The following is a 72,089-nucleotide window of genomic DNA, read 5'->3' as shown; positions in this document are numbered from 1 at the left end:
TTTACTATCGATCTTACTATTCCTGAAGAGGCTAGGGAATCTGCCTTCATAAAGTTTCCTAAGGTGCCATGAGGTTTCTTTGCTGGAATTGTTGTAGCTTGCATAAAGCTACGGCAGTTCAAAGGATTAGGTAATTAGTTTTATCCTTTAGTCCTGATTTGATTTATCTATCTGAAACTAAAGTGGAACTTACTGTCGCTAGTGGTTTATTATCTGGTTTTGGGTTTATGAACTATGTTGGCCTAGATGCTGTTAGGAAGGAAGGAGGCACTATAGTTACCTGGAATAATTGCCTTGATGTTCAAATCCTTGAATGCACCTTTTCTGTTACTCATGATTAATATGCTACAATGATGATATTAATGAAAAATATATTACTTTTGTGTATGGACTGCCTAGGCTTGAAGACAGGCACCTTCTTTGGAATTAGATCATTAATACTTCCAATTCAATCAATTCTCCTTGGCTGCTTTTGGGTGACTTTAATTAGGTTTTAAATCTAAAAAATAAACTAAGTCTCAACCTGAGATCTAGTGGAATGGTTGATTTTAGAAATTGTCTTACTTTAGCTAAATTACAGGAAACTAAACAGTATAGACCTCATTCTAACTGGTTAAATATGAGGAAGGGTCTTGCCAATGTTAAAGAACGGCTTGATTTAGCTATCAATAAAATTTTATGGCTAGATTCTTACCCTTACTCTAATGTGAGTACCCTTGCACTGGCGGCCTCAGATCATTCCCTTATCCTTTTCTCAACTTTCACTGAACATCGCAGAGGTAAATTCAAGTGGTTTGAGTCCTTTTGTTATAATCTAGGGGATTGTAATAGAGTTATTTCTGAATGCTGGGACCAAGCTACTTATGGGTTACCAAGTTTTAAACTAAAATGTAAGTTAGATAGGACTCTAGCTACCCTTTAAAATTGGATCAAATCTAAGGTTGGTAATTTTAAATAGAGGATTAAATCTCTAGAAAAGGAGATCTTGGAAATTTCTAGAAAATTCTCTTAACACAACCTAAACTCAAATGACCTTAACGATCTCCTTGCAGAGAAAAAGCATGAATTGGAATTTTTGTATGATTGCGAACATAGCTACTGGAAACAACGAGTAAAAGCTAAGTGGTATTTTGAAAGGGAAAGAAACACAAAGTATTTTCACTTAGTGGTTAGTAGAAGGAATATTAAGAACTTTGTGCAAGCTTTACAAAAGGAGGATGAATCATGGACCTATAATCAACAGGAAATACAGAGTATGGCCTTTCATCATTTTCAAGGAGTTCTGTGTTGTAATCAGGATGGCTCAGTAGAATCTCTTATTAGAGACATGAGTAATTTATCACTTCCTGTCTTAACAGAAGAGAAGGCTGTGGTTTTAATTGCCCCAATTACTTTAAATGAGGTAAAGGTTGCAGTATTTGATCTTTCAAAAGATAGTGCTCTTGGTCTTGAGGGTTATCATGCTAGATTTTTTCAGACTCATTGGGAAACTGTTAAAATGGACATTTTTTCTATGGTTGTCTCCTTTTGGAACTCTGGACATCTTAGAGCTTTGAATAAGTCTTTTATTACCTTTATTCCAAAAGATAAGAAAGTGCAAACTTTAAAAGATTTGAGGCCAATCAGTTTATGCAATGTTACATACAAAATTATCTCTAAACTCCTATGTAATAAACTTAAACAAATTTGGCCTTACTTGATTACCACCTTTTAGAGTGCTTTTCTAAAAGTAAGACTTATCATAGATAATATTCTTATTGCTGGGGATATTTTAAACACTATTCATTCATCAGGTAAAGGGAGGAAGAACTTGGCGGCTTTGAAAATACATTTTTCTAAGCCTTTTGATAAGCTATCATAGACTTTCATTAAAGCTTTTCTTCATCTCATGGGCTTTCCTTTAAAATGGATTCAGCTAATGATGGCTTGTATTTCTATTGTGTCTTATCAAATTTTGTTCAATGGCTAGCTTTCTCAATCTTTCCTACCCTCCTATGGTATCCATCAAGGTAATCCTATGTCGCCTTATACCTACATTCTAGCCTCTAATGTTTTTTCTTATTTGAAAAAGCAATTTCAAGATAATGGGCTATAGGAAGGGATTAAGATTTGTCATTCAACTCGGCCTATTTCTCATCTCCTATATGTTGATGATTCAGTTCTATTTTTTGAGTGCACTGAAGAAGGAGTTATCTCAGTTAAAGAGGCCTTGGACACTTTCTGCAAATGGTCTAGACAGGAAATAAATCATAGCAAGTCAAATATTATTTTTAGCCCCGATGTTTCTCCTAGTGTTAAAAAAACCATTACATCTTATCTTGAAGTAAACATTACTGATAAATTAGATAAATATCTAGGCACTTGGGTTGATTCAGGAAGGAATAAGGATCACATTTATCAATATATTATTAATTCGGTGCAAAAGAGAATCTACTCTTAGAAAGGGAGGCTTCTTTCATAGTCCTTAAGACTTACGCTTATAAACTCTATCTTATCCCCAGCCATTATTTACCAACTATCATGTGTCAAACTTCCTTTAAAATATTGCAAAATGATTGATTCCATGTACATCAACTTCTTTTAGGGGATTTCTAAAGGGAAGAAATGCGTGCATCTTATACACAGGGATGCTATTTTTACTCCTATCAAAGATGGTGGTTTAGGGATCAGGCCTTTCCATCAAGTAAATATGTTTCTTCTAGCTAAGCAATTTTGGAGAATCTTGGACTCTCAATCTGGCTCCCTGCTTGTAAAGACCTTGTGCATCAAATATTTTGATACAGACAAGGAACATATTTTTTAAGGTCCCATATAACTCCTATTGGTTTTGGAAAGGTATAAAGGACAGTGCTCACTTAATCATTCTAAAGTTACAATGGAAAGTTGGCAATAGTCAGTATATTCCTATTGATTACCCCTTTTAGTGGCCAAGAACAAGAAGACTCAAGAATGATACAGGGTTCAGTCCAGGTTTGGTTTCGAATCTTATTTCTCATCCCCAGAACCCTTAGACCCCATCATGTTAGAATTCCTTTTTACTTGAGCAAATATATGAACCTCATGTGGCACGTTCTATAAGTAATTCTATGCATTCATATACCAATGCTCAAGACAAAATTATATGGTTTGGATATTCTCAAGGCATCTATACCACCACAAAAGATGGTTTCCATATATTGATTAGAGAATATAATTTTAATAACGCAGTTAAACATGATCTTTGGTCTTTCCTATAGAAACTGAATTGCCCTCTAAAGCATTCTCTACTTATATGGAAGTTGATTCATAACTTATTACCTGTCAGCCAGACCTTGAAGGAGTATCACTTACATAATACCTCTCTTTGTCCCTTTGGATGCTCAGTTGAGGAGAATTTAGACCATATCTTTCTCCAGTGTCCCTTATTTAAAGCAATTTGGTTTGGTTCCCTGGGGATATGAACTGATCAAATCAGGCCTTCAAATATTAGAGCTTGGCTTCCTAATTTTTTATTGCAGATCTATAAAAAAGATGACAAGGTACTATTGAAGAAAATCATTACCTTGCTTAATTTGATCAGGTGGAAAAGAAATCAAGCTACCCATATATCTTTAGATTTATCTCCTGAGAGTATAATGTCTGAACTACATGCATGGCTTTATTATAGTGATGCCTTATCACCGATCATCCCAAAAAAACCACAAGCTATCACTGGATGTGATGATTTCTTTAGCTCCCTTATTGCTTTACGTGTATATCGGTATGGATGGACGCTGTGGCTTATGAAAAAGAAGTTCTCAGGTCAAAACAAGTGGTTCTACATCATTAGATACTGTGGATTGGCAATTCAAATCTTTCCCTTCTCTACTTGGAGTTTGCGAAGCCATAGTCTTGATCTTTACTTTGTAGCTCATGCTACTCTTCACTAGATCTGTTCGTTCTCACGAGAAAGGCGCTTACAAATAGGTCAGATCAAAATAGTGGGCTTTAAAAAGAAGGGAGAATGGAATTAAGGGTCTTAAAAATAGACTTTATTACAATTTAGGCCTAAATGAATCTGATATTGCTCTGCAGGCCTTGAAACCCTTATTGCCAATTTCTTTGAGACCAAAAGTACAATTTTGCCCTTTGTTTGATTTGAATTTAGAACCTGCGTGAATTCTCAAAATAATGAAATAGACCATGCATGATATAACATTCAATATGCACAAGACAATATCCACACATCTCAATAGAAAGTCTATACATTTCAAGTATTTCACTAGCCTTGGCTTTAGTAACAATGACTAGGTAGACTATGCACGACACAACATCCACTATGCATAATACGATGTCCATGTGTGTTGAACAAAAAATTCATACATTTTCAGTATTTCACTAGCCTAGGCTATAACAAAATGACATTAGGCAGACCATGCAAAACACAACATTCACTATCCACAAGACAATGTTCACGCATGCTCAATAGAAAGTTTATGCATTTCCAAGATTAAGAAGGACAATTACATCATATATGAATAATTTCATATTGGTATTAGCCTAAGTACTAAAACAAGTACCCACATGAAATTTGACAAAATATTTCAAGTCTGATATATACAAAAAGTTAGCTACTATATCCAAAATATCTAACAGTTGCTTCTCCATTTACAAACAAAAAATATTTGTGATTCCCACTTACCTAAAAAATATTATTTGAAAATGCTTTCATATACATAATTATAGTTGCTTGTATACACTAAAGAAGTACAATGTAACCACTTCTCATGCTGGGTTAGGATTCTTGCATGTCTTGTGACTGTGTCCGGCCTTCCCACATCTTAAACAATGATAAATCTTCTTATCTTGAAAGACTCTATCCTCCTTGTTCGTGGCCTCCCAGGAGGACGGGTAGTTAAAGGCTGTTGCAAGAAAAAAAAGTTTGTGATATATTCTCACATGAAAGTCCATGTGATTCCAATTTATCATTATGCTAGGCTTAACAAAATACTGAAGTTAGGCAAATAATGCATAACACAATATTCACTATGCACAATATAAGGTTCATTTACTCTTAACTAAAAATCCATGAGATTCTACTTTATCAGTAGGCTAAGCTTAATAAAATACACAAATAAGCAAACAATGCACAACACAATATCCACTATGTACAACATAAGGTTCATATATTCTCAATTAAAAGTCCATACTATTCTACTTTATCAGTAGGCTAGGTTTAACAAAATGCACAAATAGGCAAACAATGCATAACACAATATCTACTATGCGCAATATAAGGTTCATTTATTTTCAACTAAAAGTCTATAAGATTTTACTTTATCAGTAGGCTAGGCTTGATAAAATGTACAAGTAAAAAAATAATACACAACACAATTTCCATTATGCACAACATAAAGTTCATATATTCTCAACTAAAAGTCCATACAATTTTACTTTATCAATAGACTAGGCTTAACAAAATGCACAAATAGGCAAACAGTGCATAACACAATATCCATTATGCACAATATAAGGTTCATTTATTTTCAACTAAAAGTCTATAATAATTCTACTTTATCAGTAGGCTAGGCTTGATAAAATGCGCAAGTAAGCAAACCATACACAACACAATATCTACCATGCACAACACAATCTTCATATATTCTAAACTGAAAGTCTATGTGTGTTCAATTTATCAGTTGGCTAGACTTAACAAAAATTTTCTCAAGTTTATGAATAATAAAAAGTCTATATATAACATGACAAGGTCCATTTATTAACAATACAATGTCCATCTATTTCACATGATTTGTATGATTAAACTAAACATTTGAAAAAGCTTCTTAAGTTTATGAAGAACAAAACGTCTGTATATAGCATGAAAGTATTCATTTGCTAACAACACAATGTCCATATATTTATAATATAAGGTTTGTCGATATGATACACATAAATATTCGCACAAGTTAATTGCAAAGTTTTCACAACGTAAACTCCATAAATAACAACATAAATTTCATAAACAACATCTACAACAGAATATTTATATCAGTTGCAGAAAAATATGTATCAGAAATAACCAAAAGTCCATAAATAATAACTTGTTTTTATTAAATGAATGTGAATGCATACATTATGATTAGATAAAACTGTTATGACTTAAACTTTCTCTATATCCTTTTTTGACAAAATAAAACTAATAATGGCAGATGTAGCACTTGATCCATTCTTTCCACACTATGGCGAATCGTTTCAAGAAGCTGGTTGGCATGAGAGGAATGTAATCAGATGAATGCCTGATTGTCTTCTCCATACCCATCTAGATAAAAGTGGATTGCCCACTCATACTTGTTGAATGAAAAAGCTTCAAATGAGAGAAAGAAGGAAGAAGGAGGAAGAAGAAGAGAGGGAATAGAGAAGCATGATGGGGAGGAAAATAAATTTGATTATTGCATCAGTGTTGAAAGAGGAAGAGAGTAAAGGAAGAGGGAGGAAGACAGAGGAAGAGGGAGAAATTTTCATTCAACAGCTGGTTATGGAAGGGATAAATTGGTCATTTCACCAGAAAATATAATTGCCAATGAGGCCTTTAGGCTCTCAGAATAATTTCAGAATTTATTAGGCCTTATCTGTAAAATTTTTGCTTTTTAGGGCCCTTAGTGCCGTTCCCCCTGAAAAGAATTCACTTCTTGCTAGGTCTTGCAGAAAAACTCAGACAGATAGAGATGTGGTTCTTCAAGATATTGGTGTCCTTCTTCAACTTTTTGAAAAAGTCTTTTACTTTACTTGCCATGCTAATGCTTTCTTTTCCTTTTCTTTTTCGCCTGGTTATTTAGAACCTAACTATTATGCCTTGTAATCTCTTTATTTCCTTATATATATATATATATATATATATTATATTTGTCTTTTAAAAAAAAACAATTGAATTGTTTGGCAATAGCAACCCACCCTTTCTATTATATAAATCAATCTGTTTCTTTTTTTTTTTTTTAAGAAAATGTATCCTCTTCTTTGTTCTTTTTTTTTTTTTGTGATTCTCATATTTCCTTTTTCATGCATGAACATTTCTTTTATTTTTTTCATACAAGCGATTTATGTCCTTTTAAATTGATTCTTTGAATTTATTGCTTTACATGGAAAGATCTTTTTCATCTATATTCATTCAAATGTTTATTTACATATCTTATCAAACAAATTTAGTTCTTGTTTCCTTTAATAAAACATGGGATCACCATCTCCCAAAAAAAAAAACCAACAATAATTTTGAAACTTCAAAAAAATAAGAAAATTAATTTAAACTTTTCTATAATATTTAAATATATTAACTTAACTATAACCAATTTAACCACAGTCTAACCTCAGTCTAACCTTTGAATCATGAATTACTGCCTCAATTGGTTCAAAGACCGATCCATTTCTAATAACATTTATTAAAATAATATAATTTCATTAAAATATACAAAAATATTTATATATAAGCCAAAAAGAGTATTATTTAAATAAAAAGGCATTACTGTACAAGAAAATAAAACCTTCTCATATAAAGCTAATAGTCCCGTAAAACAGAGTTTCTACAGCACTAATATGACATATAATGTTATATTTTAAACTCAGAATTAACGATATCGTTGAGGCTCAACAGGGATAGGGAAAAAAATGTATAAAATCAAACACGATCGTCTTGTGCAAAATTGTTAGCGTCATTAGATTGATTTATCGATTGATTGGCATGACAGAGTTAAGTTTTAATAACATAATATCACACTAGACGTTGAATTTTTCTAATATAAAATCACAAGTGTGATCGTGAGTTAATTCACCAAGCAAATAAATGATGAGTGAAAAATTTTAATAATTTTTTTAAAAAATAAATATTAATTTAAATAATTTTAAATTTAAAAACTTTAATTGCAAATAAAATATTTAAATTTTAAATATAACCTTCAGTTTGCATATAATTGTAATTCCTATTTACAGCTATCTAAATTAATATTTATAATTTATTTTTTTAAAAAAATTGTTTTTCTCTTCTTGAATTTTATTGTCATTCTCCCATTTTACTTTTCTCTCTATGATACCTTTGTAGGCATTGTCATCTTGTAAAGTACCCTTTTCTATATTTATTTATTATAGGGCACTTTTAATTGTTTCACATATTTTAAAAAAAGTTAATTTATTCTTCTTGATTTAGTAAAAAATTAAGATGTACTTTCATTTTTACCTTAGTTTTGAATAATAATACAACCATATTAAATACCTTTACGCTAGTCAAGAAGGGATAAAATTTAAAAAATTGATTTAATTATTACAAAGTGTCCTATACTTTAGACAAAAAATTATTTTTAAAAAAATGTCTTTTAAATAGAATTGGAAGGAGTACACTATAGTAAGACCAATGTGTGCAGCTTGTCTATCCTTTAGGGCTAGATATAAGGGCCAGGCCTGCAGGTCCTATTTAAATAAAAGTTTAGGCTTAAACATGAGGTTTTTAAGGTAATCGAGCTTTTGAGTTTAGCCCTGACAAGCCCTAAAAAAATGGGCTCTGACTTGGGCAACCCTCTAGGCCTTATTATGTTTTGTTTTTTTTTTTTGCAATCTATGTAAAAATGGTGTGTAGAGGAAAAAGCTAAAGTTTAAAATTCTCTAATTTATGATCTCCCGACTCTCACTCTCTCAGCCTTCTTTGTTTGATTAAAACTTTGACTCTCTTAACTTAAAGATTAAAGATTTTACAATCACTCGTCTGCTCTCCCATCGATTGTCACTTATGTCTGCCTCAATCAACATCTCTGCTCTCCTATTAGTCATCAATCATTGCTACCTCGTCTTTGATCTTTGCCTCACACATATATAGTTGTTGGGGGATCTGTATGCGTAAGTGTATAAATAGCTTGGACTATTGTATTCCTATGATATGAATAAATTGAGAACTATTTACTCTATTCCCTGTCTCTAATTTCCTAAATCTCTCTACCTCCTCTATTATTTTCTCCCTACCCTCTCAATTTCTCTAACTTTCTCTATCAGAATTATTCTACCACAACAGTGGTATCAAAGCTGGCCAATCCTCGGCCATTAGTTTTAAAATTGTTCCCTTACGTAAACAGTTTATGGTACAAACCCGAACCCAAAAGAAACAAGAGATGGATGATCATGTCACAAGATTGGAAAAAAGATTCAAAAAGATGGATACTTTAATAGATATGGTTGAAGGCAACTCTAATTAGTTACAACTTCTTATGCGAGAAAGAGAAGAAGGCTCTCCCAATCATGAAAGAAGAGGAAGGTGCAAACTCAAAATAGAGGGTCGACATGACCAAGCTGATGATAGATAAACTAGGGATGAGCATCGATACAAGACTCAGTTTACAAAAATGGAGTTTCCTAAGTTCTCTCGGTCTGACATTGTGGGATAGCTTATGCAGTATGAACGTTTCTTTAAACTGGACAACACCCTAGAAGACAAGAAAATATGAACAATGAGTATCTATTTAGATGAGAAGGCATGGTTATGGCACACCATAATAGAGAAGACATGGGGCAGTTTTAAACCTACCTGGGAGTAGTACGCTGAGTGGCTTAGAGAAAGATTTGAGCTTGTGTATGAGAGACCCATGGGTGACTTGATGTGTCTTTGCTAAAAAAGGTCATTAGCGGACTATAATGATGAGTTTGATAGCATCGCATGCAAACTTCACCTCTCCCAAAAGTATCTCATTGATGTTTATCTTGAAGGGTTGATGGAAGAATATATGGGACCCATGTGTCTTTTTAAACCCAGAACTCTCCATGAGGCTCGATCGCTAGCTCGCATGCAAGAGATCTCAGTTCAAGGTATGGCAGAAAGAAAGACTAGTGGAATGACTCCCACATACACATCTGCTCCAAGAATTCCATCGCCTTTGGGAAATACTGCATCTTTATTGAACCAAACCACTTGGTCTTATAAAAATGCTCTTTTAAGCAGTAGGCCCAGCAAAAGGGAAAACTCTCTTCTCTTCCTAAAAGTAATAATTCTTTATCAAGAAGTGGCAATAACTCTCTTAAAACATTAACTGTAGAAGAGCAAGCTGAACATAAAAGCAAGAATTTATGCTTCTATTACCACAAGAAATTTTTTAAAGATCATAAATGCCCCTAGAGACAAAAGATGTAGTTCCATTTCATTAAAATTCAAGAAAGTACATATGAAGAAAAGTCAACTGAAGACCCAAAAAATAATGGTAGTCTAAAAGAGAAGCCACCCTTAATTTTGTTATATGTAATAGAACGAATTGAAGGTACTTCATCAATAAGGATTATGGGTTACTGTGGCAGAAAACAACTCTAAATTCTCATTGACAGTGGAAGCACACATGATTTTTTAGATCTAGATTTAGCCAGAAAATTAGGGTGGCAGCTAGGTAATACTCATGACTCATTGGTTGAAGTTGTTGGTAAGCAAAAATTAAAAGTACATGGGCTATGGAAGGGTTTTAGGTGGTGCATGCAAAGCTTAGATTTTACCTTTGACTTTAAAATTTTGGAACTACATTCATATGACATGGTTCTAGGACTACATTAGCTGAAAAGCATTAAAAATGCTTTTTGGAACTATAAGACCCTTACTATGTTTTTCTAGCATGAAGGAAAGCTATGTGAGCTCCAGGCTAACATTCCTAATCAGTTGAGGATAGTCCAATCAAAACATTTAGGGAGGAAGGACTCTTGGGAAGGTCAAATTTATTTAATACAATCTGTTACAAAGCTTCCAACAAGTCTACAAATTCAAGCTCCTGAAAAGCTTCCAACAAAAATTGCAACTACTTTAACATATTTTTCTAACCTATTTGAGGAGCCTAAAGGATTACCACCTTTTAGAGAAGGTCATAAGCAACCCATTGTTTTACAAAAAGATACTAATCCCATTAATTTGAAGCCTTATAGATACCCGTTGCACAAAAGGATGTAATTGAGAGACTAGTTGGAGATCTTCTTTAAAATGGGGTTATCCAAGAAAGCTTTTCCCCCTTTTCAGCTCCTATTGTCTTGGTTAAAAAGAAAGATGGTCATGAAGGATGTGCATAGACTATAAAGAGCTGAATAAGAAGACCATAAAAAACCAGTATCCTATTCCTTTAGTGGAAGATTTATTTAATGAATTGAGGATAGTAAGGTGGTTTGCAAAGCTGGACTTAAGGGCTAGGTATCATCAAATTCGAATGAGGCCAGAAGATATACATAAAACTACATTTAAAACTCATAGTGGACATTATGAATGGTTAGTTATGTCCTTTGGGTTAACTAATGCCCCGACAATGTTTCAAGGGGCTATAAATGACATTTTTTGGTTATTTTTAAGGAGGTTTGTCCTAGCATTCTTTGATGACATCTTGGTTTATAGTGTTAATATTATTGACCATGTGCAGCATTTGAAGTATGTTTTCTCTATTTTAAGAGAAAACCATTATTTTGTCAAGAAAAGTAAATGCTTTTTCACTGCCAATGAAGTAATGTATTTGGGACATTTAATTAGGAATGGTTTAGTTAGAACTAATTTAAAGAAGTTGCAAGCAGCAGCTGATTGGCTGAAACCACAGCATGTTAAGCAATTAAGAGCATTCTTAGGTTTGATAAGGTATTACAAGTGCTTTATCAAGGGATATGGGATTTTAACAAAGCCCTTAACCCTTCTCAAGAAAAATAGGTTTGAATGGTCACAAACAGCTACTGAAGCATTTAATAAACTTAAAGATGTTTTGATTTTAGCACCTATTCTCACACTTCCAGATTTTTTAAAACAATTTATAGTTAAGGCAGATGCTTGTAGAGTAGGATCGAGAGCTGTGTTAATGAAAGAAGGGTAGCCAATTGCTTATTTTAGCAAGGGTCTAGCTGAAAGACATTAAAAAATCTCCATTTATGAGAAGGAACTAATGGCAGTGGTGCTGGTAGTGCTCTATTGGCACCAATATTTAGAAAGACAGAAGTTTATTATTCGTTCAGACCAGAAAAGTCTAAAATATTTACTGGGACAAAAGCTAAAAACATCTTTTCAGATGTTTTGCATTGCCAAATTAGCTAGTTTTGACTATAAAATTTAGTATAAAAAAGGGCATGAAAATTCTATAACTAATGCTCTTTCCAGAATTCTTAAATAGCAATTAATGCAAATTGTGTTAGACACTTCTTCACCAAAAATGCTTGGTAAAGTCAAAGAGAGTTGGAAGAAAGATGTTGTCATCATGGAAATTTAGAAGAAGGTTCAGGCGAGTAATGGGATATGGGGCCATTTTTCTTAGGATGGTGAATTATTGAGGAAAGGAAAGCTAGTAATGGGACAGGACCCTATTTTGAAACAAGAACTTCTTGAATGGTTACATTTTAGTCCTCAAAGGGGATATTCAGGGACTCAAGCTACCTATCACAGGATTAAAGCATTATTTTGGTGGTAGAAGCTTATTAATAACATTATAGATTTTATCAGTGTGATACTTGTGTAGACTATAAATATGAAGCTGTTGCATCACCGAGGCTATTGCAACCTCTTCTAATTCCTAATAGAATTTGGGAGAGTATTACTATGGATTTTATTGAAGGGCTTCCTAAATCTAATGGTAAGGACACAATTTAGGTATTGATAGATAGAATGAGTAAGTTTGCACATTTTATTCCTTTAATACATCCCTATTCAGTATCTTCTTTAGCTCAAATTTTTATGGATTATGTTTATAAATTACATGGTATTCCTTTTGAAATTATATATGACCGTGATCCAATTTTTGTAAGTGGCTTTTCAAAAGAATTTTTGGCAATTTTAGGTATCCAATAGCACCTTTTGACAACCTATCATCGTCAAATGGATGGGCAATTTGAAATTCTTAATAAGTTCTTGGAAACCTATTTAAGATGTATGTGTTGAGAGCAACCCAAGGAATGGAGTAAATGGTTATCACAAGCTAAATGGTGGTACAACATTACTTTTCATACAGCAACTAAGGCCACCCCTTTTGAACTACTTTATGATCAGGCTCCTTCCTTACACTGTCCTTATTTACCTCATAATTCTGTTCTAGATGTCTTAGACAAATCCTTCACAGCTAGAGAAGAGATGATAAAGATTCTAAAGCATCATTTGCATCATGCTACTAATAGGATGAAGTAAAAGGCTGATGCTTATAGGTTTGACCATGAGTTTGTGGTGGGTTAATGGGTTTTTCTTAAATTACAACCCTATAGGTAGTTATTAGTTACTGTTAGGAGCTCTCAAAAATTAGCTCCTTGATTTTTTAGACCCTACAAGGTGCTGGAAAAGATAGGGACAGTTGCTTATAAGCTTGATTTACCACCTAACTCTAGAATACATCCCACATTTCATGTGTCTTTATTGAAGTTGTTCCTTGATCCTAAAGTAAAGTAGAAACCCCACTGCTTGACTAGATAGAACTTCCAGCCACAACAGAACCAGAACAAATTTTACAGAAAAGAGTAGGACACAAGAAGGGTAGAATCATCACTGAAATTTTAGTCAAGTGAAAGCAATTGCCGAATGAGGAAGCATTTTGGATGCCTTTGTATCAATTCCAGCAAAAGTTTCCCCTTTTTGTTGTAACTGATCCTTGAGGACAAGGATCTCTTTAAGGGGGTATTGTTATATTTTTATAATAAAGGCATTAGTTAGTTACACATATATAGCCATTGGGGGGGGTCTATGTGTGTAGGTATATAAATAGATTAGACTATTGTATTCCTTATGATATGAATAAACTGAGAACTATTTAGTCTATTCCCTCTCTCTAATTTCCTAAATCTCTCTACCTCTTCTGTTCTTTTCTCTCTACCCTCTCAATTTCTCTAACTTTCTCTTTCAGAATTATTCTACCAGAACACACTTGACTCTCCCTTTTGTATCTGTTTGCCCTATCACCCCTCACATCTATCGCATCTGCTCTCCCTCATGCCTCTCACGATTTGCTTTCCACTCGTAGCTCTTGTCTTGCCATGGGTGCTAGGTGACTAATATTTTGATCTTTGATTGTCTTAGATAGGTGCTTTGATTCTCACCAAGTTTAACCAAAGTATTTTTTTTTGGCCAACTAGAGTAATAACCTTGATTTCTTTTATATTTAATTTTAAAATATTCTAATTAAATTATAATATAATTTTTTTTTTTGTAATTGAGGTCATAGGCCTGGCCTTAAGCCCTTTACATAAGGATCGAGTATCAAGATTTGGAGGAATTTTGAGAAACCAGGCTTCAAGGCCTGAGCCCTTAAAGGCTAAGCTCATAAGAGCCGACCTCGCCTGTTTCCCAATTCTACTATCCTCATATTGAATGCATGGAAATAGGTGGCATAATAAGATCTAAATACTAAATTATTCCATATATAAAGGACTAAAATTGGAACCCCTAATTATTTAGTTAAGTAATAAGAGACTATTTTACTCAATACAACTTGAATTGATAAAAATAATATCTGGTAAAAAATTTGATAAAAATAATATTTTATTCCTTAAGCGGATAAATTGTTTATAAGATTTCGTGGGTCTCTTATATTAACCAAACATGAGTTTATTGCTCAACATTATTTTTATTGACATATTATATTGGGAGAATGTCATTAAAATACCAAAATATAAGGAATTAATGATAGTTAGATCCCCAATAAAATTTTTTGAAAAACAATTGCAAATATTAATTGTAATAGTTTTAAATTTAAGAGTTTCAATTGTAAATAAGATATTTAAATTCTAAATATAACTTCCAGTCTATAATTGCAATTCTTGTTTATAGCTACTATCTAAATCAATATTTATAATTTATTTTTTAAAAAATTTTATCGGATATCTCACTATTATTAATTTCCTATTTTGGAATTTTATTGTAATTCTCCCTACTATATTTGAAATTGATGTTGATTGTTATATTATATAATTCTTAAAACTTAACAATTAGACGCCAAACTTGAAGAAAAAATGTCAATTTTTTTTAATAAAGGCAAAAAGATTACATGATCCCCTTGATTTTTTTTTTTTTGGCAACACCATGCGTATTTATTTCATTCTGCATAATACATGAATCAGCTGTCTAGTATAGAATGACACTAGAATGAAAGCTTGAAACAAAACTTCCAAGGTAATTAATTAAGATTGTCATTGGTGTTGCCACAAATATTACTTGCACAATAATTTCTACCAAGTATTTGGGTTACAGCAAGTAACATAATAAACGATTAATAAAAAAATGAATAAATTATGATCGTTCTCACATTCTCTCTCTGGAGCGTTCAAATTCAAAATACATTCTAGAATCAATATCACATTCTTCTCTAATTTGAGAGACATAATGATACATTCCAGTATAAAATTAAAGAAAAAGGTAGAATATCATTAAAAGATTAAATTAAACTTAAATAAGGATAAAAAATTGAAAATCTGATAAAGTAAGGAAATTTTTTTTTTTGGTAAATTGGCTTATAAATGTGATTTGATACTCTTATTCCATAATGTACAACGAACAAAACAATCACTTTCAAGAAATTCGCTAAAATGTAAAAAGAAAGACTTGTCAAACATATTGTCGTTTTTAGTGATTAGCTACTCATACTCTTATTTGTAATTCTCAAAACTCAAAATCGCACATAAAATTCATTAATTTATAAAATAATTTTCAAATAATGATATATTTAACAAGTTGTTATTTTACGAATGAGTGAATCTTACGTAATTGTAAATTTTTGTTTTGAAGATTGTAAATCATATGTGGAATGTGAGTAACACATTTTTAGACCAAATTCACTAAGAGACTTTGGTCATTATTTTGAATTTTTAAATGTTTTAGACCAAATTCATTTATGATGTACTTGGATTAATGGGGATTTGGATTTGGACCAAATCCCTCATTTGAATATACAAGAATTTACAAATTTGGATTTGAATTATTATAATTCCTTTGTAATTTTAAATTCTCTCAAATCCTTTTTACACTCTAGTTATTTGAAATTTAAGTCACTTCAAATCTCTAGTTATCATGGATTGAGAGACTACGCTCTTGAAACTTCTAGGGTTTCCCTCTTTGTTGTGAGAGTCTCTTTACTAGGGAGAGTCTTCCTTGTCTATGGTGGCACAAAGCTTTAAGGCTTTCTTCTTTAGCATCTGCCTTGGAGGCATGTGTCAGTAGGTCTGCATGCGTTGGGTGGTCATATTGAGTGTGAGAAAGGATTGATGTGTAGAGGAGTTAAGGGCGTGGCTTAGGGTTGTGTCTTTAGAGGCAAAGGCGATTAAGACAATGAATGGCTCTATAAAGTTTTTCAATGCTTTTGGCCCTGGATCTGTGATGACTCTATGGAGAAAAAATGATGATTTGATGGGCGAAGGCCAACGATTAAGGCAAAGTAGAAAGATGAGGCTAATTTTTTAGTGTTCAATATAGGTGCTTTACTTTTAGGTCTTGTTTTTTAATTTCATTGGTGGTTTACATGAACTAAGATGGGTATCTCCTAATCTTGTTACATTGATGAGAGATTTGAGGGTGAAGAGGATTGGATCTATCTTGAAACTTAGGAAGTTAAAGGCTGAATCGATAAAGATGTGTAACATTCTTAGTTTCCAATTTAGGAATTACCAGTGTTTTTAAGGGTATCTTTGTCAAATTAGATAAATGATTTTTTGATGGTGTTTAAGGGAGATTAATATAGTTTTTGGATCCTTGGACAGCCTTAGAAGAAAGTTAGGTCAAAGTTTAAGCGGGCCATGGCATGGAGGGAAGTTTAAATTGTGATGGAGCTCTCTCTACCATGTGCTGCAGCAGACGTGTCAGTGCACCGCAATGCACATGCAAAATCTGCACTTATTAGATTCACGAACCAGACTAAAAATCAGAAAAGAGAAAAGGGTGAATGTGAAAGGAGCAATGGAGAGGAGCTTATGGCTACTAGAGCTTACTTCCAACATAATTTTGGAGGCCTTACAAGCTTGATATACATTAGGTAAGCTTTCTTTTCTCCTCCCTCTCCCTCATTATGTGAAAATTTTGACTTTTAGAGCAATAGGGCTTTGATCTTAGTTTCCTTAGGTTTAAACTGAATCCATTGACTTATTTAAGGTCTTGGAGAGTTAAATCAACCCTCTAACCCTAGGTTTATAAGTTTTATATTGATTTGGAATTTTTTTTTAGGGTTTAGACTGACTCTAGGCATAATTTGAGAGTTTTCAGACAATGTGGATAATTGGATGGTGACTTTGATATGTTGGGATGTTTAATAGGATGGTTAGAGTGTTTTGATATGGTTGATATTGTTAGATAAGGAATTTAAGTGTTATGGGTACTTATAACCTAGTGAATTCAGGGTTTATCGAAGTGACAATTGATAATTGTCGCTTAATTGTCACTAGTACAAAATAGAATTTTAATGACACATTTTTCGTCGCAGTTTCTCAAAAACCTATGGCAATATATGCGCAAGTGGCTTTTTCATAATTAAATGCTTATGTATTCCATTTATAGCCACAGCCCTAAGATTAACTGTCACCATAAATGAAATTAGTTAAAGTAAATTAATTTAATTAATTTTAAAAAATTAAATCATTTAATTTAATTAATTAGTTAAAGTAAATTATTACTCAATTGTTTATTACTAAATATAATTGATTTTAAAAATAAATATAATAAATTAAATTAATTAAGACATAAATAAGTAAATTATTTATTTAAAAAGTTTAATTTTAATTTAGTAATTAATAATATAATTCTAATAAATTATGTTCATTAAGTATTTCTTATTTTAGGTAAATTAATTTTTCTTAAATAAATTAAATTAATTAAGTGTTTTTAAAATTAATTTATCTTATTTTAGGTTAATATGTCTAAATTTCAAACATAATTAATTCAGACATCTTCGGCGACAGGCTCCCTCGTGCCTATCGCCGAATGTACGTCTGAATTTCAAACATATTTAATGTCTGAATTCAGACATCTTCACAGCACAGCGCTGCGCCTTCGTCCAAATCTCCATTTCCCTCAACTCGTTTCCCTCAGCCTGTTTCCCTCAGCTGCTGTCTCTACCGTTATCCCTTAGCTCATTTCCCCTTAGCTCGTCCTCTTCTCCAACTTCGCCGTAGGTTCTAGCTGCACTGTCCAGCTGCCTTTCCCATAGCTCGCCTCTTCTCCATGTGTAGATTAAAGGTTTTTTGTGTGTTATTGTTTGAGTGGGAACATGTGGAACTAATGTTAAACCATAGTAACTCTTTTATGAGTATGAGCATGATCATGTTAGGGGGTGGGAGTTCACTTGTAGGGAGGAGTAGTGAAAGTTTATATGACATGTATCTCCTTAGTGCCTAGTAAAGCACGGTGTTGAACCTTAATATCCATACAAGATACTGTGTTAGAGAGTGATGCTTCTTAGCATCAGTGATGTGGTATTAGAGTAACGATATCCCAATTCATGTGCAACAAGGGGAGACCATAGTCCAAAAGTAGGATAGAACACCTTTGGCCGAGTGATCCTACTCCTGAAGGTGAACTTAGACTATTATGAATATACACTTGGTTCAATAGCCTATGGTTTTATTTGGGGTGATATAAAGGCTCAGATGATAGATGATCATGCTAGTAGTAAATGACTTGTGTTTATAGAAAGGATTTATTGAATATGCTTAGAGTAGAGGGCAATCGAAGAGTGAAGAGCTCATTTGTATAGCTCTTTTCCTTGTCATTTTGTAATGAATATGTCATAAATATTATGCCAACTTAGGATCATGACATTGTTTTGGTATCATTTATATGAGGATTTGTGATAGGTGTGTGTATCTTGACCTAAGACTGATACTATTATGATTGAATGAGTGTGTTCAGCCAAAATACAATTACAAGTGATATAATTGTGACGATTTATGTGTGAAAATGATCAAAATAATATTTATGTTCAGTTTTATCCACCCTTTTGTGTTGTTGTAAATTGGGGGTTTGGTGGTCATTTTGAGTATGTTTGGTTGTTTGTGTGATATGAATGGCTATGTGTGTTGTGTGTGGTGTAACATCATATTTTTTAATTCCCTAATTAACTAAACCTAATTAGGGTAATTAAGCAAATTATAGTAGTATATGGCCAAGGAGGTTTAATGATCATATTGTTTATGTTTTAGCCTAAATTACGGGTCTAGTATCAAGTTGAGCCACCCATGTATCGAAAGGAGAAGAAAATGATGAGTTGATATTGCTGTGCCACACGTCGCGGCATAGAGTGCATCTATCACAGCGCACAAACACTTTCGATGTAGATTGAAGACCTCTCTATGCTATGCATCGCGGCGCACGGTCATTTTCTACATATATCAGTCACAAGATTGAGACAGAAATAAAGAGAAAGAAAGGAGAAAATAGAAGAGACGCACTAAGCTCTGCTAGAGTTTATTCTTAGACGACAATGGGAGTATTTTAAAGGCTACAAATAACCAAGATAAGTATCACATTCATTAATCTTCCCATCTCTTTCACATTTATGAGTTTATAATTAGGGTTTGATATTGAAAGTGGAGTTTTCGATTCTCATAGGTTAGGGGTCTGAATCTATTGGCTCAAATAGAGTTAATGGGAGTAGATTAGAGTATTTAAACCTAGGTATAATAAATTTTGGTGCCTTAAGTTGTTGGACACCATAAATATCCAAAATTTGCATTAAAGTAGGCTGTTGGAATAGTGTGATGTCATTAATGGTAGTTTAATAGCTCATTAATGTTATTAGGGACTAAAGATAATTAATAAACCCAATAAATAGGCTCAAACTCATGTAGAGTGGACATTGGGCAATGTAAAAGTAGAGTTGAGAGTTGAATACTTGAGTTCAACAATATTAACGGAGATTAACTTGTTAAATTGTAGATTTAGCTCTTAGACACCTATAATTGGTTTTGGAATTCAAGCTTGAAAGCTATAACATTGAGTGGTAAACCTTTGACATCTCAAAGGTTTGAGGTAGCTGAGGGAACCCTACTTTGGATAGTTATATGTTAATTGTAATGTGGTGTTAATTATGTGTTTGAAATGCAAATTATGACTTGTAAATAAGTATATCATACAATGAAACCTTGTGTTTATCTAATCACTTTGATATGTATTAAACATGCTAAAGAGATTACAAAATGAGTTTCAAGTTGTAAAAGTGATATTCAAAAGTGAATTTCATGTTTATACTGTGTTTGAATGAGTAGTGGATAATGTTCTTGATAAAGATGAGCAAGAGATTGAAAATGCAGTGTTTATGTGTTATAAGAAAAATGAAATTTGATGCTTACTTGGGTAGTACACAATCGTGAGACCAATGTGATTATTGTGATAATGAATAAATAAAAAAGTGAAAATGAGTGACCATCATTTATGGCATGATCAGTAGGTGGGAGTTCGCTTAGGGATTAGGAGTAGAGAAAAATTTATATGATATTTAGGCTGCCCTCTGGTGCACGGGGGTATAGCCTTATCCCATAATTTGTCAAGGAACTAAAACCTAGTTATATCCACCAGTTCAATGAAGAGAATAGCCTAGGGTATGAAACACCCCAAAGATTCAAGAGTAGGGGAAGCTGTGATTTGAGAGTGAGTCATATGATCTTTGGCTCACACCTCATGATTAGTAAGCTTGGATAGTTTAGTCACACGTAGGAAGCCCTATTTAGTGTTATAGCCCATGGTTTCGGTCTGAGAAGACAAGGAGGTTATAAGATTGGTTGATCATTGCCTATGTAAACTTTTGACGTGTCACATGTTTTGAATTATGACAAGTCATGTGATAAATCGAGTTATGGTCACATGTCTAGTGTCTTGTGATTATGTACCCAGCATATACGAGATAAAAATATGCTAGCTTGATTAATATGTTATGTGTTAAAGCATGTTTTAAGTATTTGGTTGCATACACATGTGTGTTTTATAATTGATATATAACTACATAGGTTAAGTTTTACCTTAGTTACTAAGTTGCTAGACTCACCCCTTTTATTTAATAGTTTTCAGACTCTAGCTCTGGTGTAGAGAGGGAGAAGGCTTAAAAGGCTAAAAATTAGCATATTCATATTGTATACCTCTAGCTTAGATTTATTTTGTGTAATAATATATGATTGTCAATTCTAGGTTGGGTGCCATTACACTTGCACTATTTTATTGTCGCAAATATCTGAGTTAAATTTTAGGCCCTGATAATTGGTGTGTGATTTTATATATATATATATATATTGATCGGGTCAAAATACTAGTGCAAGTATAGAAATGATAATTTGAACATGTTTTGATTGGTTTGGGTACAATGCAATGGAAATTTATCTCCCCCTCTATTTTTAGTAAAGAAGGTTGAGGAGTGAAATTATGTTATATTGTTGTTTAACTATATGTGACGTGTTTTACTGATAGTCTTAGGTCTAATGGACATAGTCCAGGTGTTAGAAAAGGATTTTGGCACTTGTTGAGGGTTTTGGACACATTTTTTGTGTAAAAGTTGTGAAAAGTGGTCAAAATGTACTTAGGTGTCCAACTTTTTGGTGTGACTTGTTTTGGAAGTGAAACCTATGTCATTAGCTAGTTCATGGAAAGAGCTTTTCATATACATCTAGATCACATCATTCAGACATCGGACAGAGATTCGGGATACATCAGAAGTTTCCCAATTTTGCTATCAAATGACAGCAAAATCTGCTGATTTTTACATGTAACACGCCACTGCACATGGTGCCTGATCCACGATGTGTGTCATAGAGAGCAACATGTCGTAATGCAGCGTGCAGAGTCGTGGCACATTTCCTTGTTTCACAGCATGTTAGTTATTTTTCAATTGTTTTCAAATTGTTTCACTCCTCCGAGGTATCCCATGCTTCTATAATGTATCTTTACTTTGATATAAGAGATTGTGATTGATTTAAATTCATTATTATTAAGAAAACTTGGAATCCCTTGATTTTGAATTAAAACTTGGTAATCACCTTTATAAGTTAATACTTTGATTACCATGAGTTTTATTAGTCAATTGTGTTTAGTAGAGTGAGATTTTACATATAGTCCATTTAAGGTGGTCAAAGCGATTATGGAGGTAATGGCATTTGGTATTGTGAGTTGGATACTTTGAATATGTCTTGAGGTAAAAATGAACCATTTAAGATTCAAGTGTTCATCTTTTTAACGGATCATTATTTGAGTGTAAGACTAGTGCCATTAGCTAGAGGGCTCAAAGAGCTTCGTGTGGACACTTAAACCACCCAAATCGAACGTCGGATGGCAAAACGACGTGCTCTAAAAATTCAAAGTGCTGTAATATGCTGTCATGATAGTAGATGTGTGTCACAGTGCATAACAGATGCATCACAGTGCAAATGGTCCCTGAGAGTCTCGTCCCTTTGTGCCATCCACCATGGCAGGTGTGGCTTGCACTGTAGTGGATGGGCTAGTTTTCTAGAAAATTTTTAGATTATATTATCTTATTTTCAAATGCTTATTATTTTCATGCTTTCGTTATCATATATTGGATTGATTTTAAACTATAGTTTGAGCTCAAATAATATTTTAAAAGGGTTTTTTTTTGGATCTCATTGTTTTAAACTAATTATCTTTTTAATCCTTGGGTTGTGATAACTTTTACTTAGGATTTTATTTAATCCCCAATTATTACAACAACATGTAAGTGTGTTGTCCTGATAATGTTAAGGTGGATATTACAAGATGTGCTCAATGTATTCAGACTTACAAAAATTTTTAATGGAGGCTATGTTTGAAATCTCATAGTTGAGGTGTCCAATGTAGAGGGTGAAGGTTTAAAAATGGTCAGAATTGAACAATGTTTTTCAAGATCCTCTCAGTTGGATTTGGTACTATCTTTTTGTACTGATTTTTACTCTTGTTTTGATTGCCCTTGTTTGGTATAATTACTTGGCATATTTAGATGTTTCTAGATTGGTTTCACCCCCTAAGTTTGATTTGGGAATATTGGTAGAAACAGGGGGTGATTCAAGAAGCATATTATTGGTTGTTGGGTGTCTATTTGTGTTTGCTATTGATTTTGCATTTTGGGAGTTTGATTAGACTAGCTTCCTCTCTATGTACTTTCAAAGGATTGCTCAAATAGTTGTTGAGTATAAGAGATGGGTTCCACCACATGCTTGGTTTGTTGTCTCTGGTGTTTTGGTGTAATAATTTTGGTGGAGTAGGCCTTTTTGTTTGTTATGGTTTATTGTGGTTATCTTTCTAATGAAGCATGTTTCCTTCCCTCTAGTTGATGTTGTTTTAAGTGGAGCTTCTTGCCTTTACTCAACCATCATGGATCTTTTTTCTATAACTTAGGCAATCACTAAGCATTTATGGCTTTAAGTAGATCCCAAGAAGATTCTACCAGGCTATAACATGGATTTTTCAAACTATAGTTTTAGGGATGTGCTCTTTGTACTCAGCTACCAAGCCTCCATCCCCTTTGGTTCCTCTCCTAGAGCAGGAACATGGTGCATTTAGCATTTTACTTTTGGTTTTAATGTTTTATCTCGCCTCTTAGCCTTTTTTCTTGAATGTTTTTCTTTTCTTGCTCTTCATGGCTTGTTTAATTTTGTTCTCAGATGACTGATGTTCTTTAAAAGTATTTTTGTTGTTCCTTGGCCAAAGAAAAAAACCTCTCATTTTCTTTGTGTTCTGTTTTCATCTCTCATTCTTGTTTATCATTGATTAAAAAATAAAAACAATTCACGACTTTCAATTTTCCATTTTTATTTTGAATCTCAACTATCTCTCTTCTTTGCTTAAAATTTTTTAAATTACACAAACAAATGATTTTAAATACATAAATTTTAAATGTGAGATATTAAATCTAAAATTCAAATACAATCTACTAATCCAAACATTACTTAAAAGAACAAAAGCAGAAGTGCTGAATTCACTACAAAAAAATTGACTTTCAGCAGCGACATTTGTCGCCGCTCAAAGTCAAAAAGTCACCGCTGAAAGTTTTTAGCGGTGACAAAAAGTCGCCATAATGTCGCCGCGAAAGCTTCTATCGCTAATTCAATCTGTGGCGATAAAAAAAGTTGCCACTGAAAGTTGAGAATCTGCGATGACATTTGTCGCCGTCGAAAGTCAAAAAGTCGCCACTAAAAGTTTTTAGCGGCGAAAAAAATTCACCACAATGTCGCCGTAAAAGCTCTTGTTACTTATTCAATCTGCGGCGATAATAAAATTCGCTGCTAAAAGTTGAGAATCAGCGGCGACAATTGTTGCCGTAGAAACCACGTATCAACGGTGACTATTTCTGTCGCCGCTGAAGCTTGCAACATAATTTTTTAAAAAACAAATAAAAAAATGCTGACAACCAGCGGCGACACTAAAAAGTCATTGCTGATTCTCAACTTTCAGCAGCGACAGTAAAAGTCACCACTGAAAGTCTAACAATCAGTGGCGACTATATCTTGTCGCCGCTAAAGCTACCAAAAAGTTGTCGCTGAAAAGTAATATTGGTTCACTTACACACATGGCACCACATCATCGTCTATGTGGTGCCCCACCTCACGCCACGTGGTGCCATGTCACCTCCACGTAAGGCCCCACCTCGCACCACGTGTCACCATGTCATCCTCCACGTGTCGCCCTTACCTTATGCCTTGTGGCATCATGTCACTCTTCATGTGTCGCTCTCACCACACACCACGTGGCGCCATGTCACCCTCTACATAGGGGCCCACCTCGCACCACGTGATGCCATGTCATCCTCCATGTGTCGCCCCTCACCTCACACCACGTGGCCCCATGTCACTCTCTATGTGTCGTTCTCACCACACGCCACGTGTCATCATGTCATCAATTTATATTTCCATTTGGAAAGTTGTCTCCTCCAAGGTTTGAACCTGTGACCTCCTCCTTTTGTGTCCAACCATTTTGCCACTGAGCTGGAATGAATCTGTAGTCTATTATTGCATAATTATATATATATATATATATATACACATATTATTAAACTATACAAACACACATATATATTAAATATTAAATATTATAAAATATCATTACTATCCTTAAATACTTCAATTCATTCTTTCAATTTATAAAATTATAAATTATATTATTTATTTTTTTAAAGTAAACTATAAATATAATTGATACAATATAATTTGTATTATTTATTTTAATTTTTTTTACTTCTTGAGGTTGTTATATTATTTATTTTAATATTCATATTTATAATTATAATATAAAAATATCTAAGAATAAATAGTAAAAATACTGATGATTATACATTAGTAAAAAAATTATAAAAATGTAGACAATCAGCGGCGACATTAAAAAGTCGCCGCTGAAAGTCCACTTCTAGCGGCGACTTTCAGGTCGCCGAAAGTCGCCGCTGAAACTTGCAACATAATTTTTTTAAAAGAATTAAAAAATGCTGACAATCAGTGGCGACACTAAAAAGTCACCGCTGAAGCTTACAACATAATTTTTTTAAAAGAAATAAAAAATGCTGACAATCAGCGGCGACACATAAAAGTCGCCGCTAAAAGTTTGCAACATAATTTTTTTAAAAAAATTATAAAAATGGCCAAATCTTTCACATTTATAACAAACTATTTCTATTTTATATTTTTTAAAATTATCTTTTCTAAAGGTTTTATAATATCAATTATTTGTCCATATGTTAAAACAATAGAATTTATTGTTCTTCATTATAACTAGTAAAATAAAAGCAGAAGAAAATATAGAAAATGAAATAGATAACACCCCTTTTGAAATAAATCAACAAAGATACATGAACATAATATCACATATAACTTATAAAAAAAATGATATTGCCAAGTAAGTTTAGTAACAAATAGAGAATATTCAAGAAATATAATATTCAAAAATCCTGTGAAAGAATAGGAAAGTTAGGTAGTAGTGTTCCTAAAAGCCAAGGAAGAACAATATCAATAGAAAATAAAACTTGTAGAAATAGAAATATGAGATGGTTCGATAAGATATTAGGATCTAAGTCAAAAGAGAAGAATAAGATAAGTCTTAAGAGTCTTAGTCTATAGCCAAATAGGAATAGTGAACCTGAAAGAAAAGTAAAAGAGGTAGAAATAAAGAAATATATTATAAAAGAATTGAAGAAAAAATAGAAATATCAAAAATAGAAAATAGAATAAATTAAATAAGAGAAAAATTTGAAAGAGATATTTGTGCAGAATATCTAAATTCTTTTTGAAATAGAAAAAGACATAAGAAATCACGGGTGAAAAACAAATATGACAAAAGAAGAAAAAGAAAAAGCAAAAGAAAAATAAGAGTTGAATCTTGTCAAAAAATAATTTAAGCAAAAAAAAAGGTAATTAAGTGAAGCAAATCAAAAGAGCTAATTTAACCATGATTTTTCTAAACTTCTATAAAATTAGAAGACTTTTAATTTTGCAGGCATTGAGTTAAATGGCCCCTTCTCTATCTCTTAATATAAACCTCTCTCCACTTGTAATATTACAACATATGTATGTGTATCTATGCATACATGCATACATACATACAACTTGGTTAAATAAATGGAAATGAAAATAAATTAAAATTTAAATAAAAAGATCATGAAATTGATAAAACAAAAATATATTTTTTCCTATGAAAAATACTTTAATCTAATTTTAAAAACACAAAAAAATGCTGACAATCAGCGGTGACTTTTTAAAGTCACCACTGAAAGTAGTCGCCGCTAAAGCTTGCAACATAATTTTTTAAAAAGAATTAAAAAAATGCTGACAATCAGCGGCGACACTAAAAAGTCACCGCTGATTCTCAACTTTCAGCGGCGACTTTTATGTCACCGCTGAAGCTTGCAACATAATTTTTTTAAAAGAATTAAAAATGCTGGCAATCAACGACGGCACTAAAAAGTCACCGCTGAAAGTCCACTTTCAGTGGCGACCTGAAAGTTGCCGCTGAAACTTGCAACATAATTTTTTTAAAAGAAATAAAAAATGCTGATAATCAGTAGCGACACTAAAAAGTTGCCGTTGAAAGTCCACTTTCAGTGGCGGCACTAAAAAGTCGCCGCTGATTCTCAACTTTCAGCGGCGACTTGTATGTCGCCGCTGAAACTTGCAACATAATTTTTTTAAAATAAATAAAAAAATGCTGCCAATCAACAGTGACACTAAAAAGTCGCCGCTGATTCTCAACTTTCAGCAGCGACACTAAAAAGTCGCCGCTAATTCTCAACTTTCAGCGGCGACAGTTGCCGCTGAAAGTCTAACAATCAACGGCGACTATATCTTGTTGCCGCTGAAAGTCACACTTTCAACGGCAACTTTTAGTGTCGCCGCTGAAAGTCATTTTTTTTTTTGTAGTGATTGACTTTACCTTCGAAATAAATTAATCTCATTAAAACATGAACACAGCTGATCCCTAACCTCAAGCGCTGTTAAGATGACTTTCAAAGGCCTTACTCTTCATGAACAGGTCATCAAATTTAAGAGCAGAGTAGGACCCTTTTAATAAAAATCTTGTAATCAATTTATACGCAGCTTCTGTCAAATGAATACCATCCCAGGTTATGTGCTTTGAAGGATCATCACAAGCATTTACTCCTTCATCTCCACATCTTTTTAAAAAATTGTAATTGTAGGCGCCTCCAGCTCCGCAACAAGCTTTGAGACCCGTGAAGCCTGTAATTTATTTTTTCATAACATTAACACAAATCAGAATCCTATAATGGCAATCCTACTTTAGACCTCAAATATAACATATTGAAAATCAAATCAGATTGGTTATTGAATTAGTTGAGGTAATGGTTCCACCATGGTTGAACAGGAGCCACCCCATTCATGATTAAAACAATAAAATTTGAATAAAATATACAAAAATATATACTTATATAACCCTGAAAACAGTAATACTTTACTAAAAATGCATTAATAAATAATTAAATGAAACATTCATATAAACCATACATCATCCAATAAAATAGAGTTATTTTAATGTAGACTACGGTCAAATTTCTCATATTGTCAAGAAAAATAGTATTGAGAAGGATGAATATTACCAAATTTTGGGGGAGAATGAAACAGTGGCAAAGCAGCATTATAATAATCAGCATATATGATATTGGCATGAGGATGAAGCTCTTGAAGCTGATTTAATTCAGCCTGAAGCCTCTTATTGTAGTATTCAACAAACTCGTTTAACCATTTCAAGCAACCAGCTTCATCATAGTCCTTCTTATTGTTGCTCTCATAAAATGTTAAATAGACCGGACTGCATCCTATTGGTAAAATTCCAGGAACGATGAGCGTTTGAGCCCCTACATCTATCAATTCCTGCGGCCAAAAAACAATACAACCACTGAGATCCTTCATGAAAATTATTAAGATTCTTGTTGCCTATCTAGCTGTTCAAAAATCTTACACTTATTGTTAAGGAGATTTCATTAATCACATGAGGCACGTAACTTTTGATCTCTGCTACGCTCCTTCGAAAAGAAAACGGTCCATTAAAGTCATTGACTCCAATTTCTCCCACCAGAAATAGTGACTTCTGAAACATTTTCTTGCAGCCTGCAAGAAAAAAACATTAATTGTAGGTCTCATATATATATATATATAGTGTTCGTGTGTGTGTATATATAGTGTTCGTGTGAAATATCATGGGTAATCTGACGCAAATAATTAAACCTTCTATTATATTATAATTTGCATATATTTTTGGGAAAAATGTAATAGTTGGTCCCTGTATTTTGTTTATAGTCCATATAGTTTTATAGCTTAAAAGGTAAAAATACATATCAAATTTTTCTTCATAGGCAACGGGTATCATTAAGTAAATAAAGGTGCAAAAATACTTATTAACTCGTGTTAATGAATACAATTTTCCTTGAACTGTTAAGAGCAGTAAATTTCTGTTTGTTTTGTAAGGTGGGTCCCATAGAGCACTCGGGAAGGACCACACTTCCGGAGTGCTTTGAAAGAGGCCTGCTAGAGCCCTTAGGCTTTAATTTTTTTAAATTTTTTTAATTGTATTATTTAGGAGTGCTTCGTAAGGGCTAACGTACAAGAGCATTTGTTTAAAAAAAATGCTCTAGTACATTTCGACTCAACTTATCATAGCGATTTTAAATTAAGCGTTCCTAAAAACTTGCTCCATAATATGTATTTTATAGTAGTGATAGGTTGAGTCCTATGCATGTGTGTGTGTATAGATTGTGTTATCCACGTTATATGGGGATTGTGGTTAGGCCTATGGGTATTCCATGCTTTATACATATGTGAATGAAAGTTCTTGGTGTGTGAAACATGGCTCTTCAACAAGTAAATGAAGAAATATAATACACGCACGTAACGTGATCAATATCAAGATGAGCATAAATAGGAACTTACTTGAGGAAGAATTGCAAATAGAAGGCAAAAAGTCCTTGAACCAACCCAATTGAACTCTGAGAGAATCATTGTTATAACCAGTATGAATGCCTCTCTCTTCAAAGAAACTTGTATTCGACGAAGTTGCTCCAGCAACTGCAAAATTCACTCCCTCCTCTTTCTTCCAATCTCTTATTTGACCATTCTTAATTCCCTGATATGGTTTGACTAATGGAATGCTCAACGACTCAGCTGAACAGTACATCAAAAGAGCAATTTAACACTGTCAATTAGGCGCAAACAGGTTTAGATTCTCTCTCAGTATCTCTGTCTAAGCCCAATCTTATCCCTCCATTTAATTATTTAATCATTTTGTTGCCGGTATAAGATTGTTAATTGAAGCATTACGCTAAATATATTATTCATTTATTTACTAATATAAAAAAGTATTATGATTTTGTTTCAAAACCATTTAATTTTGATAATAATAATAATAATAAAGATATGAACATTAAATCAAAGGAATAATTAGATGGACTTATAAAATTGGATATGAAGATATGTTTCCAATTGCTTCCAATACAAGGGAGGATAACAGTTAGGTTCTAAAATATTAAATTAATAACAGTTAAGTTTTTCAAAAAAAAATTATAAAAGAAATGGAAATAAATATCTAGATAATTGCAAATTTAAGAGTGTTAATTGGAAATAAGTATTTAAATATCAAATATAATTTTTATTTAAGAGGTATTTTTTTTTGTAACTATTTGAATCGGTATTTACAACTCATTTTTCAAAAAAATTTATGGAGAATCACATTTAAGAACCATTCAAAGAAATTATTCACAAACAATGACTAACAACATGTCCCATTTAAGGAAAAAAAAAAAGTTACATTCTCATTTTAACAACAATTCAGTTTGTATTGATACTTCTTCGTGAATAATTTTATTTAGTGGTGATTGGATGTGATTCTCCCAAAATTTTATTGGGGACCAAGCTGTTATTGATTCAACTTTTTGGGATCTAAACTCATTCTCCCTCCAATAAACTGATTGACAAATACAACTGATACGCAGAGCAAGTTAGGTAGCTCGATAATCTGTGAAAAAATTTATACCTACTTCAAATAATAGAAGAGAAAGACACTAGAACTCGTGGACATATATATATATATATATATATATATGCATGTATGTATGTATGTATTTAAGGGAAACTCGATAAAATCGGACCAGAAAGCCTAAGCATAATTATTAATTAATTTACAGGTATTAGCCCAAAAAAATTATATTTACAGGTAAAGAAAAAGGAAGAATGATAGAGAGGTCTTAAAAAGACCTTTTAATTTAACTTAAGTCTTAAGTATCAAACTCCAATAATTTATAAGTTCGGTTTTCAATTTTACAATATCATTGGGATGAATTTGCAACTTATTTTTTAAATTTTAACATGGTTAAAGAATAAAATTTGTTTTTGCTATTAAAATTTGAAACACAAATTATAAATTCATCACAACAAAATTGCAAATTTGTAAGTTTTTGAAATTTAACACTTGAAACTTAAGTTGAATTAATTGGTCCCTTTAAGATCTATCTGTCATTCTTTCTTAAGAAAAATTGGAAATAGATCATTAAAAAAATTGGAAATAGACAATATTTGAAATCTCAGAGTCAGAAGTGCAAGGAATATGGTTAAAAGATTAAAATTTCGATCAAGTCCAAAATCTTAGTGTTACCGATGAAATCAATAATAAGGCGGCCATCGGAGCATCTTCCGGTGGGGCAACCGAAGTAGGTTTCACCGTAGGGTGGAAAGAAAGAGCGCCGGTTCGGTGGTGGTGGTGGTGGGGAGCTGAAATACAAGTTTCCGGTATCAGTAACTGAGTCGCCGAAGCTGAAGATGGATGTGTAGGGGCTTCCTCTGGAACTCGGAATCAATAATAATACTGTCCCTATATGTAAAACTATTGATGCTAGAGTACATTGTTGTTGCAGAGTCCAAAATGGAGAAGATGAAGGAGAAGAAGCCATTGAAAATGTGGGAATGATGACCACTTGGATCAAAAACAGATATATAAAAGGAATCAATCGGCAGTTCTGCTTCACTTTATTTATTTATTTTGATTGTCCTTCCACTATGATTCTTCAATTAATAAATAGGAGGATGATTTTAAGAATATTTTAAGAATATTAGAGCTTGTCTAGTTTATGTTCTCATTTTTTATTTTAAAAAACTGTTTTGTAATGTTATTTTTAAAATTTTTCTAAAATAAAATGAAAATTCATTTGATTATGTCAATTAAAAAATAGTTTTAGAATTAAAAAAATAGACCAATAGTAATGGTTATAAGCAGTTAAATAGTGGTGATTAATAATAAAAATTGGTCAGGGTAGCTATAATTTTTAATAATCAAATATAATATATTTTAAAAATAAGAAAAATAAAATAAAAACAATTTAAAATTGTTTCTATTTTTTTATTTTTTGAAACAAAAAATGAAATTTTTTTAGAAACAACTAAATGAAAAACATTTATTCAAACATTTTTTTATTTTTTATTTTTAAAAAAATAATTTTTAAAAGTGGAAAACAAACAAGCCTTTATTTACTTAAAAAAATGACGGTAGTCCTTAACTGGAATTAAAATTTTTCAAAGTTAATTTTTTGTAATGGCTCGTCTATATTTTTAATACTCATTTTCAATATTCATTTTTAAACTTTTTACTACTAATTTTTTAAATTTTCAGTAGTCATTTTAAATATTTTGAATACTTATCTTCCATATTTTTAACTAAAAAACATTTATCTTTAATTTTTTGAGTATCGAAACCATGGAAAATGAGTATTTAAAACATCTAAGATAATTATTGAAAATAATATAAAAGAACTAAGTACTTAAAATTCTAAAAATGACTATTGAAAATATAAAAGATGGGTGCTAAAAGAAATCAATCCCAACTAAGAACCATAGCCTTTTAATAAAATTTTATAATTTTAGAGTCTTTAATTATAATTAATATTTTTTAAAGTTCTTTAAATGTCATTTTCCCTTGAATTTATTATCACTACCTAGCATTGGACTCGTGCGTCTTATGCAAAATTATTATTTCATTTTTAATCATCTCTTTATAATTGTTTTCATTGCAATATCTGATTACAATCTTTTGAAGAAAAATATATTCCTTCATGATTAAAGAATTCTCAAATGATTGAACAACTAAATAGTTTTTTAATGCGCAATTAATCAAAGTTTGTTAGCTGACATGTGACTTTTAATATGTGAAAAAAAGAAAAAAGGCTTGGTTTACATGATACCGTGCCCACGGTTACAAATCAAGGGAGAAATAAGAATACAATAGTTGATCTTTTCATTTGAGAAATTCTTAGAAGACCTTTTGCACTATATTATTCATAATTTATCTAATAAAAATATAGCATACAAATAACATTTAAATATAAATTAATTCTAACATTAATGATAATAAACATTTCATTATAAAAATAAAATTATTAAAAATAATGATATATAAAATTTATTTTATTAAATTAGTATAATTTTATTAAATTAATTATGAATGACGTGATATATCGAGTTCATTCAAAATTTGTCACTTTTTAAGGGAGACTCATTGAAATTTAAATTATCAAATCCCCATGCATTTTAAAACATAATTGCAAATCAACAGCTGTCTGCTCTCTCTACTAGATACGTAAGAATTTTTATTTGAGATAATAAAATTGAAAATTCTCTCAAGAGAATTTATTACAATAAAAGTTTATTAGTTTTGTATCAGATACTATCTTATAAAAATACGCATATATTGTTAAAAGTTAAATATTAACTTATTAAATTTCTATGAAAACATTGACAAAAAAAATATAAGTTAAGGTTTAACTATTAACAAAAATATATACGTATTTTTACAAGACAATATCTTATATAAAAGTGATAAATTCTTGTTATAATAAATTTGAGAGGGCCTTAAAATGTCATTCTCTCTTTTTACTTTTGAAAATTATAAAAATGAAATGCAATTATGAAATTCATTCTACTTTCAAAGAAGCCTGCTATTAATAAGCGAACATTATACCATTTATTTCTAAAAAAATTCTTGCACAGACCCATATATCATATCATTTAATAAAAGAATGTCATATCACGTGGTTCTAATTATGTAAATTGATTATGTATTGATAATGATAAATAGAGGGAAAAAAAGAAATTAAAAAGACATCCTATTCTAAAAATAAAATCATTAGAAATAATAATATGTAAGATTTTATTTAATTTTTTTGTTAGAAAAAATTTTATTTAATTAAAATGGTACAATTTTATTGGATAATTTGCAAATAATATGATGCATTAGATTTATATAATTTCTCCTCAAGAAGCACCCTCACCTTTTAAATATTCCATTTAAATGTTAGTAATTACTCCCTTCATCTTTATATATAAGATATTTTTAACTGAATCATGCAAATTAATAAAAAATAATTATTTACTTAAACGTACAGTAATATTCTAATTTTGTCTCTAATTATTATAAAAAATAAATCTTTTTTTCAAAGTAAATTTATAAGTAATATTTATTTTTTTCCTTTTCAATATAATAAGAGTATATAATGATATATTTATTAAAAATATGCTCATAACTTTTCATATTTAAGAATAAAAAGAGATTTAAAAATTTTTTTATATATAAAGATGAAATGATTGAATAAATTTGTTTCGTCTTTTTCTTGGCCCACACATATACCTAAATGACTGTGATTAATTATTAATTATTAAAAATATGTAAACCTCCACGGTATGTTGTCGGATCATGGATGGGCATCATTACAACTAATGAGATATTTCAATTTTTAATTTGTTGAGTAAAATATATATTACATCCACCCGAATTAATAGTGAAATAAATAACTGGGAGGGATCCACTCCCCAAGTAATATAGGAATTGGAAAAATACTCTTATCTGTTTTTATTTATTAGAAAAATTGTCACTTTTGATTAATTTTTTTATAAACAAAATCACAAATCTCAAAAAGCATTTATTATAGATTTCTTAAATTACCTCTAACAATTTATATTAACGAAAAAAAATTAATACATGCTCATATGTGTTAATTAACATAAGGTATTTTAATCTAATTTCTTTATTCTGAGACACAATTATTGTAGTTAATCAATTTTCTTAAATTGTGTAGTATAATTTTTTCTTTTACTCTCTTCATTCCTATATATATGAGGTGCTTTTAATTGAATCTCGTATATCAACACAAGTTTATTATTTAGTTAAATCACATTAAATTGCAGTAATTTTTCAATTTTACCTATAAGAAAGTCAATTAATATCATGATGGTAGTGGGTAAAGTATACAATTGATCTCTCTTTTCATTGTTTAAAGACAAGAGCAAAATTATCTAATTACTTAAAAATATCACAACACTCCTTATATTTATAGATAAAATAAAATTCTAAAAAACACCTTATATATAAAAATGAAAATAGTATATAGAAACAAAGGGAGTAGTGTGTGTGAGAGAGTCGCCTTTAATTTCTCTATGGGGAAGGGTCACACAGCAAATCCCTAATCTCAAAGACTAATAAAACTTTCAAAGGCTTTATTATTCTTGAAGCACAAGTCATCAAATTTAGGAGCAATATAGGATCCTTTGAGTAAAAATCTTGCAATCAATTTATACGCAGCTTCTGTCAAATGAATACCATCCCAAGTTATGTACTTTGAAGGATCATCACAAACATTCACTCCTTCATCTCCACATCTTTTTGAAATATTGTAGTTGTATGCCCCTCCAGCCCCACAACAAGATTTGAGACCTGTAAAACCTGTAATTTATTTCAGTAAATTAACACGTATCAGAATAGAAATAATAGCATCGGTTTCTAGAATTTAAAATCATGTTTGGACTTTGTTTGATTCTGTTATCTATTTTTTTACATTCTTAACATAATTATTTTAGAACAATTTTTGAAAATAAAAAATGAGAAAGATCTGTTTGAATTATTATTCTAAAAAACGTATCTATAGTGATAAAATTAAAAGGTGAAAGAATTATTTACTTTATAAATTAAATATAATTGTCATAAATAAAAGCATAATGTTTTCTGTCTTTTATTTAATTTTGTAGAACTACTAAAAATAAAAAAACATCACAAATATGTTATGGTGATCATAATAACTTTTAATTTTTTTTATTTGGAAACAGATAAAAAAACTCATTTTCAAATTAAACAATTTTTTTTGCTTTTTCCAAATCAAAAACTATAATAGGATATTTTCAAACAGCTTTATGTTTTTTATTTTTAAAACCAAAAAATTATTTTAAAAATAGGAAATCAAATAGGCCTGTCATGATTATAATATATCTCAGACAAGCAAGAAATAAGTGGAAGAGTAGTTCAGAGGGATATAAATAGTACCAAATTCTTTGGGAGAATGATACAGTGGCAATGTAGCATTGTAATAATCAGCATATATGATATTGGCATGAGGATAAAGCTCTTGAAGCTGATTTAATTCAGCTTGAAGCCTCTTATTGTAGTATTCAACAAACTTGTTTACCCATTTCAAGCAACCATCTTCATCATAGTCCTTCTTATTGTTGCTCGCATAATTCGTTAAATAAAATGGGCTGCATCCCATTGGTATATTCCCAGGAACAATGAGCATTTGAGCCCCTACACCTATCAAATCCTACAATATCCATGAAAGGGATTAAGATATATATATAATACACACGTGTATATATAAGATTTGGATTTGATAATTATAAACACAGAATGCTTATATCATCTGAGCCATTGAAATTTGTGTCAACGATTTAGATAAACTTAATTACTCATTAATATCTGGTGAAATAGAATTTATAAACATTGATTTAAATTTCAACAATTTAGATGATACAAGCACCCAATATGTCTATACTAAATACAGTTAGTAAATTCAAATTCGTGTATATATATATATATTGTTAGCTGAAATGATTGCTATTGCATTTCAAAATTCTTACTCTCATTGTTGAGGAGATTGCATTGATCACGTGAGGCACGTAAGTTTTGATCTCTGCTAAACTCCTTCGCAGGGCAAAAGGCTTATTAAAGTCATTGCCTCCAATTTCTCCCACAAAAAATAGGGATTTTTCAAACATTTTCTTGCAGCCTGCAAAGATAAAACGTTATGGATGTGTGTGTGCGTGTTTACTCCCACACAAAAACGTTTCTACATTTATATTTTTTATACCTGTAACAAACAGGCATAGAAAGAAGAGCCAGAAGATGGTATTTTGGTAAATAAATGAATTGATTGACTTTTCCACACAACTTCCCTTGTCTTCATATCCGGGGTAAAAAGTGACTATAATTTTTTCTAAAAAAAATTACTATTTCTTTACATTGGTTCTACATGTACTCAGTGTGAAAAGATTTTTTTTTTTAATTATTTTCACACCAGTTCCCTTTATAACCAGTGTGGAAAAGCATTCTACACCCGATGTCAAAAATGATCAGATTTTAAAAAATTGAAAAAACTTAATATTTTTTACACCAGATATCTTATTTTACTTAACCGGTGTAGCAATTAAGAGGCATTCAGTTATATTGGGCAAGCTACTTTTTAGAGATCACAAACTTGTGAGTTCATTTTTTTTTTTTATGTTATTGTGTTTTAACATGAGCACATTAATTGTAAAATAAACTGAGTTAATTAGTTCAATTTTCTTGTGATAAGCTACTTTATTAGTTTTGTAGATATTTGATTTTAATTATATTTGTAAGTGTTCACTTTACTTCTAAGTGTGTCTTATGTATACAAGAAGGTTGGATAGAAAAATAAATTAATCTTAAAAAAAAAACACTTTCCACACTGCTTGTGACCATAATCGGTGTGGACAAGTGCAATTTTTTTTAAAATAAAATAAATTGAAATTACGCTGTGGTTGTGTTCACTTTTTTATACCAGCTTTATATCTAGTGTGAAAAGTAATTTTTTATACCACTCAAGTGTCTGGTGTAAATAGTGTGCACTTTCCACACTGGTAGATTCTACACCAGTTATAAAACTTGTGTAAAAAGTCAATTTTAATTTGTATATAAAAAAAGGATTTCTGTAGAAGTTCTTGATTGTGTTCTTCTCAATCTTCTATTATATTATAATATGCCTAAATCCCTTTTATATTTGGTATGCTGGATTCTTTTGAAGTAAAGATTTATTTATATATATTAATTAAAATAAAGAGATAAGCAACAAGAAAAGAAAAGGAACCATCTTGCATAATGGTCCCACAACTTAGCACATTACACTATTACAGGACCACCGGAAAAGAGCTAGAAAAAGAAAAATAAACATTAGTAAAATTGGGCATAAGTATTTGGTAATTGGCATGATAGTTGAGAAAATCAAAACATGCAAAAAAAAAAAGGTTGGAAAATTTAATTGAATGAAATTTAAATGATGCACCCATGAAAAAGGAAATTCGTGGGAAATTAATAAACAGGGTTCAACAAATAAATGAAAAAAAATAATACACGCAAAACATTACCCATAATGTGTTTGGAAAAGAATAACAAGGAACTTACTTGATGAAGAATTGCAGATTGAAGGAAGCAATTCCATGAACCAACCCAATTGAACTCTGAGAGAATAATTGGTGATCACAGTATAAATAGCTCTCTCTTCAAAGAAACTTACATTCAACGCAGTTGCTCCAGCAACTGCAAAATTCACTCCCTCCTCTTTCTTCCAATTTATTATTTGACCATTCTTAATTCCTTGGTATGGTTTCATTAATGGAATGTTTAATGACTCAGCTGCATATCAAGAACAATTTTATGTAAGAATTTAAAAAAAAAAAAGCATTATAGTGTTTTTTATAATGTTTTAGATAAGTTGGGTCTCATAATCTGCCAAGGTTAGGGTATGTGCACTTCTAATTTCAAATCACTTATAAAAATACTTATAAATTACTTATCGATAGAATCTTTACATAGACAATAGGATAAAAAGTGAAATTTGAGATAAAAATAAATAAAGTAAAAAGTGAAGAACATGATAAAAATTTGAAAATAAAAATTGTGATTTGAGATTTGAGATAGAGGGAAGCGTAGCATAAAATCCAACTAATTAAAGTCAGAACTTAGGAGAAACTTAATTATAAAAAAAAAAGAAAAACAGAGAAAATTGAAGAAGAAGAAGAAGAAGAAGAAGATAAAAATGATAAATAAAAATACCGTAGGTTTAATAAGCTCAAATCAAATCCAAAAACTAAATAATAAGTAAAAAAAAAATGCAAAGATGCATGAGTTCACTTAAGTTTAGTGGATTCAAAATTTTAAACACTCGGCATATATGTAGTTTTTGGCTACCCTGCATATCATTTATTACATATCATCGACAAATCAACTTGTACATATGAGAAGAAAGAAAAATACGAGAGGTTTTTATTCTTTATTGATTCTAAATATTTCCAATATCTGTAGAACATTATTGGTAGATATGCTGTCAAAATTTACACCTTCTTCAATATTTCTAAAAATTTGAATAATTATTTTAGTTATTCTAAAAATTTTACACTTAGTATCATGTTTTAGGACTATATGCAAGTATATTCAACCACATGCAATTTTTTTTTTTTACAATACGTAACTACCCCTTAAGATAATGTAATTTTTCTTTCATTTATTTAAATTTGTACTTGTAATATTCAAATATATGGAACAAAATCATATTTTGTTAAAGAGCAGTCACATATCATGGAAGAAACATCACATATGCATCCAAAAGTGTTCATAAGAGATTTTAACAAAAGATATTTGAATATGCAAAAGTAATATTTGAATATATGAAAAAAAACATCTCATATGCTAAAGAGTAGTCACATATTATAGAAAAAAACATCAAATATGCTTGCAAAGGTATCCATAAGGGATTTCAACAAGGGATATTTGAATAAAAATATCCAAATGTGATATTTGAATATATAAAAGAGACATTGCATATGTTAAAGAACAATCGCATATCGTAAAAGAAACATTACATATGCATTCAAAAGTATCCTTAAGAGTTTCTTACAAGGATATTTGAATATGCAAAAATAATATTTGAATAATTAGAAGAAAAATCACATATACTTTAAACATGCCTCAAAGCTCAATAAATTGCCACCAAAAGACCTTATTTGACATATGGATATTAAATAACCTTGCATTGAGTATTCATATAAAATTATTGACAACAAAGAATCTTATGAAGGACCTTGTGTGAAATATTAATAGTAAAGGACCTTGCTCTAATTTTTTTTTTTTTTAAATCAACAAAAGCATTAAAGTCATTTAACCTTCAGCAATTTATGCCGTCGAAGGTCCTCATTTCAAAAAAGTTTCCTTAGTCTCTATTAGCAATTAAACTTGTGGTCTACCGATGAAATCAATGATAAGACGACCACCGGAGCATCTTCCTGTGGGGCGACCGAAGTACGTTTCGCCATAGGGAGGAAATAAACACCGGCTGGACTGCCGCGGCAGCAGCGGCGGTGGAGAGCTGAAATACCAGTTTCCGGTATCAGTAAGTGAATCACCGAAGCTGAAAATGCATGTGTAGGGGCATCCAGAAGAACTTGGAATGCATGATAATGACGCCGCTATATATATACACAGTTCTAGTGCCACACTCTTTCGTTGTTGCAGAGTCCAAAGTGGCGAAGATAAAGGAGAAGAAGCCATCAATAATAATGCAGGAGTAACATCTTCGACCAATAGCTTAGCTTAAAGGAATCAACAATCTTATCTGCTTCACCTTCACTTTTGCTATTGCAATAAAATCGAGTGGCATCCAATGATCCAAAATTATATTTTTAATATTGTAATCACAAGTCAATGTCAGGGGAGGCTTTGTTGGTTCGCCATGATTTGATTTGGTCATCTGTCATTTTCGACTATGGAGCCTTTCATACTCGCTAGCCTCGCTAACCGGCACGCGCTTCGTCGAATTGGGGAGGATTGGGCCTAATATACAGGCAGGACGGGCGATGAGGCCGTGCGCACATGTTTATGGAGAAATTCAGGCCCAGTATATGGACGATGTGATTCATGATTCGTCCAAAGTCCAATAAAAACATGTTATGTTAGCATTAATTTAATTAAATAAAATTTTATATACTATCAAAAAAATTATATATTATTATTTTTAAAATTTCTTTTCTTACCTTTTTTCTCTCAATCATCATGGATAACAGAATGAATTTATATTTACAACTAGCTGACAACTGATATTGTATGTTTTTATTGAATATATATATCATAAATAAAATTGTGCACCTGTCTATACAAAAATTTTCATATACACACACGCGCGCACATGCCTTCTGGTCTTAATTATAGGATATAGTTAATTTAATCGCTTGATTGCGGTTCTTTGAATTTATATTTATTATTAAAATATTAAATTATAAAGAATATAAATAATAAAATTTAAAACTACTAAAATTTGATAAGAATAATTTAAAAATTCAGTAAAGTAAAATAAAATAAAATATGTTAAAGGAGATCAGATCTGGGTTGCTCAAAATCTTCATCTAATAATTAAAAATTAAGAAGAGAAGAGGAAGAGGATGGGAAGGAAGAGGAGAATCCTTCCCATTATTTGGGGGGATTTAAATACTTAATCTTATATATTTAATATAATTTTATCTAAATTAAATCAAAAAAAATGAATTTTAATATTTTAATAGTGTTAATAACAAGATTTTGTTATAGAATAAATAATATATAAAATATGCACATGTTTTAATTTAATTGAAAACAAGCATGTCAAGTATATATTTAAGATTAAGTATACAAGTTTTTTTTTTTTATTTGGGAGCTAGATCTAGATATGGGTGAATCTATGAAGTGTTAAAGAGGAAATCTTACTAAGATTGCTCAGCTGCTTTGCAGAGCAAGGTTCTGGAAACTTGGGTTAAAAATGTAACATCTTTGTTTTGAAATAATAAATAAATTATGAAATTCATATTGTTTTGAAGTTTAAAATAAAAAATAAATTTGTATTTAAAATTATTTTGAGTTAATTATATATTTAGACATTTAATTATGAATTAAATTTAGACTTAAAGTTATATAAAAGAAGTTTATTAGTTTAGTTTAAAATATAATTAAAAAATAAATAATATATATACATATAATAAACAATATATAAAAAAGGAAATGAAAGTCAAAGTCCACTTTCAGCCATCAAAATTTCTCGAAAGTGGTTAGTGACTTGTCCCGCTTGCTATATATATATATATATATATATTAAATAACAGGTAATAAAATAAATGAATATATGACTCACGTCCGATTATAAATAGCACCTCTCTCTCTCTCTCTCTGCGCGCGCGCCTTCCTCTTCTTTCTCTCCCTGCTTGGCCCATTTTTTTAAAGTATGCTCTTAGCTTTTCAAGTAATTTGGATTTTCAAAATAACTCCCTTTCTCCAAAGTCTTTTCACAAATATTTTCTACATATTTAGGACTGTCAAATGGTAGTATTATTTTGATCAATAGAAAAACTTTTCTAATTAAAATTCTTATAAAATAGTTAATCTGGAGTTATAATTATTTTAAAATAGATGTTGAGATTGTTGGAAATATAATAAATACTGTAGAATATTTCTTTGAAGTTGGAACTTAAATTTGAGAATTTTTAAATTAAACTCTAAACTTATATATATTTTTGAATTTATGTTGGACCTAAGATGTTGAGATGAATTTTTAATTATTAAATATTTATTTGAGTATGAATAAATGTTTCTAAGGCTATGGAATGGTGTTTTGAAACTTGAAGATAATTTTTTAATTCTTAATTTATTTTTTGAAATATAAATTGATGGAATTTTGATATTAGGAGTGATTTAAGACTTAAATATCATTTATTGGGGTATGAGAATTTTAAAAAGAAATTTGAAAAATTAAATGAGATACTAACTTTGAATTAGTGTTAATATAGGTATTAGGCCTAAACTTTCTAACTCTTTAAATTAAAATTATTTATTAATTTTGGTATGAAATTAATATTTAATATTATGAAATTAATATTATATCTATATATATTATTAAATGGTTGTGTAAATTGTGTTGACCAAGTAAGTGGAGGAATTGGTGTTGTAAAGGGAAATGTGTTGTCTAATATATAAAGTAACTATTATTAATGTATAGTTGTGTATATATATGTGGTTAATTGTGCTTGTTTTGTTGTTTGAAAAATTTTTATTTTTGTTAAAAATAATATATATATATATATATATATATTATCAAAAATAATTGCCAAATGGGTTAAATTTTGTATTTATGAATATTTTGTTGATATTAACACTGCCAAATAATTTTGTTTGGTTGTTTTAAATGCATGACTAGTTAGAGTATATTAAAAATTATTCGATAGAGATTTTTGTTTGGTTGAGTTACCATATGGTAAACCCTCATTAGATCCAATATGTGGCTTGTAGTTTAGTTCAACTCACCTTTAGTTGGGTGACTTGGCATCCGAGTATGTTGTCAAGAAGGATATAAAGTATAGTTATGCAAATTAAATAATTGTTCAGATTGTTTAGAAATAGTTGTTTGGATAATTGTCTTATTTGTCCACTTAAAAATCACATGATTAACTACCTCATGTGCATTATTATATATTTATTTTGGTTACTGAAACTTTTAAGTCTCATTTTCTATGGTTATTAATTTTTACAGGAGCAAGTTTGGTTAAAGAAGTACTTGAGGCGTAATTCAATGTATCAGACACTATTTTCTAATTTGGCCTCTTTATTTTTATTAATGATGTGTAATATGCATACTTAGGATATTTATTGAGCATGTAGCTAGTCTTTATTTATGAATTATTGCATTGTATATGCTAAGAGTATTATGTCTATCCCTCATGACCTAGGTATTTGTGAAGCAAAATTTTGATCAAATGTACCCCTATGTGATAGTTTTGTTTGAGTGGTAATCAGTGTTTAAAAAAATATAATTGGGCCCAAGTCAAGTATATACAGTAAAAATATGGTTTGTAAAGTGTTGTTCACCTAACTATGGTTTTAAAATTATAATAGAGGTGTATACTTGAAGTATTTAATAATGACTGTTTTCTTAATTATCATGGTAAAGTAAATTTATTATTTTAAAATTTTTCTACTATGATAAATCTTTTTTATCATTATAGACTATTTGCGAAGAGTTTTTATCATAGGAAAAAACTTCTTTTTACCATGATGAGAGTTCAAAATTATTAAGATAATTTATTAAACTATTAATTTGTGAAAATTTATGGCATTACAAAAAAAAAAAATATGATTCAAGTCATGTCCAAAAATACTATCCTTAAGAATTATTTCACTACACACAGTTAAATGTGATAGTGATCCCCATAATTAAATGAACCCTTGCTGCATAATAAGCAAGAGCACATAACAACAAAAATTAAATAAAACTCAAGAGACACAAGTACGAGGAGGAGATAGATGAGAATGTTTAAAAGGTCAATGGCAGTGTATACTGGAACCCGCGACAAGTATTACCTTTTATTGGCAATGATATACATTTGGCAATAAAACACCGACTAATGACACCTTAACCACACCTTGAAAAATAGTTTCACATGATAATGAGGTTTAATGTATAAGTTACAAAAAAAAAGATTTAAATAGTAATTAATTTTATTAATGTAGAATAATTCTTTTTGAAATACCCATTACTACGGCAAGTATGTTAAATGTTGATAATGATTGGCAATGTTTTGATCTTATGGTAGATATTCTATCATTCATATATCAAACCAGGACGTTCACTACTTCTCTTTGGTGGCACACCAAGGTAATGAAATTGCTAATTAGTTGGCAACGATGAGTTATAGAATGATGTTTCTTTTGGAATTGCTTAAAAAAGCTACACCTTCTTTGTTTGATCTTCTGATTTGATGATTGATACAATAGTAATTTGAACTCTATTAATAGTAAGGCTCGTAAGAAGAAAGAATGCATTGGTTGATACTATTGTTCTGCTTTGTTTTTTTTTTTTTTTTGTGTTTTGTTTTGCGCGCGTGAGTTCGTGTGTTAACTTGTATTGCTAGGCTCTTTTGTGTGGTTTTTTGGCTTCCACTATTGGTTGTTTGTGCTACTTTTTTCAACATTAAAAAAATAAAATGAATTTTTCTCTGGTAAAAGAAATACCCTTTATATTTTTATAATATCCAACACAAGGCAAACTTCACTCACTCTCCTACCCCTCTTTCAAATTGAAATTAAATTAGGCAAAATATCAACTAAGAATTCTTGGCAAAATTTTATATCAGCTGAGGACATTAAGATTTTGATATTGCACTACGCTCCTTTGATACTTATATATGAAAATAAGTTTTTATGAAAAAGATCAAATTACCCCTGTTAATAAAAGAGAAATACCTAAACAACAAATAAGAAGCCTCTGCAATTGAAGCCAAAATATCTCCCTCGCCCTAACAAGTTTGTAAAGTCAGTAATTTAAATAAGTTGGGCTTATTCGAGCTAAGCTCAATTTGAGTGAATCTCAATTATTAGCTTGCTTTAGTTTGGATAAGTAAAATAATCAGAAAAATTTCACATTGTTCAGGAAATTATTTTGATAGAAGTTCAGTATTATGCACAAGGATCTAAAATCATTTCAAGAACCAATGTTCTTTGACCAGAAAATAGTATGAAGACGGAAGGATGAAATTGCCCTTATTTAACATGCTTCTCTACATGCACCTCCCATCTTCAACAATGTCACCATTGTTTAACCGAAGCTTCAAAAAACTCATTTTAGGCCATTCTGAAACAACCAAAACATTCCTAAATCCTAATATCCTTCCATGCGTGAATCTCAAATTTAATCCAGGTGATTTGATATTAAAAAATGGGGCAAAACTGAAAACCCATGAAAACATGATAAAGATGGAGTTTCAATGTGCCAAGCTTTAAATGCCTAACTAACCTTAAAACAAAAAAATTAGACATTCTATGCTGATAGTGGCTTGTTCATTTCTGAATAAGTTGTTAATTCACTACTACAAAAAGGCTATATATAACATCTTTTATATCGCAGTTATTGAAAAAAAAACCACTATATAACTGAGATGAGATTCAAGAAAAATGATTATACGGTGGTTATTTTGTCTCTCAAGAAAAAAATTCAAAAAGAAAAGAAACTATATAGCAATTCCTTGAAATAACTATTATACAGTCATTAACTGTAAAAGAGTTATTTAAAATAATCACTATATAGTTTTTTTAATTCAAGATAACACATTGATTGGTTATGTCATTATTTTTGAACCATTGATTTTTTTTTAATTCAATGGCACACATACTCTTTCCCTCTCTCATTGTCATTTTCTACTTTCAAATTCATCTCTCACATATTACCTTCACGACACTCAACACTCTCCTCCCCCCTCTCATGCAACATCACTCCTCCACTCCACACGTAACTCTTTTTGTTACTCAAGCATCTCCTTCAACACTCACATGATCAACTTTAGCCATAGTCTCTAACGCGATGTACATCCCTTCTCCTTCATTTTATGTGCACACGCAATGTCATGAGCCATCATCTAGTCTACACAGTACGTAATGTTGCCAACATCACTCTCCCTCAACTCCATCCCATCATTATCCCTAGTTATATTGTTAAATGAAAGTTGATCTAGTATTCCGAATTTTGAACCACAATTTGTATTTTTTTTTTGTTTCAAATCTGTGATTTTTCATATCTGTGTGGTATTGGTTCAAGTTTGTCTTTTTCATGAGGATGCTTGTTTAATTTTCCAAACCTATAGTTTTTATTTCTTTAATTTTTCATTTAAATTGTTAAATGAAAAATATTAACATCAATTGTTGTTAATTTCATATCTAAATATTGTCTCTACTACTCTAGCCTTTATTTTTTTTTTTTTTATTTTCACTCTACTTTGCTCAAGAATAAGCGAGAGGCAAGACAAAAAAAGTGAGAGAGAGAGGACGAGGGAGGAGTATTTCTTATTCACTTTCCAAATGTTTTGGGCATGGCTTCTTTTTATAAGTTTCCAACCATTAAAATTGAATCTTAGGGTTACAAATAAATAAAGAAGTTTGTTTCACCAAAAAAAAAAGAAGTTTTAACAACGAAAAAAAGAAATAAAGATTAATATAATGATTCATTATGTAGTATTTGTAAATTATGAGATATTTACCATAAGAAACTCTTCCCAAACCATTCATTCAGCATGTTGTAGGACATAAACATTAGGGATGTTATGTGATGTGAGACATTAAGATACAAAAATTATAAAAATTATAAGAATTAGAAGAATTAGAAGTTATGGATATCCATAATCCAATATTTATAATAGAACAAAAAAGATATAAAAAAAAAACTCCCATACTCTCTATTTTCTGTTCTTATCTTCTTCTTCTTCTTCTTCTTCTTCTTCTTGTGTCTTCATTAATTAGGTTCTCACCACAATGATGACCAACTCTCTTGTCTCTTTCTATGGAGCTCTCACACAGTCCAAACTCCAACAATCTAACTCCACCTTTGAAATCAAAGAGAAAAGAGCTACTTAATCCTTAGCTTTGAGTCTCTCCAACTTTAGTTTCTCATTTGGATTTTACTTTTATTATGATTGAAATACTTCACTTTGTTGCTTTTTTTATTTGCCGATGGGCTGTTATATGTAGTTGGGAATTGGAGATTTAAGAATGTGTTTGATTGGGGTACTTTGGAGGGAGGGAAATCACTTCTCCCCCCCCCCCCTGTTTGATTGATAGAAAAATGGAGGGGAGCTCTTGCTTGGTTTGAAAATTGATAGGGAATTCCTATCCCTCCCTTTTAAATTGGATTTTTTTAAGGGAGATATACTTGACTAAACTGCATTTATATTATTTTGAAAATTCTAAACTATTTATGATATTAAATATTTATGCCTTTTTACTTCTCTCTTATGATAAAAATAATTTTTATTATCCAATAAAATTGAATAAATAATTTATTTATGTATAAAATTTCAATAGTTTTATAGTAATAAAAAACAACTTCCCCAAAAATGTATAATAAAAATATATTTGGAACTATTAGATATACATTGGTTTTTTTAAAAAATAGATATATTGGTTTAATATTTTTTCAGCTAAATTTCAATAGATTAATATGTTAATATAGTTGGGAATTATAATATTAATATATCGGTTCAACATTTTTTCTTCTAAATTTCAATATATTTTCATTAAATATAAATTGATTTTTTTAAAAAAAATGGATCAAATATAAACACCCACAGACACTTGTATATCTACTCACTCCCTCAAAAAAAAAAAAAGTGACCCTTTTCCTAAAGGGAAAAGTAACACACACGCGTCTATCCTTTTATCACATGGGGCAACCTATACAACTGCCTTCTTCCAAGGGAGCGTGGGGTGTCATCTAAAGATTTTTGAGTAGGTTTTAAATATGCATTGATTTTTTTTTAAAAGAAAAGGATCAATTAAACACACACAACTAACAGACCCAAGTGCCAAAGTAAGGTTTGAATTTTAGACCTCATGTTCACAAGAAGGTGGTGTTGCTGCTAAGGCAACTTGCCAGTTAAATATACATTGATAAATTATAATATTAATATATTAATTCTTCCAAAAAAAATTATTGATAAAAGGTGAAAGTATTTACATTTTAAAATTATAAAATTAATAAATTATAATATAATTATTTTATTAATAAATAAAAAACTCAAAACAACTCTAATAAGGATAAAATCATCAACTTATTATTAACCCCCTCGCCTTCAATCAAACCAATGGTTAACTCTCTTTCTTCCTTTCCTCTCCCTATTTCTAGAGCTAATAATTTTGGGTGGACCAAGCTTGTTCAAGCCAAACTCAATTTGAATTAGACTTAAAATACCCTAACATAAAAAAAAAACTTATAGAGCTACACCTGGCCCTAACCTTTGGGGCTTTTGGGGCTTTTAATTGGCCAAATATTTAAATTATTAAATATTATTTTATTTTTATCTAATTTTAATTTTTATTTTAAAAATTAATTTTTTTTAATTGTTATCTTATTTTTATATTATTTTATTAATAATAAAAAAGAAATTTGAGTATTTAGACTAAACCCGTTCGGGTTCGAGCTTGGCCCAAATTCTTTGAGTTTATTTGTGCAGCTCAAATGAGCCTAGAATAAAAAAGAATTTCTAAGCTTCCAAGCCTGACTTTAAAAGTTTTTGGATTGGCTGATCAGGCTTAACTCAAATTATTACCTCTACCTACCCCTCTTTTGAATCAAAAAAGTCTCAGTCTCACATAGTTTTTTTGAACGAAAATTACAAATTGAGTCTTCTTATTTTTATATTATTTTATTAATAATAAAAAAAATTTGGGTATTCAAGCTAAATCTCTTCGAATTCGAACTTGGTCCAAATTCTTCAAGTTTATTTGGGCAGCTCAAATGAGCCTAAAATAAAAAAAAAAATTGAGCTTTCAAGTCTGACCTTAAAAATTTTTAGATTGACTGATTAGGTTTGACTTAAATTATTGCCCCTACCTGCCCCTCTTCTGAATCAAAAAAGTCTCAGTCTCAGTCTCAGTCTCACATAGTTTCTTGAACGGAAATTACAAATTGGGTCTTTGTGTCTAAGTGAGTTGGGCTTCTTGTTTCTCTATCGTGACATAGATTAGTGTTTTGATTTGGACCATGGGTTGATAGTTAAAAGCCCAAGACCTATTTGTCCCTTCATGGAAAATCGAGTACAAAAGCCACCCTGTCTCAATCTGGGCTCTCCCTCTCATGTTAGCGTGTTCATGTGTGTGCTTGTTTTTTTTTTCTTTTTCTTTTTTAGATTGTTCTTGTAAAGTTTTATAATTGAAAATCACCATTAAAAAAACCTCCTATTCAAACAACTAGACTTGGCTTTCCTCCATTTTTTTCTTTATCCTCCACTTTCTCTTAACTTTTTTTTTTTGGTTACCTATAAGAGGTAATCATGTATGAGATATTGTTGGTTATTAAATATCAGCACATTTTTTAATGAAAATTCAAACCTTAATTTATTATATTGTGAGGGATTACTCTTTTTTATGAGACGCAACTTTTATTGGTACTTTTTCTCAACTTTTGCTCTCAATTCTTAGATCAAAATTTAAATGGTTAGGGTTTAACATTTCACAAATTTATTATTAAAACGTGAAATTAAATAAATAAATTTAAATTGCAAAGATTTGATTCAAACTACAGTTCATAATTGTAATTAAAAAAATTTTATAAAATATTTTTTATAAAATATTAAATTTTAACCATTAAAAATTTGGTCCAATGAATAAGATACGAATAACGACATGTAGAAAAGCAAGTCCTAAACAGCCACAAAATATACACAACATACAATAGTATAGTTTTCTCCCCACTTTTTTCTGCCATACCACATAATCATAGAACCACACACTTTTAGATAGTGTTTGAATTAATAGATTTAAATTTAAATTTAGATTTTAAATTTAAAATCTTACATTTTAAATTTTATATTTGAAATTCATGTATTTTAAAATTTTTGTTTAGGTGGTTTATGTTAAATTTGATATCTCAATTCATATATATAATTGAATATGATAAAATAAAGCAATTCTGTCTGTACCTGAGGAATTCATTAATTGCTAGAGAAATCTCAATTATCTCGAATGTAGACAAGTGCACAATCCACAGGTCTCCAGAATCTTCAAAGTTCAAAGATAATGGAGCAGTAGAGAATGAGTCGTGTATTTACGGTTATCGACTGATCGACTTATATGGATCAGATCGGTAACCGCCTTATTAAATAAAATAAATAATTATGAAATTAATCTCTTACTCAGTCAGTTAAGAGATAGGGAATAACTGACGGTTACTGGGTTGTGGGTTGGGCCTCTGCCTATTGGGCTCACTTATGTGGTCCTCCTATCACGGTCCACACAAGATCATAAAGACTAATCTGTTTGGGCTTATTAATTAATGTTAATCCATAAATAAATAAATAAATATTCTAACAATCTCCCACTTGGATAGCATTAATTAAGCAAGTAGTATAAACAAGCCACAAACAAAATTTAAAAAATAAAACTCCACAAAATCACTGGATCCTATGACGAAATAAGTGATATGATATCCCATAATCTGAATAAAACATAAAATTTTATTTCAAACACAGCTTAGTAAGATAACAATATAAATTACTGATTCCTATGGGGAAGCAAGTGACATGCATAGCGTACCGCAACAAAATCATTGAATCCTATGGGGATATAAATGATATAGACACATCTAATTGAACTAAACATAACTCATAGAAGAAAACAAAGCCTAAAGAAAAATTGCAATATAAAAGGTTCTCAAACTCCTACTAAACTAGGGCATCAAAGGGATTCACAATACCCATACAAATTACATGATTTTGAAAAACTTCTATAGGTAAGCCCTTGGTTAGTGGATCTACAAGCATCTGCGTGCCAGGAATGTATACCTCACGGGTCTGAGACTCAGTAATTTTTCTCTTTTACAAACATAAGTTTGATATCAAAACACTTTATACGATTGGAATTTTTGTAATTATTAGCATAGTATATTACAGATTTGTTATTACAGTAAATGGTTACAGGACGTGATATTGACTCAACTAGGTGCATGCCAGATAGCAACTTCCTCGACCATATAACGTGACATGTAGTCTCAAGACAAGCAATATGCTCAGCTTCTATAGATGAAATTACTGTAAGTGTCTGTTTCACACTTTTTCAAGAGGCAGATCCTCGAGACAACATGAAAATGTAGCCCGTTGTGGATTTACAATCATCAAGACAAGAGGCAAAATCTGAATCTAAAAATCCAATGATTTCAAGATCTTCTAATCCCTTGAAGTCATAATCAGAATACCTAATAACTTCAAGAGAATTTGACCTTCTGTAAGTCAACAAATAATTTTTTGTACCTTGAAGATACCTCATAACTTTCTTAGCAGCCTTCTAATGATGCAAACCTGGATCATTTAAGTATCAACCTAGCACTCCAATCGCAAAGGCTATATTTGGTAGAGTACACACTTGAACATACATAAGGTTGCCGACAGTGGAAGCGTATGGTATCTTCCTCATTTCAGCCCTCTTCTTATCATCATTAGGACACTGTAACTCTGACAACAGCTCACCTTTCTATACAGGAGCAGGTGAGGGAGAACATGAATCCATTCTGATTCTTTTAAGTACCCGCTCAATATAAGTGGTCTGTGATAAACCAAGAATACCACGAGATCTATCACAATGAATCTGTATCCCAAGAACGAAGGAGGCTTCACCCATGTCCTTCATGTCAAAATGGCAAGACAATTGGTACTTTATCTCATTGAAAAAATTTATTGAATTGCTGGCTAATAAGATATCATCAATATAGAGAACAAGAATGGCAAAATTATTCCCCTCAAACTTCTGATAGATACACTGATCTAAGACATTCTCAACAAAATTGAGCGAGGTGATAACTTCGTCAAACTTCAGATACCACTGTCTAAAGGCCTGTTTTAGCCCATAGATGGATCTCTTCAATCTGTACACTAGATGTTCTCTACCAAATTCAACAAAACCATTAAGTTGTGTCATGTAAAACTCTTCATACAAATCAACATTCAAGAACGTAGTTTTGACATCCATCTGGTGAAGATCAAGATCAAACTGTGCAACTAAAGCCATTACCACTCTAAAAGCATCTTTGGTAGATACTGAAGAGAAGGTCTCTGTATAATCAATACCTTCTTTCTAGTTGTAGCCTTTAGCTACAAGTCTGGCTTTGTATTTATCAATTTTACCTCTAGCTCCTCGTTTTATTTTAAAGACCCACTTGTAACCCACTAGTTTAAAATCCTTTGGTAGCTTTACAAGCTCCCATACATGATTGCGGTATATAGAGACAATTTCTTCACTCATAACCTCCAACCATTCAAAAGAATGCGAGCTAGAAATAGCCTCTTAGTAAGATATTGGGTCTAAAATGTCAATAGCATCTGAATCAAATTCCTGCAAATACACTATGTAATCATCTGGAATAGCAGATTTGTGAACCCTTTGGGATAGTCTTGGTTCAACAACTAGATCCCCATCACCCTCTAAAGGTGGTTCATCTTCAGCTTCATCATGATCCATGTCATTATTCTTATCAACATGAGGGGTTGTCAAGATAGGCATAGGCAAAATGCTGCTTTCGTCATGTAAAGTAATATGCTAAGGCACAGAGCTCCCACTGTCTAAGGCATCTTTAAAGAAATAAGCTCGATCAGATAATTATCCAAGTAGTGTGATTTGGACAATAGAATCTATACTCACGAGATCTGATACAATAGCCAATAAAGAAACTATTAACAATTTTAGTATCAAGCTTCATCTGTTATGGATTGTAAGGTTTTACCTGTGCTTTACAACCCCAAACTCCCATATGCTTCAGCGCAGGACTCCTTCCAAAATACAACTCGCATGGAGTCTCTGGAACTGACTTGCTAGGAACTTGATTCAAAATTTAAACAACATTTTTAAGTGCATCACCCCACAAGAATTTCAGTAGTGAAGAGTGACTGATCATACTTCTAACCATATCTATGAGAGTATGATTTCACCTTTCTACAACCCCATTTTGCTGCGGGGTATGTAACACCCTCAAAAATACAAACTGATTTTTCGCAAATTATTAAAACCATTATCATGGTAGAAAATTTTCTTACCATGATATATCCAAGACAATATACCACAGGTCTCAAAATATCTTAAAAAAGTAATTAGAATCATGAGGGACAGTCAGAATCTTCATGGCATGATATTTAAATTAGGTCATGAATCAAGAGAGACAAACATAATCCTCTTGGTCAAATAAATACTTTTAATAAAAAGGATTAGAGTTTACATGCTTCACAAAGAAGATATGTCCTAAGTTGGCACAAGATACATTGTATAATCCAAAATAAGAGACAACGTAAAAGATGATGTTTCATACACCATAGTTACACCTCTGGTGCTTTCTCGGCCGGACTTGCTCCTGTAAAAATATTAACCACGGGAAATGAGACTTAAAAGTCCCAATAACCAAAAATTAATATATAATGATGCATGCGGATGTAACTAATCATGCGATTGTTAAGTGGGCACATAAAACATTTAACCGAACAATACTTTCAAACAAACCGAACAAGTATTTAATTTGCATGACTGCACCTTATATCCTCCTTTCGCCATGCTCGGACGCCAAATCACCCGGCTAAAGGTGAGTTGGACCAAGCGACACGCCACTCATTGGGTCCAATGAGGGCTTACCACGTGGTAATAATTAACCGAACAGAAATTCTCATTAACACCATACATTAAAATACCCTGACAAGTAATGCATCATTCAAATATCCAAACAGAAATGTATCCGAATAATAATATCTCATCATGATAAACAAAAATAAATTTTTAACCCACTTGGCAATGATTTCACGAAAGTATATAACAGTATTTATTTTCAATAATTTATAATTTTTCCAAACAACAAAACAACACATAACCATTCACAAACACACCCATCACAACACATTAATAATGGTTACCTTGTGTCTTGAATAACAAGTTCCCCTTCACGACTCCTTTTTCACCACTATCTTTGTCAATATAATCTACATAATTATTTCACAATACTATATATTAATTTTACATTAAAATAAATAACTCTAATTTAAAGAGTTAGAAAGTCTTAGATCTATAGTCCATATTAACACTAATTTAAGATTTATGCCTCATTTAACTTCTCAAATTCTTTTCTAAAATTCTCGTACCCTAATGAACTATTTTTTTTTATCCTCAATTCACTTCTAGTATCACAATTTCATCCTTCTATATTCTAAAAATTCATCCAAAAATAAATTAAAAATTTTAGAATTATCCTGAAGCCTCAAATCACCTTTCTATAACCTCAAAAATATCTATTCATACTTAAATAAATATTTAATAATCATAGGTTTATCCCTACGTCTCAGATTCCACATAAATTCAACCACATAGATCTAGATTTTAACTCAAAAATTCTTAAACATGAGTTTCAACCTTAAGAAAATATTCTATAATATTTTTTATATCCCTAAGAATTTTAACCTATATTTTTAATCCATCATATCATCAGATTAACTATCCTATAGAAAAATCCTAATCAAAATATTTACTTTATCCTACAAAATAATCATATCACTAGAAAGCTAATATTATTTAGAAAATAACTATAAAATTAATTTTGTAATTAAATAAATTTTTAAATGCTAATCTAAACAGGAAAGTTAGAACATACCTGAAGAAAAAGAAAATAATCCCCCCTTGCGAGAAAACGCCGAGCAACGTGAGAGGAAGAGAGAAAAATAATATAAAAATGGGATTGTGAGTCCCAAAATTATATTAAAAAAAACTATAGGTTTGAATTTAATTATTCAAACCTTTGGGCCAAAAGTTATAATTTTCTCTAAATTGCATCTTAGCCTCTCATGCTTCCTAATGCACACACCCCATCCTTTTTATACATGAAGGCACCTCTTCTCTTCCCTCATCTAACCAATGTGGGACTTAGAAACAACAACCTTCCACTCCCTTTTTTTTTTTATTCCTTCTACCTTCTCTTTTTTTTTTCAACACATACATAAAAAAAAATTATTTATGTATTATATCTTAACTAAATATTGCTTATGTGGTTTTAAATTTAAATTTTTAAATTCATAATTAAATACCTAACCATAATATTATTTCTAAATAACCTCAAATAATATAAATTCCTATTATTATCATTTTTTTTCTCAAAACCTAAATTCCACAATTTCTTTATTATATAAAAAATCAGGATGTTACAGGGTACCAGGCATAATATACTGAGCTTCAATGCCATGCTCTTGAAGGTACAAAGCAAATGGCCCAGGGTTCCTACCAGTCTCAATATATCTTTCATAAAATTGCCCCTTTGGTTCTACCTCTAGCAGGGAATTTTTCCTTTATGCAATCAACACAAGTCTCAAGATCTAAGAAATCAAGTTTTTGCAAGACACCTTGCTTGGACATGCATTCTAATCTCTATCTAGAGATATGACCCAAACGATGATGCCATAACATAGTGGAATTATCATTGGGCCTTTGAAATTTATGGCTAATAGTAGCATTGATATGGAGATTAGGAAGTTCAAGTGACCAATCATTCAATCAATATAAACCATATATCAAGGAAGCAAAACTAATATTAATGGAATCAAAACAAATGTCAATTTTCCTATTTCCTTGGAAGAATGAATAGCCACAAATATCCAATGCAGAAGTTGAAATTAAATTCCTCTTTGCAAAAGGTACATAAACAACATTGTTCAAATGTAAAACATGACCAAAATTTAAATTCAAAGAAATAGTTCTAATGCATTCAACTGATGCCTTGCTCCCTGCTATGCCAAAGACTGACCTCTATGCCTCACTTAGAATCTTCTGGTTTTTTAGCCCCTGTAGAGAATTCACAACATGTACAGTGGTACTAGAATCTAGCCACCATGAGTCATAGGAAGTCTCAATAGTGTTAGATTCAAAGCAAACTAAAGCTAGAGGGGCAATTTGAAGAATTATACCTTCACTTTCTTGTTTGTTCTTCAGTTTGAAGCAATTAGCTTTAATGTGGCCCAATTTCTTGCAATAATTACATAACCCCTTAAAAGATTTCTTCCTCGACTTCTCACTCTTATCACCATCTTTCTTGAAAGTTGGATTATTAGGTTTTAGAACCTCATACTTCTTCCCCTTTTTCTTATACGACCCTTTAGATTTGTTGCTAGAGCCATGAGAAATGTAATTTACTGAGTGAGAGGAATTCTTCTTTATAGCTTCCTCTTCTTGAGTGACTATTGATATTATCTAGTTAACAGACCATTTAGCTTCTTGTGAGTTGTATGAAGTTTTCAAGAATGCATACTCTGATTGCAGTGATTGAAGAACATGAAAAACCAAGGTATTTTCACCCAAATCAATCACATATGACTTAAGCTTGTTATAGTAATGAACAAGCTTCAAAATGTGCTCCCTGACACCAAAACTCCATCATATTGAGTATTGTCAAGAAGTGACAAATAGTAGTTCTTTTGAGTCTTGTCAAGCTTCTTGTATTTATGACTAACAGCTTTTAAGTACTCCACTGCAGTATCCTTTTTAAGAATGCTATTCCTAATTTCCTTTTCAATTGTATACTTGATGATTGCCAGACAGATCTGGTTGAACTCACTTCATTGTTTATGGAAGGCCATTTCAGAAACACTGGACTCGAAAGAGAGATCTGCAGGTTTAGGCTCTCTCAGAGCTAAATCTTTTTCAAAAATAGTTAGATACATATTCAAGGACTCTTTTCAGTCATCATAGTTAGTCCCATTGAGAGCCTTCATAAAGGATAGTTGCGTAAAAGCAGAAACTGAAATCGCAAAATAGAAAATGAGAAATATTAATTATGCGTGCACAACATAATTATAAAATAGAATTCCCCAACAAACGATTATCAATTATGCAATTATAATCATACACCAAGAAGGCTCAAATACCATAGAGATTTAGGTTATACAAAGGTTTATATAAAATAATGTATTAAACATTTTCATACCTATAGGGTACAACAAATATCTAACACATTAAAGGAGTGCTATCAACCTATCCTTAAAACCAACCATCAAAATCACATTAATAATGTCACACCTATGAGTTATGTCCATTATCAATGCTATAAGATTTTAAGTATCATCAATAATTCACAAAGTCACAAATTTTATGATCTTAGGACAAACCAAAATAATTTCAAAGTCCTTAAGGTCTTTTAGGAATTAAGGAACAAATTTTGGGACTTAAGTGAAATTTTGAAAAAGGTGTCTAGGGGTAAATAGGTAATTCTGAAAGAGATTTAGGTCAAAATTACAATTCTGAAATTTAAGGGACTAACTTATAACTTCAAAAAATTTATTAGGGTCAAGGGAGAAATAACATAAATTATGGGCCGAAGAATGTAACTTAAAACTGGGGCCGAAACGCAATTAAAAGAAATATTTTTTTTCAATCTGGGCCCAACACAATGGAAACTGATCCCTATGACCTTGTTTCTGACCCGTTTGTGCCGTCAGCTTCCTCCTTTTTCTTCTTTTTTTTAACAAAGATTTGGGCCCATATGAAAATGGGCCCAGAACGTATGGAACCGAATCCCTAGGATCCTGTTCCTGACCCATTTTTAGGTCTTCTCTAGCCGCAAGCTGAAATGAGAGGGTCTATCTTCACCGGTGACCTGGAGTAACGGCGAAGACGGACCATGCCGACGATGTACAAGCATCTCCCTCCCTCCCAACATCTAACAGTGGTGGCCGGTGGTCAGGGAGCTCCAGCCGTCACTAGCCGTGACGCATAGAACCCAAAAGAAGAACAGCGCCACTGACAAAAGACGAGGAAGATAACTCCGGCTCCCAAAGACACACTAACGCCCCCACCTCCGATGAAACTGAGAACAACGTCCTCAATGAAGAATCCGAATCAGAGATTCACTACTCATGAGGCTGAAGAATCTAATGGATTCAGTGACCTCCAGTATTGATATTTTTTTAATCTTATATTTATTGAAGAATAATCAGGGATTAGAAGGAGAATCATAACATATGGGCATGTTAATAAATATGAACATGCTTTTGAAAGGATTAATTCATTATTATATGCATAAGATAATGAATTGAGATATACATATTAATATTTGTAACCAGGCTCTAATGCCACGTGTTAAATCTGATATCTCAATTCATATATATAATTGAATATGATAAAATAAAGTAATTCTGTGCGTACCTGAGGAATCCATTGATCGCTAGAGAAATCTTAATTACCTCAAATGTAGACAGGTGTACAACCCACAGGTCCCCAAAGTATTCGGAGTTCAGAGATAATGGAGCAGTAGAGAATGAGTTGTGTGTTTGCGGTTATCGACTAATCGACTTATATGGATCAAATTGGTAACCGCCTTATTAAATAAAATAAATAATTAATGTCATTATCTCTTACTCAATCAGTTAAGAGATAGAGAATAACTGACGGCTATTGAATTGTAGGTTGGGCCTTTGCTCATTGGGCTCACTTGTATGGTCCTATCACGGTCCACACAAGATCATAAAGATCAATCTGTTTGTGCTTATTAATTAATGTTAATTCATAAATAAATAAATATTCTAACAGGTTAAAAAATTTCAAATGAAAAAGTGAATGATGAATTGAAATTCGAAATGAAAATGAAAAGGGTTAAGGGTCATTTTTATTTTTAAACTATATACAAAATGTTATAGATATATTTAAACTCAACTATTAGTCAATTATGTCCCTTAACTTTAAAGATTATCTCTAGCATTACCTTAATATTAAAAACACATAACGTTCATTAATCATCGATGGATCTCCTTAACTTGATAAAAAATATTAAAAAGTAGTGTGAATAAACAATCTAAATCATTCAAATTTAAACCTATATAATCTAGATCTCATTACATTGTTAAGCAATAGAGTGCTCATTAATGTGATAAGGAGAGAAGATGAGTACGTAAACAAGCTCATTTATTTTGTCCAATGGATGAAACTCACTTTATTTATTTATGGAAAGTGCGAATTACTTTTCAACTGATAAGTAATTTCCTCATTAGTTATGCATTAATTACTGTGTGAGAAAGAAGTCACTGAAGGAAGGTGGCTTGTCTGCATGTCTTTTTCTAGAATCCAACCGAATATTAAATTTAAAAAGCTAACCAATGATTAAACCGATTTATACAGGTATACAATAATTTAAATATAAAAAATAAATATAAAATTATTACTTAACTTAAAAATAAAATTAAATATTTTAAATTTATCATAATTTAATAAATCACATGATATAATATAATATTAAATAATTAAAAAAAATAAATCATCAACCTAATCAGTCGATGGCCAAATCTAATTTTTAAATTATTGCTTTTTATTGAAAAATAGCATCATATTATATATATACATATATAAAAGAGAGGAAAATTATAAATAAGCACAGCATAAGGATGTGAATCATACTTTAGGACTTCAAATAATAGAGATTGCAATCAAAGACTATATATGGTCTTTAATTGTAATTAAAAAAGTTTCCTCTTACCAAAAATGTCGTCATTTGAGACCCACCGGTCCAATTAGAGATTATCAATGATCATATATACAAATCTCCCCCATATGCCATGCGTTGCCTGCCTAATTGATCTCTTTATATTTCATTGTCAATCGTGAAAGCACCATAAGAAAGTTTCAGAGAAACACTTTCAACAATCTTTGGTACAGAAATCAAATGAAAAGAGATATTCTGATCTTTATTCAAAACTGAGCGATCCTATAGCAAAAGCTAGTGGTCCTATTTATACTGCTAAGACTCTAAACAGAACAGACGAGTGAAAGGAGAGTTACAAATGTTACGGCAGCTTTTATTGATTAGAATTATCTTTGAGATGTTTTCAGCTTAATGGACGTGACGTGAGCTCATGCTTCCGTTTCATCTTGCAGTAACTCATGCTTTCGTTACAATCTTGTTCCTCAATTCCTCATTGGAAGCTATTGTAAGAATGATTTGTTTAATAATCTGATCCTTACCAGGTGGACCAATGGCAAACCAGCACCCAAACCAAACAGCTTTGGCAAAATCACTGTTCGTGCAGAGTTGATTCAAGGTTTTCTTGGAGCTTGAGGCTTTAATATCCCGGCTCCCTAATGCAATTTGCAATCTTCAAACTTATTCACTAGTTTTTTTGCTCTCTTTTTTTCCCTTTTAATCATAAGTTTTAAATAAAATGAAAGACATTCTGATTTGTTATGATAAAACAATAAAATCTTGCATTATCTACAATTTTTTAAAGAAAATATCGGAAAAATTGTTCATTTTATTTATTTTCTTTAAAAAATAGTAAAAAAAATGCAAAACTTTACCTTTCCATCACCATAAAATAATAAAGTGTCTCTAATTTTATATAAAAGTTAATAATCAAAAGAAAAAGGTAAAAAATTTACTAAAAAGTTAAGACATTATAAAGGGCATTGATAGCCCTTGCCTGTATTTTTGAAAGACGTATGATGCTCCTGTAAGATATTTGCTCAGGGAATTTACCCCATTGAGAATTTTCCAAATGAAAACATGAGAAGATATATTTCAGGAAAAGCTTGAATATATGAGAGAACACACACACAACTTACATTGGTTTGTTTTCAAAATTGATAAGACTAAAGTCCCTGTGAAACACCAAGTACACTTGGCTAATTTAACTTTTATTTCCCAATTACTCTACATTTCTGCAAAACAAATCCATCAGATAAACAATGTTACAGAATTAGGAGCCTTCTAAACTGAACTTCCTATTGAGGATTTGGTGGACGACTGTTAGCAGCAGCCACACGAGAACCCCATTCTAGCAACTCTTTGCTTGTGTCATCTTTATGTGCAAAAACTTCTATGAAACACAGTGAATCTTTCTGCGGTCCCGTAACTGCGGCAATTGCTTCGACCAGGTCCTCTTCTGTCCTCACCTATAGTAGAGATAAAATAAAGTCCCACATCTAAAAATTAAAAGATAGATCATGAATACATAAAAACTTAAGATATGTTTAACCAAATGACTTAAGTTATTTCAGTAAAGTAGACTACCCTTAAACATATTAATGTAAGAAATCTAACAACCCACATTTAGGAAATGGAAGATGGAAGATAGAAATAAGCAAAGCTATGTCATGTCAAGGAATTATGAAGATTATAAATAAGCAGGTTAATGATTTTCATTGCTCATGAAGACCATAGAAACTCCACAAGTGCAGACACAAGATAGTTTGTTTCATTTATGCTAACCTTAGCTGTCCAGCATTTGCCATCTCCATTATGAATGGCATTCACAAAGGCAGTGTAGTCCCAGTTCTTGATCACATTGTATGGACCATCATGAATCTCAACTTCAATGGTATAACCCCCATTGTTAATCAGGAATATGATGCTTCTTTGTCCACAACGGATCATCGTTGAAACATCCTGCGCTGTTACCTGAATAATCAAAAGAAGATAATGCCAATGTGATTTTTCATGTTTTCACACCATCTCATCAAAGACAAGTTCATTATTCTTTCAATATTCTACTCATGAACTGATGTGACAAACCTGAAAACTGCCATCACCGATGCAAGCGATTACACGCTTAGACTTTGCAGCCTGTGCATATCCAAGCGTAGCGCCTACTGACCAACCAATAGACCCATACTGCATCTGGAATTCATAGCTGAAAGATGGATTTCACAACGATAATGTTAATTTAGACATCATGTAGAGAAAACACAACAGCAATGAATACATTATTCCTTCATGTAGAAATTGTAGGCCTCACCCACAGTTCTCAGGGAGCCGAAGTTTCTGACAGTTGAACCAGGAGTCTCCAGTTTCAGCTATGACAGCTGTATCTCCACTTAGCAGGTTCTGTCACCAAAAAATTACAATATTTAAAAAATGTAATGAAACCAAACAAATAAAGTTGTAAGCTTATATGATGATTTAATTAGCTTAGCTGTATGTGCAACATTTTATTCTTATAATCTAGTTCTCAAGCAACAGATTCGTTCACAAGCGATCATTGGATGCTCTGTTACATAGCTCATGAAGGTTCTGATATGGTTTTACATTCTTGATATATCAAAGAAACGTTGTGTAAGTATGAGAGAGTCATGAATATTTTAGGTCGAATGTAATTTTAATAAATCTAATAAAGCCCCACATGTTTAGCTACTAGGCTCAAATCCTAGGGGACCGTATACAAAAGTCACAACTACCTTGTACTAGAAGCAAGCACTACTGTACATAAGTTGCAGAACTAGGAAACAAGGATTTCATACTAAAAAAAAAAAAAAAAACTACCTAGGATACAACAGAGTAGAATCCCAATCAGTAAACATACTCTTGTACTAATATAGTTTATTTGTATTTAGCAAGTAAATACACGGCATGCCTTTGCAAAAAAGATAGATTGACAGGCATAAGATGAAGTAAGTTCCAATATTACAAGTTTGAGAAAGAAAAGCTTTCAATTTTCAGTAGTTTTTTTCTTCACTTACATGCACAATATTGCAGAGGACATGTCAAAAAGAGGAACATGATCAAAAAAAAAAAATTAAGCTGAGGGACCAAACTAGCACACCCACATTAACTTTGTTAGTTATACTCATTGTGAAGATCGTGCTGGAATAAAGTAGTGAACGAAGTTTTGACCCTTCAAGAAAGTACTTAATACACAATCCAGTAGAACAAAAGCACACTTTTATAGCCTTTAGCATCTTACCTGAATGTGCTTGAATAGAACATTAACTCTAAGAGGTTCATGATTTCCCTTCTTCAAAGGTACGCCAGGAGGCACATAAATACGCCTGTAATTCTCCAAGGCAGTGCTGTTTTTCTTGAGCTTCTTGGACAAAGCAGATAAGAAATCAGCCATGAAAACCCATCCAAGAGAAGGACCATTGCCAATGGTTACTCGATTAGGCTGCACTATGATTGCTTTCTCCTTCTTTATCAGCAATGAGTATCCCACAGAGCTGTAGTCATTGAAGATGGGACCGACAAACACATATGCATCAGCAGACTCAACAATCTCACCACAAAAACTAGTACTAACAGCTCCCCAGTATGTTCCAATGAAGTGTGGATGATGCTCAGGTACAAGACCCTTCCCTGATGGCATTACTGCTATTGGATACCCACTTGCTTCTGCAAACTCCATGAACGCCTTTTGCGCCTTCGCTACACGAAGCTTTGGTCCTCCTACAATCACTGGCTTCACGGCATTGTTCAGAAAAGTAGCTGTTGCTTCCACTGCTGCTTCTAGTCCTAACTGATTGCTCACTCTATATAAAATTCAAGGGCTTAATATGAGCAGAGAATATAAGATCAAGAATCCATATTATCCATAAACTACTTACTTAACACTAGCCTACATTACTGCTATGTTTATAATATTCTGAGTTTTGAAATAAGTAGCGAACTAGGATTGCTCAGATAGAGAAATAATGAAACAAGGAAGCTATGTATGAAACTGAAATCATACTTTGGAGCAATATAAAACGGAACAGGGTCTCTCGCAAAAGTTGGATGAGGAATTCCAGGCAGATTACAACTTATACTGATATAAACAGGTTTGCTTTCTTTTATAGCAGTAGAAATCGCTGTATCAATCAGCTCATGTGCATCATCCAAGTTATTCACTACAGCCTGAAATATCAATTACAAGAATCTGAATGACCACATCAAAGTCAATTCTCGAATCGAAGACAAGTTATCAACTTTATGTCACCTGAAAGCATGTGATTGTCTGAAAGCAACGAAGCTCCTGGCTGAAATCGGGCAACCCGATTGTGTGATGCAGGATCCGATTCGTGCCATAATCATTGGAATTGGGGCCACCGACTATGCAGATCACCGGCAGGTTCTCACTGTAAGCTCCAGCGATGGCGTTCAGGACGCTGAGGCCTCCAACGGTGAAGGTGACCACACACGCGCCGACGCCCTTGGATCGAGCGTAGCCATCTGCTGCGTAGCCGGCGTTGAGCTCGTTGCAGCAGCCGATCAAGTTGAGCTCAGGGTCGGCGATCAGGTGGTCTAGAAGGGTCAAGTTGAAGTCGCCAGGAACAGAGAAGACATCGCTGACGCCGATCTCAACCAGCCGCCGAGCCAAGTGGCCGCCAAGCGTGCCACTGCAGGCGGATGGGCGGACCGGAGCCGGAACCGGAGCAGGGTTGGGTGGAGGCACGGAGCCAAGTTGAGTGGAAGCTTCCATGTGAAGTGAAGGATGATGAGAATAATTGGCTTGACGTTAAGATAAGTAGTGGATCACTGTTTCTGGTATTTTGAAGGGGATTGAGAGATGTTGATAATATATATAAAGGTTGTGACTTGAGCACCTAGCAAGAGAAAGCTGGCGTGAGAAACCATGGGCAGTGATGAAAAATGAAATACTACAGAAGGGACAAAAGAAACAGGGGGAATGGTAGTGCCTCTAGAAACGACACAGCTTTCCCAAGTTGAATTGAATACTGAACAGCAATATACGATATTTCTCAAAAGCGAATTTTGAATTTTCTGATCTGAAAAGCCGCAGGAGAATCTGGCCCAAAAAAAAAAAAAAAGCAGAGCAATTGGGATTAGGGAGAAGAATGGTTTACTTCTGTGGTGAAATTAAGCTATGAGTCCAGTAGTTTTGCCTTGGTTCAAAATTGGTCCCTATATAAACTTATTTTGGAATCCCTAACCCTATGACATGAAGCATGGACACTTCAAAAGGGTTAAGGTATTTGTATTAAATGCCCGTATAAAAGTATGTTACACGTAATAATATATTATTATCGCAATCGCAATATGTTTTAAAACTTTTATTATGTTTTCTTAAAAATTTTCAAAATAACTCATGTTATATGGGATTTGAATTTAGATCAAATGGAAATGGTCCACTTGAAGGAACAAAAATATGTAAATTTAAATTTGATTTTTTATTATAATTCTTTTATAATTTTAAATTATGTCTACAACTTACTCCTATTAAAAACCCTACAAAAAATATAAAGTTATTATCAATAGGATCACTTTTAAAAAAATAGTAATAATTATATCTTAAAAAACTAAAAATACCTTACATTTTTTAACATCAAACTCTTTAAAAAATATTTTATATTTTTAAACGGAGTAATTATTTTAAATTTCAGTTACTTTAACTTGTTCCTTCTATTCACGTTTTTTTATTGTTGGTGCTTTTATAATCTCCCCTCTTCTCTCCTTTCTTTTAAAATAGAAGTAAGTTACCACTCCAAATTTTTAATTTTCGTTTTGAATTTTAACTTGTTCTTTTTTATTTTGAATTTTTTTATTATATAAATAAAAAAATTTAAATATATGATTTTTTTTACTGTTTACAAATGTTCTCATATTAAATACAATTCTATTTGAGACATAATCGTGTACTAAATTATGCTTGGTATGAGAGAAAAGTTGGGGGAAGATAACATTTTTCCTTACTTAGCCAAGGAGAGAAAAATGAGAGGGGAGGAAATGTGAGAAAAATAACATGTGGGACTCAAAAATAAGAAGATTTTAGAGAGCAAAACTCCATTTCTAAAATTATCCACAAATGTTTTTGTATCCCACCTTGTTCTAATTCTCAATGCTAATTTTAATGTAATTACGTAAATTTTAATTTTAAATTTTCAAATTAATTTTTTCTTAAATGGCTTAACCAATTGGTTATAGTTTGAAATTTTTAGATTATTATATATTTAATAATTTAAGAAATAAAATTTAAAATTGGATAAAATATTTTTTTGCTAGCATTGGCTAAAATAATTTTCAATTATGCTTTTATTCAATTAGTAATAAATAATAGAAACTATATAAAAATACATCAAAATATTAAATCTCATTATATTTAAATATTTTTTATAATTCTGCTGCTGGACCTGTTTTGGTTTTGTAGTTTGTTTATGAATGTTTTTCAGTTACGACTAAAAAAAATATTTTTTTATAAATAATAAAGTTGTTATTGTTCACTTGAAATTAACAATATATTTCTCTTTCTTGTTTTCCCTCATTCAGCTAAGTATAAAAAATAAAAAAAAATTATATCCCTTTACTTTTCTCTTCTCCCTATTTTCTTTGATGTCATTTTCTTTTTTTGCTATTTTTTCTCATTGTCCAAGCACAGCATAAAAGTGGATATATCTTTTAGTGATAATTGAAATTTTGATTCATCACATTATAAGAAACTAATCTCTTTCATCAGACCTAACTTTCATTGTTTAAAATATGTATTTTACACCTAAAATTTAATTTTGTTTTTGTATAGGTAAAGTTTAGTTTTGTTATTAATACCTCTCTTAGTTTTGAAACACCTGTATGAAACTCAAGTATTTTTATTTATTTTTTTATATGTTAATTTTTTAAACAAATACATAATCATATATGTACGTATATCATAGGTTAATGTAGTGGCATGACAGAGTTCATGATTAGATTTTTTTTTTCTTTTCTTTTTTTTGTGTTGGTGGACATAATATATTTGTATTAAACAATTAAATTACAAGTGATCCTTGTAGAGAGCTAGCAAGTGGGATTCCATTATTATGGTTGTCTCTTCAACATTTAAAAGTGAATAAAGACAATCATGTGATCTGTCACAAAATGTCACAGATTTGTATCAGCTTGAAGCATATTGGCTTTCGGTGTCATTCAATTTTGCAATTTAATTTAGAAGCAAGAGCAACATATGAAAAACCAAACGAGAAACTCACAAATTAAACTACATTACATTATGCATATAACCAACTAAAACATCAGATTTCTCAAGAGCTGCCACTGACGCAGGTGGCAATACTCATAGTAATTTTTTAAAAAAAATTAATATTTTAGCCATTAAAATTTTTGGACAGTTTATAATTCAATCCCTTAAGTATGAGTCAAGGTAACTCAATTCATATACTTTTAATTCTTCAAATGACAATTTTCTTTTCACATTTTATATTTTGTCTTTATTATCCATAACTCTAATTCCAATCATCATTTTGAGTTATCATACATGCAGAAATATTTTAAAGGAGAATTACAACCAAATCTCATACAGGAGAAACAATTACTATAAAGTTCATTGACAACAGAATGAAACTGTACTGATAACTTTATTCAGTTATTAATAGACCTTGTAATAATTAATTTTTTATATAAGATTTTAATATAATTCTCCCAAATTTTAAAGCAAATTAAACCAGATAGCAAAATTCCATCGTTGCTGATATGTCCTAATAAGCCTATAGAATTGAAGCAGCTGTCCTCGTCAGCTTCCACGTATCAGCCGCCTGGCGTCACTTTGTGAGGGTTTCCGTTATATAATGGAATAGGGCCACATGGTGCAAATACCATGGAGCCATTTAAGGGGGGAAAATAATCAGAGCCAAAAGACTACTTGCAAAATCTGATAAAAAGCAGGGGTCAAAGGATTTTTTTTTTTTTTACTTTGTCTTATTTTTAAGATAAATCAATTGTGGGAGAAGACGTTAAATTTGAAAAACCTTCATATATATATATATATATATAATTAAGCACGTGAAGATTATCCATGCTTCTCTCATTATTTATACAACCAAATATAAGTCCAATTAATGTGTTGCGCAATGTCAGGAATAAATAAATCATAATATTTACTTAGAATCAATAAAAAGTGTGACCGTTTATATATAAAGTTCTAAAACTATCACTTTGCAGTGCACATGGCTTCATGCTCGGTAAATCATTAGTACTTAAAGTTATTATATATATTTAAAAAGATTAAAATTAATTAATAAAATAGAAAACGATTATTTTCATATTTTTAAACTTATAACCATTTTTCTCATTTCTAAATTATTCTGTATATTAAATAAACTATAAAATAAATTATATTATTTATAAATTATAAATAGTGAGTACAGCTTAGTATAAATTTTATTTTATTTTATATCTATTAATATTAGTAACACAACGTGAACACACCGATCGAGATGCTTTGGTCTTTCTGTGGACTGTTTGTTCGAATAGTGGTTTTGGCTTGCAAAAGCAGAGACTGGTATTACTGCTGGTGGGTTCGGTAGAATACAATAAAATTAAAAAAAATATGATATCTCTTTTGGAGGGTTATTTAGTTTATTGCTTTCTTTTTGGATAAAAATTATTACTTTGAAGAACATTATTACTTTTTTTATTTAGTTTATTACTTATCTTATCGGGTTGGTGTTTGAAGGATGAGTTATAATATTCCACCGCAAGGGCAAAGCCAATCAATCACTCGAGACTTTGAAGAGAACATTGGATGCTTTTGAGGCAACAGGTTTTTGAATCCCGTGGTTAACCATGCAATTTGTTCATTGATTGGTTTGAGCGTCACGATGTTATCTTTTACTATTTCTTTATGTCCGATTTATAGATCAATTTCACCGCTTTCATTAATTAAAAAAAATATTAAATTTATTAATTCTATTTAAAAACTCGATAAGTTTTTAATTTTATCTTTATTAAATATATATACTTTAAAAATAAACTACTCTAACATTCAATAACATTCCTAATATTTAATAAAGAGTTAATATGTAATTTAAACTTTGAATTATAAATCCATGAGTAATTTGAACCCTAAATTAAGATACATTATAAACAGTAAATAATTAAAATTAAGATAATATTGCTCTCACCATTAAATTTCAATAATTATTTGTTAGTTTTTTTAAAATTAAAACCTAATATATAATTTTCATCAACTTTCACTCTCCTATCCTCATTTTATAAAAATTACAGTTTAGGTCCCATCTAATAATGGTAGGGACAAAATTATTTTAATTTTAATTATTTAAGGTTTAAAATATATTTTTTAAAAATTTATAATTTAAATCACTCTTAAATTTATAATTTAAGGTTTAAATTATATATTAATCTTTCAATAAAAAAATAAATATAAATATAAGAATTATTGGATAGCTATGTAAGGAAGGCTAAAACAAATGCTTCTTCTGAAGTGTAATCATATTCATTCATGTGCTATTTGATGTGGCCACTGGGAGCTAAAAAAACATATCATCGTTGTAACCGGCTAAAATTGCGCTGAGAGTCAGACTAATCATGTAACTTATTTACAAAATTACCACGGGTCAAACTTTTTATACCCAGTTGTCTTCAAACTGCAGTGTAAAAAGTACGGTGCAAAAAGTTCTTTTTTTTTAATATTAGTACGCACGTGTGTGTTTCTTTTTTCCTTCTTGGACAGGTAAACTTGTCTATTTTCTTTGAGAAAGTCGATTATTTTTCCTAGGAGAAATGAATATTAATATATTATTATTAATATGTGATTATGTTAATTTTTTTTTGGTTGTATGTTATTATGTTATTATAATGTCTCATATATAATATTGAAGGCTAAAGCTACTTTAAAAGTTGTAAACATGGGACTTATATTTATAGACCCATGTAGGGAGAATGATAAATCAATCCAATCAAAATATACAAATGACAAAAGAACACCACGAAATAGGATAATACCATGAAGTATCTAAGGATTTAACTGAAACAATTTTTTTTAAAAAAGTACTTTTTTAAAGCTAACCAAATAACAAAAAACGTAATTGTTTAAAACTTAAGTCGAAGGTCGTTAATAACAAAAGTTAAAAATGTTGAATTTAGAGAAATTTGTTTCTATAATTTTTTAAGTCAATTAATGATTAAAATTAATTTTTTTAGCATGGTCAATATATCATTTTTAAATTGAAAGAGAAAATCACATTACATGTAAGTTTAAAATAATAAATACTGTTGAATGAATAGTTGAGAAGTAAAAATGACTTTAAATTTTTTTTTTGAAATAATTAATCTATATTTGAACTTGAAAATTTTTCAATTTGAAATATTAGTACTTGATACTAGATAATTAATTGTACAAAATTTATATATTCCAATTCGATTAATCATTTGACTAACTTCAATACATTAAATTAAAAAATAACAAGTTGTCAGGAAAGCTTATGAAAAGTCCATTTTTGGGGGTAGAGACAGGTCAATTTTTATAGATGTTGCAATTTTGACTATCAGTCCGTTACAAGCAAGTCGTAAAAATTATTTTTTTATAATTTTTGTTATAGTAGAAAAACACATAACTTTATGGGTTGAGATATAATCAACATGACCAATATAAAAAACCAAATTATATGTTTGTACTTATTTATTATTTATTTAAATATATGTCATTTGTGTTCAGAGCGGAATTAGTCTTCGACAGGGATACTTTTGGCTCTAAAGAAATGTGTCATTTTTATCAGGTTGCAATTTTTTGTAGGATAATAAATGTTATGAAAAATGAAAAATATCCTTGTAACAGTTATCATTAATTTAAATTAATAAAAGAATAAGTTTTGGTTTTATAATTTTTGTGGGAATTTTTAGATTTAAAAATCCTTCTCCAATTCAAATCTCACATTTAAAACTTAAAATTCATGTATTTAAAATATTTTATTTTGATAATTTAAAAAATTTTAAATAAAAAAGTGAGATGAGTTGAGATTAAAAACAAAAATAAAAATTAAAAATGATAAATTTACCTATATTTTTTAATTAATGAGAGATATGATAAAATATAAGAGTAATAGAAGCATCAATATTAAAAATACAAATTAAACATGAAAGGTTGATGTAACCAAAATTTCACACGACTGGGGTGTGCAAAAAAGTTGAAATTACAAATAAAAAGTAATAATAAATGAAAATCTATAATTTTGTATATATTTAAATAAAAAATTTAATATAAATTTAAATCTTTATTAATCTAAACATACTATTGGAGAGTTTGGCAATGGTTCACTTAAGAAGGGTTTTCTTTTATTCTTTTTTTTTTTCTTTTTCCTTTTCTTTTTGGGTTTTCCATGCCCAAGAAGGATGGCTAATTAATATTCAATATTTAGCGAAGTGACACTATTTATATAATACAACTCAGTTTAAATGCTTAATTTCTATAATACATGCACAGCTCTTTTTTTTTTTTTTGCAGATTATGTATGACTCACAATTCCATATATGGTTTGATACAATAAATTTGAATGGACCAAGTAATTAGTTCAGATGTCTAGTTCTTATTTCTCTAAAACTTTAAAGTAAAATCTCAATTTTGAGTATTGTATACAAAATAAATTAGGAAAAATGACAATACAATTCTTCTAAAATATATAAATGATAATTTAATCTCTCAAAATATCATAATTTTACCAAAATTTCTAAAAACTTTTCTATCATTAATGAATTTATATAAATAACTAAATTGTCATTGTTAAAAATAAAATGAATCACAAGTTTTGTTTAAATAATCACAACTTTCCTTCTTATATTCACAATAATGCAGTGATAAATCAGAAATTTAACATGTGAAGTTGTAATTTATTGTTGCATTATTATGAATATAAAAAAGTTGTGATTATTTAAATAAAACTTATGAATTATTTTATTTTCAATAATGACAATTTGATTATTTATATAGATTTATTAATGACAGAAAAGTCTTTAAAGAGTTTGGTAAAATTATGACATTTCGAGATACTAAATTATCATATTTCAGAGAGATTTTAATTTTATTATTATTCTTCCAATAAATTATTGTTAGGAATGTTTTATATCCATATGACCTCCTAGTCAGCTGGGTTGATGGATTAATCGAAGCCCCAAAACCTGCTCGGTACTTTAAGAAAAACAAATAAGAATAAAGGATAATTGCTAGCTGCAAGAGAATTTTGTAATGTTTTACAGAAGGGGAGCGAATCTTTTTCAAAGAAGGGAACAGAATATTCGAGCTTTTTTTATTTTTAAGTATTATATATATTCAATAAGCAAACTCGCGCGTCCATGGAAATCACAATTTTTCTTTTATTGCTGGCGTGCCGGTATCTAAATAGGAAAATCACAGCTAAGTTTCACAACATAGATTAAGAACTTTCATAAAATATATAAAATACTCACAATTTTCATATTTTGTGCATTTAAAACTTGACAAGAAAAATGATAACTTGAGTATGAATTTTAATATGAAGTTATCATTTTTCTTTACCAAATTATTATTTTCCTTGCCTAATAGTAAATACATAGGATTTGAAATTTAAGAATATTTTATATATTTTATAGAATCTTTTAATAATT

At 30.9% G+C, this 72,089-nt stretch overlaps 3 protein-coding genes across 3 annotated transcripts; all 3 read right to left on the bottom strand.

The window, feature by feature from the left end:
* Positions 1-27,272: 27,272 nt before the first annotated feature.
* Positions 27,273-31,330, bottom strand: LOC129284789 (GDSL esterase/lipase At1g28590-like). Its single transcript, XM_054920264.1, has 5 exons — positions 31,007-31,330; positions 29,290-29,520; positions 28,322-28,470; positions 27,960-28,233; positions 27,273-27,582 (listed from the first exon to the last, which is right to left on the bottom strand). Exons 1-5 carry the CDS (start codon positions 31,299-31,301, stop codon positions 27,329-27,331), a joined length of 1,203 nt encoding a protein of 400 aa, XP_054776239.1. The 5' UTR covers positions 31,302-31,330; the 3' UTR covers positions 27,273-27,328.
* Positions 31,331-34,761: 3,431 nt separating this feature from the next.
* On the bottom strand, positions 34,762-40,066 carry LOC129287170 (GDSL esterase/lipase At1g28580-like). The gene is made up of 5 exons (XM_054923352.1): positions 39,706-40,066; positions 37,868-38,098; positions 36,304-36,452; positions 35,714-35,987; positions 34,762-35,119 (listed from the first exon to the last, which is right to left on the bottom strand). The coding sequence occupies exons 1-5, from the start codon at positions 40,007-40,009 to the stop codon at positions 34,866-34,868; spliced, it is 1,212 nt and encodes a 403-aa protein (XP_054779327.1). The 5' UTR covers positions 40,010-40,066; the 3' UTR covers positions 34,762-34,865.
* A 20,465-nt stretch (positions 40,067-60,531) lies between these two features.
* On the bottom strand, positions 60,532-64,345 carry LOC129286939 (pyruvate decarboxylase 1). The gene is made up of 7 exons (XM_054923046.1): positions 63,703-64,345; positions 63,457-63,620; positions 62,695-63,256; positions 61,750-61,838; positions 61,527-61,644; positions 61,224-61,412; positions 60,532-60,907 (listed from the first exon to the last, which is right to left on the bottom strand). Exons 1-7 carry the CDS (start codon positions 64,183-64,185, stop codon positions 60,737-60,739), a joined length of 1,776 nt encoding a protein of 591 aa, XP_054779021.1. The 5' UTR covers positions 64,186-64,345; the 3' UTR covers positions 60,532-60,736.
* Positions 64,346-72,089: the final 7,744 nt, after the last annotated feature.

Source organism: Prosopis cineraria, unplaced genomic scaffold, assembly GCF_029017545.1.
Source record: "Prosopis cineraria cultivar Desert tree isolate PC_DT_omini unplaced genomic scaffold, ASM2901754v1 PC11, whole genome shotgun sequence".
Lineage (NCBI taxonomy): Eukaryota > Viridiplantae > Streptophyta > Magnoliopsida > Fabales > Fabaceae > Prosopis > Prosopis cineraria.
Note: the sequence above shows the minus strand (reverse complement) of the source record. Positions and strands in the feature narration are given on the sequence as shown.

Excerpts from the sequence above, each read along its gene's own strand:
- LOC129284789 (XM_054920264.1), bottom strand. The coding sequence starts at position 31,301 with ATGGCTTCTTCTCCTTCATCTTCTCCATTTTGGACTCTGCAACAACAA. Across the intron at positions 28,234-28,321 it reads AAATCTCCTTAACAATAAGT|GAATTGATAGATGTAGGGGC; the intron begins GTAAGATTTTTG and ends TTTTGGCCGCAG. Across the intron at positions 27,583-27,959 it reads TCATTCTCCCCCAAAATTTG|GCTTCACGGGTCTCAAAGCT; the intron begins GTAATATTCATC and ends AATAAATTACAG.
- LOC129287170 (XM_054923352.1), bottom strand. The coding sequence starts at position 40,009 with ATGGCTTCTTCTCCTTTATCTTCGCCACTTTGGACTCTGCAACAACGA. Across the intron at positions 35,988-36,303 it reads CAATCTCCTCAACAATGAGA|GATTTGATAGGTGTAGGGGC; the intron begins GTAAGAATTTTG and ends TGGATATTGTAG. Across the intron at positions 35,120-35,713 it reads TCATTCTCCCAAAGAATTTG|GTTTTACAGGTCTCAAATCT; the intron begins GTACTATTTATA and ends AATAAATTACAG.
- LOC129286939 (XM_054923046.1), bottom strand. The coding sequence starts at position 64,185 with ATGGAAGCTTCCACTCAACTTGGCTCCGTGCCTCCACCCAACCCTGCT. Across the intron at positions 61,413-61,526 it reads TCGGTGATGGCAGTTTTCAG|GTAACAGCGCAGGATGTTTC; the intron begins GTTTGTCACATC and ends TTGATTATTCAG. Across the intron at positions 60,908-61,223 it reads GCAAATGCTGGACAGCTAAG|GTGAGGACAGAAGAGGACCT; the intron begins GTTAGCATAAAT and ends TCTCTACTATAG.